We start from the raw sequence: 60,948 nt of genomic DNA, 5'->3' as shown, positions 1-60,948 counted from the left end.
TGCCTCACACTCAGGACGAGCATGAAATGGAGCAACAGGGAACACAAGGACAATTCCAAGCACAGCCTTAGCTTGATAAGGAATATCTGCTCGAGTCAGGAACACTTCCAGCAGTATATAGATTTTCCTGTGTGTTATTTCAGTCTCAAAGCCAAAATGATGGCTTGAAAGGTTCAAGTCTCCCAATTACATTTGCAAAATGCAACAGAAAGGGATCTATGCCATTTCCTGCTCACATGGAAACACTATCACAGGAAATAAAAGAGCTTACACACTTCAAAGAGCCCAAACAAACAGCTCTCAGACATCTGCCAGTGGCTAATTTCTTACTTCCAGCTGTTTGGGATTTATTTTAAAAAGCACTTTGTTAAAAAAATAATACAAAGTTCTGCTGATCCCCCACCCCCCAGTGTCATTACTGAGAATGGGCTTCAACTCCACCTGCTGGGTGTCTCTGCATTCCTGAAAAAAATCTCCCTAAACACCAAAATGCAAATTTTTTTTCAGCTGAAAACGTTTGGAGCTATTAGTGCCATCAGATAAAACTGGGGATAAAACTGCATCAAAGTGCTGAGGGAAAACTTCAGAGAAACAAAATGAAAGCACAAGGCATCACCAAGGCAGGCTGGAGGAGAAGACAGCACTGGACCACAAAAAGCAGCTGGGTGCATTAAATAACAGACCCCAATACTCACCTCAGCAACCAGAAAGGAATCTGGGAAAGGAGATGTTTTGCTGCCTGTGTCCTGCTCTAATGAGGCCAACCCAGCCTTGGTTTCGATGGCATTTCCTACTGCAACCAGAGCAAAGCTTCCCAGCCCTTGCCTGGAGCAGTCTGGAGAGCAGCTCACATGTGAGAGGTCCTTGTTTTTTGGGAAGCAGGGAGGAAGCAGCATTCCCACAGTCCTGGCTCCCATTTCCAGCTGGTTGTTTCCAAGCATTTTATCACCCAACTCTCTCACCTGGCTTAGAATCCTTTCCAGAGGGAGGTTGGCAAATACAATCTGCCAAAAACACTGAAATAGGGCGAGCAGTCCTGATGGGCATCAAGGTGGAGATGGCAGAAAACTTGCTGTCAGGACTTCTGATGTATCAGCTACAGTGTAAGTGTTTAACCCTCCACAATCCTTCACATCTGCAGGGAAATCAATAATTTGCTTTTTCTTCCAGCATATTTTCAAGAGGCATCTGGATACCCCCCCTAACTCCATCCATTCTCTTTCCATCCCAAGTTCATCCTGACCAATCTCCCCATCCCTCTTTAGCCACTCCAGTTTCCCATTCCCCAAAAGCCATCCTCTCTCTCACTGCTTGCAGGCAAGGTTTTGTCCATGCCCTGACCTTGCAACCAACCTCTTTACCCTTGGGGTGTAACACCCTGCTCAACCCACTGTTTTGTTCAGAGGTAGGCATGTTGTTCAGAACCAGCAGGAGACAAATTAGCCCCATGGGAAGTAGATATGTAGGTGTGACAAGATTTATGGCACCAAAACAGTGACCAGAACCCAGACCCACAGGATCACAGGGGATTTCTGGAAGGCAGCAAAGGATTCACAAACACCTCAGAACTGGGTTTCCAGGAGTGAGGGAGGTGAGATACTGAGGAGCAGATGGCAAAGCATCAGGAAGGAAGCTTAAAAATTATGAGGTAGCACAACTGCTTGGGACGTGGTCCAAAGAAGTGTCCTGACATGCCCCATGTTACAGAAACCTCTATTGGAATCAAAGCCCAAAATCTCCTCTCACTCCCTGGGAAAGAGTCCCAGAAAAAAAACGAAGCACACATTTTTAAGAAGGCAGCAGCAGCAGAGGATTGAATGATGAATGTTTGCTGCCATGGCCCTGAGCAGTGTCAGAACCTCAGTTCTGCTGCTGAGAGTCCTGGCAAACCTCAGGAAGGAATCATCCCATCCAGACATGCCCAGGGCAGGAGGCCACGTTCTGCTGTTTGTCAGCTTTACAATGCCAGATCAGAAAGTAGGGCAGCAAGCACGATAGCTCAGAAATTAAGTAAACTATTTTCCAGTCCCTTCTTTTGAGTTGGTTTAGATGGACATTATGGAGGTATGAGCAGAGCTGATTTTTTAGGATGAAAAAAACGAGACTGCCTGACTCCAAGGCTGTAGTGGATTCACTCAGATTCAAGCAGTCAAGCAGTAGAGCTCAGGAAAGAAGAGGATGATAACACCTAAATTCTTGGGGACCTCAGGCAGAGCCATGTTACCAGCTCTGAGTGCTGTAACTGCATCAAAAACCAACCCAATGTGCAGCAAAGCAGCAATCACAACATCAGATTTAGCAGAGGCACACACAGCTTTAAGCTATTCTTCCTGAGTGTCCTACATAAGAAACCCAAACAAATTAAGGAATGAGTAATGAGGAGGTAGGAGGTGGCAAGGCTTGTTTTGGTTCAGGAAAGGATTCCCATCCCTTGCTTGGAATCTAAATTAGATTCAGTTTAGATTAGAGTGAGGCAAGGCCAAATTCCCTTGATGAATGAGGTGCTGCAGCAGATCTCTTGTATTTTGCAGCCATTTTCAAGAGATTTATTTTTCACCCCCTGCTTCTGCTTTTGTTTCTGATCTTGTCGGCCCCATGCCATGCCCTCCCCTGCTCCTCTGGGTTAGGATATCCCTTATTATCTGCCTTGGGAAGAATTAATTTGTTGTTTGGAAGAGGGAGAATGTGTTCTTGGCCTGATAAATGGATTATCTCCACGAGCATGCTTTCTAATGCAACAACACCCCACGTTCTCACAAAACCAAAGGAATTAATCACAACCAGTGATGTGACAGCCAAACATCAAGGCTCCCTCTCCTGCCCAACGTGCTACTATTACAGCCAGGTTCTTTTGCTATGGGAAAAATCCAGGAAAACTGGATTTCATGCTTACCAGGACTGCAAAAGGATCTCAGTCCACCAAATGGGCTTTGAATGGTCACAGTGTTCAGGTGTCCCAGGCAGATACACAGTTGGAAGCAAGATGTTTTACACAAGTTTTGACTTGTGATTTTGGTTTGCTTCCACAGTTTTGACAAACACACCACATGATGGGCACTTTCAGAACCTCCCTTCAGATGCTGCCAGACCTCTCTGTGTTGCTTTGCAGGGACAGAGCAATACTTTACAAAGCAAAACTGCCAGCTAAGGAGTTTTTAATAGGCTAGAAATCTAAAAAGAGAAACAATACCAGGAAGCCCAGGACAGAGAACACCAAAGGGATGGGACAGCCAGCTGCAGGGGAAGCAGAGGCTGTGTAAACCCTGCACCTTGAGGTGTTCAGACATTATCTGCTTGGCTTGCTGCAGTCTAATCTGTGATTTTTCCTCTCCTGATCCTCCCCATGCCACCAATTACCATTTGAGATATCAGTGATATCAGCTGAGATATTCAGTCCCTGCTACCTGCCTCTCAGGGGAAATCAAGAGTGTCTAGCAACTTAAAATAAATATTCCTCTCTGGACTGAAACTCCTTAGCCTCTGACTCATCTCCATGAGGAAGACAAGGATGTGTAAATCATCTGTTGATCCAGCAGAGTGCACCTGATAGACCTTGCTGTGCCACCTGCCTCAGCAGAAAAGGGATTCAGTCAGTTTATACCTCTCCAGTCCTTATTTCCAACTTCTTCTTCCTGGCTAGGAGGGTTGGCATGAATCAAAAGGCCATCCCTGACATGTCCTGCAGGAGGCTGGAGTGCATCTGTGTGACTGAAAAGCTCCACATACAACTAAGCCAAGGGGAAGTGGGTAGATTTACCTTGCAACTGCTTGAAACACCTGGCTGCCTTCTCCCATACACCAAACACTGCAGCAGTGTTGCCCCAACCTATGCCACAGTCTTCAGAATTTTTAATTGGCCCACAGGAAGCCCAAATACTGGGTAGGACAAATTATTTTCATCTGGAAAACTAGATGTTATACTAGGTTAAAGCTTTTTTCTTGCAAGGAATACAATCCTACTGCAAGTTACCATGAAAGTGTGTGGGGCAGGTGATGGCAACCAGTGGGTTTTGTCAGAAGAAATGGGGGCTCCGCAGCAGCACCTCCAAACCCCCTTGAGCAGTAGTTTATCCTGTTTCTACACTCAGTCCCACAGAGCCCATGGAGAAAGGCAAAACCTTACAGGGCAGTTCAGAGCCAAATCCATCAAGTCAAACCCCTGCTTAGAGGGAAAACCTGCAGGCTCCTAATTTAATCATAATTTTAATTCCACAGTCACTCTGGGAGCTGAGATGATTTTGGGGCATTACTAAGGAACTTCTCTGGGGATAAAATATCTTTCTGATGAGTTTCCAGTTTCTTGTTGTGGAGCACAATTAAACTGCTTTACTTCACTGGTCCAGCTCCCTTTGCAAGTAGTCTATTTTTTGCCTCAGAGAGCCCAATTTCACAACGGGCAGCTGCAAAAATACTAAGCTATCATTTTTAGTGCTTACCTTTTGCTTAAAGATGCTACCTTTGGCAGAATCAGTCCATTAATCATCCTGGTTAGAAGAAAAACCCAGAACTACTTTTCAGAGTATAAGACAATTCCTACAGGAAAGGTAATTTATTAACTCTGGTTTTCTTTGTGATGCTGTTTTCCCTTTCTGAATTTTGGTGACCTTTGCAAAACTCCTTCACTATTCTGTTTTAATCTTTCTTTCCTACTAGCAGAGGATATAATTCTCCCTTTCTGATGTTTCTTTTTACATGCATTCACTTTGCAATAAAACGATCCTCATTCTGTAGTATCACTTCAGCAGCTAAAAAAGACTTCAGAATGATACTGCAGGGCAGGAATATTTGAGTGCAATGCTGATTTTATGCAATAACCTGATACAAATAAACATTTATCCAAGTAGCTGCTCTCTTGAATGGATGCTCAGAAACTGCTGAAATTATTAAGCTTAAAATACATTGTTAAAGATTATTTTTTTTCCAAAGGATGCTGCAGCCTGAACTCCTACATGCTGTGAACACAAAGCCTCATTTTGCCAAGTAATATAAGTTTTCAGGGCACTGGAATAGCTGGAAAGACAGTATGGTTATGTGCATGTGCAATATTGAAGGATCCAAGTTCACTTCCAAGGCAGCAAATACAAACTTCTCTATTTTAATTCACCATGATTACAGTTTCCATAGGAGAGTTGGAAGCTTCCTTGTAATCTTGGCTACTTTATTTGTGTACATTATGCTGCTTGGCCAAATTGCACTACAATTTAAAACAATTACATGAGAAGACAAGAGTTTACTATTGCTAAAAAGCACGTGGCTGGTGGCCAATGAAACCCCAAACCAGCAATTCAGCCACACACATCCCCAGATTTAGATTCACACTGGCACCAAGAAGGATGAAAACCTCTTAGGTAAGGTCTAAGCACTATAAATCTCATCACACAGCAGCTCACACTGAGGAAACCAGAGCACAGGCTAAATTTTAGGGCATCTTACAGAATCCAGATCCCAGGATGCTGCACGTTCCTTAACTAAGAGTTCTCTGATGGGTTTCCCAGCCCATCCACCTGCATGAAGAGCAAGGCAGGACCAAAGTAGAGAAGATTTTTGATCCAGTCCTTACTTTTACATTCCTATCAAGCACCCAGCTGCTTAATTAGCTGAGAGGACAAGGTAACCAGGTACCCAGGCAGCCAGGGTCTTCATCATTTGCATTGAGGCAAGACTCTGCTGTTTGCAAAGCACCATGCAAATGCCAGTCAGTCCCATGCTGCAGCAGGGTTTATGAACACAAACCCAGTCCTGATGTGGTTGTGCTGCTTTCAGCTCTGCATCTGGGACATTTGCCAGCAGCCTGGCAGGCTCTGCCCTGCCTGCTCCTGCTTGCAGGGTGTATTTATGCTGTGACATCCCCATCCATCCCCCTTCCCACCATCCTGGAATCAGAGAGAGAATACATCAGAATTAGGATGTATTAAATACACCCAAATATTAATAATAATAATAAATACATACATACAAAATATGAATACCTCAGCATTAAAGATCAGGTGCATCACTGCCTGTGCACTGCCTGTGCCTACCCCCCTGTGCTGCAGACACCCAGGGCACCCAGCAGCCAGGAAGCAGCAAAAAAGCTCATTTGAGAGGATGTCCCAGTCATTCCCTTCTTCCTCCATCTTTTCATGGGGTTACCAGGACCAGACATTGTGCTTCACAGCCCTTTGCCTTAATAAACTCAGAGCATCTCCTGTCCCTGTGTTCATTTGGATTCCTTTCTTCCACATCCAGAGAAGGATAAGGAGCACGTGGCATTTGTCCCAGGAGAGGAACAACCTCCTGCTTCCAGGGAACCACTTGGGTCAGATCACTACCAAAAGGACTTGTCAAAAGCACAGGTTTGTAGGGAAAAAAAAAAGCACAGGCTTTTCAGCTGGCTATTTCAGCTCATTTGCTTGCTTATAATAGCACTGTGCTTACAGGCATGAAACTCAGGAGAGATCTCAGCCACAGCCATCAAACCCTGCATACTGCAGATGGATCTGGTGGCACTGGGAGCCTTTCATTCATAGCTGGCTTTTTCACACATTATCTCATCCCAGATGCATTTGAAAGGTTTGATTCTTGCAGCAAAAATTGATGGGATTTGCAAGAGCCTCTTTTGGTAAAAAGCAGCATTAACAGCAAATATTTATCCAGGGCAAAGCAGTGACTGACTGAAGCTCAGCTCCTGGCCAAATATGTTAAAAGGAAGCCAAGAGCTGCATGCTCACATCTGTGATTAGTTCAAACATGTCTCCACACAAAAGCCAAACCCAAATAGTACAAGCTTGGGAAATGCTTGTTTAATATGGAAGTCATTTCACCTGGACTCATCTAGATGCATTTGTTCCTAAGGACAGGACTGATCTCCACTAAATACCACTTATTGAAGCTGAAGTGTTCTTCCAGGCTGCTCCTTTATCCAGGCAGAGAACAGGATGCCTTGACAGGGTAATTATTATCTCATATATGCCTAACACAAACGAGATGAGTTGCTGTCTGGAGGAGCTTCTTTCTTCCTTTTGGCTATAAACTCAACCCGAGTGACTACTGTAGCCTCAGAGCTAACCTGATGAGCTGTATCCCATCCTAATTTTGTACTAGGAGATCTCACTGTGGTTTGCAGGGACATATACAGAGCAAGCAAGCAGAAAACTCAGGTCTCATCCTTTCACTGGGACCAAGTTGATGCAATATTCACCCAGGACCCCAGCTTTACTGGTTGATCTTGTACAAGCCACTGCCTCTCCATGACTCAGTTTCTCCATCTGTAAAGAGACAATGATGCTGCTGACCTCCTTTGCCCATTATTATTAGATATGTTGATGAAAAAAACCCAACCAACTCTAACACACAGGTGTTACTACTCACCAACTGGGGGCATTTTTCACATGCTTTTAAGTATGCTACTAAAAAGGCTCAGTCCTGAGACCTTCCTCAAGCTGAGCACAATAAAATAGATCCCACAGACACAATTTACAAAAGGAGAAGACCTATAGAGTAAAATCCAAACTTGGTTAATATTTTCTATTTAGGGTAACATTTTGGTACAGTTAAGTACAAGAACTTCACTAAAAAAAAAATACATTTACAACACACTGAGGTACATCTTGCATCTATCACAGCTTTGCATGCTTTGGGGTTAAAAGAGTTTTTCAAAACATTGACCACACTATCCTGAGCCATTTCTAAAGCCAAGCAGACTGTGAACATTAGTGAATTCATTGCTAACCAAGCCCCACTCCTGGAACTTTCTCTATTTCTTACTGAAGTGACTTTATTCTAATTTGCATCGAACGAGCGGTTGGACTGGTTCTCAGCAGCAGTCAAACAATATCCAGTGTAAATCAAAGTTAAGGGCATTTTCCCAAGAGCTAAGTAGGTAAAAGGTAAGGTTGGATTTTCCTACAGCATTTACTACCCTAAGACTGCCAGCAGAAGGTGAAACTCTGCCCATGGACAGGCTCAGGGGGTACAGGGAGGTGATGGCAATGGTGCAGGTGGAGCAGCTGGTGCAGAACCAGCAGTGCTTTACATTTGGTGCAAACACCAATAGCCCTCTGAATCTCTTGTGCTCATCATGCACAGGCCCTGTGTCCTCCTGCTGGCACTCTCTTTATTTTTTCTGCATTTTGGCTTTCACACTGCACATCTCCCTCTCTTGCAGCATCCCAGGCTGCCTGAGTGGCTCTGAAATGAGACCCTGAGTTACAGCCCCAAAGGATGGGGTGGGACAGAGGCAGAGGTGCTGGCAGTGAGGGCATGGAGCCTCAGCCAAGCCCCTTCACGTGGCTTTGACAAATATGAAACAAGTTTTTCTTGACCCTAACTATTTCTGTAGAAGGCTGAGTGCAAGGTCTCAGTATGGGGAAGGTTTCACACTCCTCTGGGCTGTGTACAAACCATGTGATTTTCAAGTTCCACAGGTAAAATGCTGTTTGCAACTTCATATCACAGCTCAAACATCCCAGTTGTGTAACATCTTGAACTATTTCAAGACCATTTTCTATTACCCTAGAAACCTTCTCTGAATTTTACTCCAGGACACAAGCGTGACCACTATTGCTAGAGGACAGAGTTGCAGAAGGAATACACATGAAAGATGAAATGCATGCAGATTCTCTGAAGCATCTCCAAAGGTATGAGGAATTGAACAGAGAATGCTCTCCTTTCTTCCCCACCTTTTAAAGCAGCCAAGAGTATCCTACTTCAATGGTATTGCATATAAATGGAAAAAAAAAAAGGAAAGAAAATGGGGACACAGCATTCTCCATTACATGCTCCAACAGATGTCTGCCACCTTGTCTGCTCTATACAATCCACCCACTTTCCTGGGAATGAGAAAGTGCAAAGGCAAAATGAAAAAATGATTCAAAACCATTTTTCCAACATAGTTCACTCTTTTCTTCCACTAAGCCACTGAAGCCCCCAGCCCTCAACATCCTTTGCAGCTATTGGCCATTCCAACTTGGCTTCCTGCCTGCAAATCCATTGGCATTGCTACAGATGGGGCCACCAAACCCAGAGGTCAAGCTGTACCCAGAGCTGTCAGCTCTTGTAAACCATGAGCCATCACTTTGTCAGTCTCAGCCCTCAGCTTTGCAAGCTGTGAGTAAAGATCCTGCCTGGCTCTGCTGGCAGCTGTTGCAAGCTGTGAGCCAGCATCTTGGCATTCCCAGCTGAAATGCTCACCACTTCTCTGCTCACAAATTGTCATTTTCAGTTAGCAGAACTCTTGGGTGACATGGCAGCAATGCCAGGATGTGGCAGGGGGAAAAAAAAGGGAAAAAAAGGAAAAAAAAAAGAAGAAAAAAATCTGCTTGAACGACCCACGTTCAGCCAACTGACTCATTTTTAGTCATCTGGCTGTGGTTCCTCTGCCACCTTCCAATGGGAATTCTCTTTCTGCTCAACATCTACTCCTGCTGTATCAATTGCCAATTACCTGTGCAGCCACATTAATTGAATGACCTGCTTTTCATCCTTGTAAACCCCCAAAAGCCACAGGACCAACAGTTTCTAAGCAAAGGAGCATCTTTGCCAAATAACTCCGACTCTGTTCCCAAATTAGGAAAAAATTCCTGCCCATTCAAAGTGCTTTTTGACAACTACCATGCCCACAGCCTCTGCATGGCAAACTTCAATCATAGGCTGCTGCTTCCAGACAGCATCACTCCCCATTTGCTGTTCCCAAGTGCCCAGCTTTAGCTAGACACAACCCCACACTCACATCCCTCTTTTAACTCTCTCTTTTCCATCCTTGCCTCTGCTACTTGCAGGCTGGGATGAAAAGGGAAGGGCAAGGAAATCACACAGCTCATGTACATGCCTAGCTCCTGCAGCTTTATTCCACCTTTGAATGATGATTTCAGCAGCACAAAACTGCTGCTTTAAGTTGAGGTTTTGTTTTACCCTTAGCCTCGAAGGGAATAAAAAAAAAAATTAAAAAAATTCTAAAAAAACCCAAACCTAAAAAACCAGAACCTTTCTCTATTTCTGGAGACAGGCACGTACTAGGACACCAAGGCAGACACACACTCTGTCCTCTGAAATGGTATTTTTGCTGGTGTGAAAGCAGTGAATGAAACAGGATGAGGTTCAACATGGCCAAGTGCCGGGTCCTGCACTTTGGCCACAACAACCCCATGGGGAGCTCCAGGCTGGGCACAGAGTGGCAGAAAGGGACCTGGGAGTCTGGATTGCCAGGAAGCTGAACAGGAGCCAGCAGTGTGCCCAGGTGGCCAAGAAGGCCAATGGCATCCTGGGCTGGCTCAGGAACAGCGTGGCCAGCAGGTCCAGGGAAGGGATTCTGCCCCTGTGCTCAGCCCTGATGAGGCCACAGCTTGAGTCCTGTGTCCAGTTCTGGGCCCCTCAGCTCAGGAAGGAGATTGAGGTGCTGGAGCAGGTCCAGAGAAGAGCAAAGAGGCTGTGAAGGGATCCAGCACAGATCCTATGAGGAGAGGCTGAGGGAGCTGGGGGTGTTGAGGCTGGAGAAGAGGAGGCTCAGGGGAGACCTCATCACTCTCTCCAACTCCCTGAAAGGAGGTTGGAGCCAGGGGGGGGTTGGGCTCTTTTCCCAGGCAACTCTCAGCAAGACAAGAGGGCAGGGTCTCAAGTTGTGCCAGGGGAGGTTTAGGTTGGAGATGAGAAAGAATTTCTTTCTGGAGAGGGTGATCAGGCATTGGAATGGGCTGCCCAGGGAAGTAGTGGATTCTCCGTGTCTGGAGATCTTTCCAAAGAGCCTGGATGTGGCACTGAGTGCCATGGGCTGGGAACCACGGGGGGAGTGGATCAAGGGTTGGACTTGATGATCTCTGAGGTCCCTTCCAACCCAGCCAATTCTGTGATTCTATGATTCTATGAACACAGAGTGCAGGAAGCACAGAGGATGCTGCGCTCCCTCTGCTGGCTCTGCCTGCGGAAGGCAGGGACCTGCGCCACGCCTTGGCAAAGCAAGTTTCAAGTACGGATTTACCACCCACTCCTCCCTCTTCAGCTCCTCATAAAGCTGCCTGATTTGCTAACACGGGCCCCACACTTCATACAGGAGAGGAGGCAGAGAAATCCCACAGCAAAGTTCAGCAGGCAAATCACTTTGCTTTACTCCAAACGCCCTCCCAAACATTTACACCTCTGCTTCACAACCTGCAAGATTTTGAGGCTCTGAGCAGGGGTATCAGCACTGATGTGGTCTCCAGGTGTTAAATAAGAACAGAGAACTCTCCTGGCTGCCTTTCCTACAAGACTTGTATAACAGGAACTCAGAACACGAGCAGAGGATGAGTTAATCCTGGTGGAGAAGTGACAATAATTCAGAAGGGACAGATTGTTTCTCTAGACTGATACTTAGAAATCAGAACAAGATTAATTTTATCTTCCAAACAGGGCTCTAGCTAGGAGTGTTGAGACACCCTACAAACACACGTGACAATTACAACATCCTGGCACAGACTCAAGGATATTCCTCTCCATGTCTTACCAAACCAAGGCACAAGGACTTCACTGGTAGGGATCAGTGGTTTCCAAGCACTTTTCCAGCCCTGCAGCCCAGCTTCTCATCTGGGCTCTGTTTCTGGTACCTTTTCAGCAAAGCCAAATGACAAAACACAAGATCAGTGGCAAGGGACTGTGGATAACACAGATAATTCCTCCCAGCAGTGGGATGTTATGCTGTTCAACCACAGTATGTTCATGGGGAAGGTGGCATTTGCCTTTTTCCCAGTGTTTCTCGTCTTTGTATGGCTCTCATCTATCTTTCAGTGGATGAAATTAATCAAATTTCTGCCACAGAACTTTTTAACCATTGATCTTGCACTTTGAACCTGGTAGCTCAATACAAATCATTTGTCAGCTGCAAACCTGGGTCAATACTTTCTAAGTACTCTTAAATTGTGATACTGTCTATGGGATTTCCCAGTTTAATTCATTTGCTATGAAACACACCCTTCAGATGACAGATGCATCAGTGTAAATACTGCACATAGACCAAGGTGCAGGGGGTACTTTGTTGCCAAATGCTTTTCAAATTTGCTTTTCTAACATTTGTCCCCAGGCAAAAGCAGTCACGAGATTTCTAGAAGGCAAATGCAAAAACTGCCCAAGTGACCCAGATCACATTCTAAATCACAAACCCTTAGTCAAAAGTACAGGGGAGTTGTTCTTACAAACCTGGGAGCAGCAGGACATAGTGGTCCATCCAGTCACTACTCCTTGTGACTGGATTAGAAATCCCAGTTGCAATCCCTAAATTCCCAAGGCACAGCACTGCTAGCCCTGTTGCCACATTTTGTAGCCCACTGTCTTCACCAAGAGATCTGATGCACAGCACAACCACATTCCTGGAAGGCACTTCCCCATTTCCATGTTTTCCTCCACATAACCCCTTACTTCCAGCCTCAGCAATCCAGTCTGATGTCAAAAATATTCACTGTACCTCTTGATCCTTTTGCTGATACCTTTCTAGCAACAGAGGGGACAATCTCAGCAGTGGGTAGGACACAGAATATTCAGATTGCCTGAACAGCCAACCCATTGTTGCTTTCCACATGGCACATATTATGAAATCTCCATTACTTACACACATATGAGAAGGTTTTATATTCAAGCCCCAAGACACAATCCAGTTCTCAATGCAACAAATTGCAGGAACAGAATGGGAAACCTTCCCAGCTAGAATGGTTTGCAAGATACAGGAGTGTAAGGTTAAAGAATGCCATGTAAAAAGATAAACACACCTAAACTGAGACATGGGAACAGCTTCACCTTTTAATAAGAGTGATGCTTTAGGAGGTATGATACTTGGAATCACTGGGAACCCATCTGTAACTTGACCATGAGTTTATCCATGCTCCTGCTGAAGTAATAAAGGATGTTTCTTTGTTGGCTTCTCTACTGGCAGCTTAGATATAAGGCTTGAAACAGCCAACATCAGTTATCTCCCTTCACACATTCCATCTCTCACCACAGTTTGAGTCATCTGTTAGTGCCTGTGGTACCTCACCAGATCTCAAATGATGGAATTCAAAGCTAATGAATTATTTAATGGCAAGGACCAACTGCTGAACTTCTATGTTTTTCAGTGAGATCAGTTTTGTCAGCTATATTAAAGACAGTCTTCCCTCAAATAACCTTATAGAAATTCTTTCATCATATTTTGCTTTTTTTTCTCAATTATATTTCAAAGGTGAAGAAATTGACTTGACTTCTATATGATGAGACCCAGATCAGTTATCAAAAGTCTCATAAATCTCCTTATCACTCCTGTACGGAAGTTGCTCAGGTAAGTGCACAGGGGAATGCTTTTCCCAACTAAGCATGAAGGTCAGAACCCCAACAAATGCAAGAATTAAAAGTGAAGTCCAAGCTAAGAGGCACAAAAGAGCACCACTCCACTAAATCTCTGTTAGCACCTAAACAGGGCAGGGATCTGACTCCTAGGGACCCTAGGCAGGCAAAGAGAATATCATGCAAGCAAGAAAGACAAAATGGGCACAGGCTTCCTTTACCCCACCATTTGTTGCCACGAGAGCTGGAAATCATAAGGGGAGTCCAGTGCTGGAAGGTCTCCGAAGGAAACTCTTTGCTTCTAGCAAGATGAATAATACACTTGTTCCTTACTTGTGAGCAAACACTACAAAGGAATAATTAGAAACTATCTGACCTGAAACCCACATGCTCATTACTGTGGTATTTTTCCACCTACTACAGGTGAAACAGAAGATGGGCTGGACCTGGCAGGGGAGGGGTGGAGTGGCAGTGCAAGATGCTGATTTATAAAGCAGTAGCAACCAGTGCTCCTGCTCCACAGGCTTTGGCCAACAAACTCCTGCCTGAAGGATGCCAAAGTGCAAGCAGGATTCCAGCTAACGTCTGCTTGCAAACCTCAGGGAGCTTTTGCACACCAGAACTGCTCTGAGCCACTTCATTCCCCACCTGGGCTTTTGCTTTTCATCAGAGGCTTTGGCTTGGCTGTTTCACTCCATCAAGAAAGGAATAAACTCCCCAAGATGGTAAAGGTGAGTACAGTGTGGATGGAATTGCTGCTGCTGTGTTTGTGCTGCTTCTTGAGTACCAGCACTAAGTTTTAATATACATTTGGATATTATAAGTAAAAAACAGAATTAATAATAGGCACTGTTGGGCATACTGACTAAAGTTTTCTCTCTATAATGCTTAAAAGCAAAGAGATCAGGTTGGATAGGGAAGAATTTTACAACTGGCTGGTTTAAGATTCAAGAGTTTCATGAACATTATCCCTCTTGCAAAAGTCTAAATCTGAAATGTTATGAAAATTAGCAGCTTAAACATATATCACACATAGAAGTGATCAATGGATTACACTAATTGCAATTATTTTCTTTATTATTCTCCTCACCTGCTAAGTTCTCACAATAGCTAGCTGTTAGATTCCTCTCCTGGTCTCTCCACTTGATGGGATTTTGAGAAGCTGAGCAGATTTTTGGGTGGGATAGTTAAAAGAGAGGAGGAGGAAGGAGACAAACCACATTAGGACTCCTTGGCGAGGTATTAAAAATGGAACTTACTGTAACAGAGAGTTTCTCTGGTTGAATCCCCCTGTAATTAAGGTATCTACTCTCAACCCATCTGAAATTCTACCTCTGCAGGAGGCCAAACACTGAGAAATGCCCTGCAGAGGGTGTACACACAGCATCAGATAAGATCCAGTGTGAGTTTCATGAAGCTCTGATGGGTATTCTGTAAGACACCCTCTGAAATGGGGTCACCCAATACTTCTCCCAAGTCATGGCACGTAGTTTACAAGATAATTAGGATCTGCAATGTTATGATTAGAGAAGCTGGTAAATTAGCAATCCAGGAAGTTTGCCCTTCAGACGAGAGTGTTAACTTCAAGTTAGGAAAGAGCACATCCCCCAGTTACCAGTGCAAGCAAAACATTGCCAGAGGTTTAGCAGCTTCCTTAGGTTAACTGTGTCCTGTACCTGATGCAAGGCTGGGAAAACCAAGGGAAAAGTTAGTTAATTCTGTTCAGCTCTGAGCACTACAGGAAAATTCTTGCTTCTCCTTGGCTACCAGTAGGGTGTTTGCCTCCATCTTCTTCCCTGTGCTCGTGTAAATGCACAAAAACACTATGAAAATGCTGATTTTATTTTAAAAAAGTAAATCTTGAAGCCATGCTCCAGGGAGATGATTCCATGACTCAAGTTCCCAATGGATATTTTTCCCCTCCCCTTTCCATTTAAAGATCTTTTTCTTTTATGCTGTCTCTTCTTGGAGCTGATAAACAACCTGATGGGTTTTGCAAGCAATGCTGAGATCCTGGGCAGAATTCCTACAGTTTGTGTTAGACCATAAACTACTAAAAGTGTTGAATATCTCTAAAGGAATCACTGTGAAGACCTAACCATGATTTCTGTAATACACATCAGAGAGATCTCAGGACAAGGCTCCAAGTTGCCAGGAGAAAGAGACAGTAGCAATCTATGGCTTGTAAAAAAAAAAAAAAAAAAGGAAAAGTTGATTATTAGATTTTTTACTTGCTTGTGGTATTTTTTACTGCTTCCTTCAAGTCTCAGAAGATGTCCACCACAGCCCTAAAACCTTGTTTCTTTTACAGAAGAAGTCTGATGTTTACTCGATTGAAATCCGTGGGACCAAAGATCTGGAAAAAACAGAGATTGGAGGGGAAGAGGAGAAATACAAAGACTTAAAAGGCAACAAGAAAAAAAAGAAGACAGAAGACCTTAAGAGAGAAGTGGACCTGGTGAGTGTTGCTAAGCTCCCTTTCCATGGGCCAGGCCATGACATCTGCTGGAGGGGAGTGAGATGCTGATGCTGTCTGTGAACAGGACCTGCTGCACAGCAAAGCCCAGCACAGGGAAAGGATTTGCTTCCTCCCCCTTTTGAAGTGTGCCAGAAAAAGAAGTGGTGCAAGATTAATAGCTATCAAGAAAGAAAGATTCTGGCTTAATTAAGCCAGCAGTGGTACAGAGCACTTTTCCCCCCCCTCAGAGAAATTATTCCATCTATTCCCCAGCTGGAGTAAGTGCAATCATTATTTCCAGGAAACAGAGGCAAAGGTAGAAGCACAACATTTTGCTCCAGAGGTTTCTAGTAGATGTAAAAGCATGCCACAGCTTTAAGCACAAGTTATTTTTCCCCAGACTGACTGCACTGTGCTTCAAGGGCAGTGCACTAAGCTCAAGAAACCTTGTGTTCTACTCCCAGCTTGCTAATGACCTGTTGGTTGATCTTGGAAAAGTTGCTTCCTCCTCTATACGTTTCAGTTTCCCAATCTGAAAAATGAAGGTAATTATGCTGACCTCTTTTCTGAATTGCTATGAGAGCAGCTTCAAGGAGAGGCTATTTATGGGCTGGATGGTATTTCAAAGGCAAGGAACCCCCCAAAATGCACCCTCAGTTTATCCATCATGTTTCCAAGCTCTACCCAGAACTAGTTGAATAATTCCCAACGTATCTTTTCTTTGCCACCAGGGGCTGTAACATTACTCTCATGTTTCTAAAGAGAAACCACAGACAAGTTAATTGACTTATCCAATGAATCATCCTGTGAAAACAACTGTGAGATCTCTCAAATTCTTGGCTGCTAAATCTCAGTTGGGCAGAAGATTTAATTAGGTCAGTGACACCACAGAGGTGTTACTGCAGGGAAAGGGAAAGAGCTTTAAGATCTCCCTCTCCCACACCCTTTTAAAATGTGGTTTGAACCTGCTTCTTCTTTCTATAGCAAATAATTCCACATACCCTGCCCTGTCAGTCAGGTGCAAAGATTCCTGTCACACATATTCTGACACCACACCTTTTCCTTCTACCAACCTTCTGCCTGTGGTGCTGAATCTTGAGTCCTGTAGCATGTCAAGCATGTCACCTGTTTATCTAAAAGCAGCACAGACGTGTGGCAAGCAGCATTAAGATGAAAACACCATTCTGTTCTTGTGACAGATTTGCTGGGGGAGGGAGCTATTTACAAAAGTCCTCCCAAAATGAAAAGAAAATCTCTTTGCTTGCCTATTGATGGCAGGGGGATGCCATGCTAGCAACCAGACCCATGCTCCCAGATCCAGGCAGTCTCCGGATCCTGAAATAAAGATGCCATCAGTCTGCCATTCTGCTCACTATCATTTTCTCTTTTCTTTTGGAATCCAGGATGACCACAAACTCAGTGCTTCAGAACTGGAGGCGAAGTATGGTACAAGCGTGAGCAATGTAAGTCCATAGAGCATCAGTAAGAACCTGCCTGAATCAGCTGCCTTGCTTTGCCCTTGGCTCACCCAGAGTTTCCTAGAAGCAGTAGGAAAATATTCAAATGTACCTGTGGATGCACTAAGTCCCAAAAAAGCCTAAAGCAGCAAGTCAACGTGCAGCACTGACCTGGACTGAAACTGGAGTTTCTTTCAAGTCAGAAGAAGTCTGATGTGCTGTTTCAAAATCAAAATCCCTGCACAAAACGTGACCTCAAAGCTTGCACTGGGACCTCAGCTTTTCTAAAGTTTTTATCTGGTGTTTTGATTTCACTACAATCCATTTTTCACTCTCAGTGTCTGCAACCATTTATAGCAAGAGAGCCCACTGGAGATTTATTTTGTCTGGAAGGAAACTTTAGATTTGAGAAACCATACACCTGAATCCCTTTGACTCCTAACAAAGCATTGCAGATATTCTTGCCAGAGTATAGATAAGAAGTTCAAGAAACCCAGGAACTACAAACATCTTGGTGGAAAAGCAGAAACAGCAGGAAAAGAACAGCTTTCCAAATGCTTAGTAGAGCTACATGTGACAGATAACCCACAAAATGAAAACTCCTAATGGATACAGCCCTAAGTTCAATGCTCCAGTAAAGAAATATCTTTCTTCATTCAAAGTAACCAACAGTGGCCACTCTGAAATCAGAGTTTGGGAATGAAAGATGCAGGTTACTGCAGCTGATCTGTGACACAAACATTTAAGGAAAAACCAGCAGGCTATTTTGGTTCTGAGTTGAGATAGAGATCTGGTTTTCTGTGACTTTATTTGAAATGTGCCCTTTACTTTTCAGGGTCTCTCCAGTGCAAGAGCAGCAGAGATTTTGGCTCGTGATGGACCCAACTCCCTCACTCCTCCCAAAGCCACTCCTGAAATTGTTAAGTTCCTCAAACAGATGGTGGGAGGATTTTCCATCCTCTTATGGATAGGAGCTGTCTTCTCCTGGATTTCATTTGGCATTCAGTTTGCCCAGAGAGTTGAGTCAGCCTTTGACAATGTAAGTAGTTGAATAACCACCAAGTGAGTATGTGACCCTTTGACAATCTAAGTCATTTAAATACTACTTCACAGTTACTCAGTAACTCTAAGGCAGGCAGCCTTTTATTCTTTCAGGGCTCTCCCTCTACTACCAAACACTTGAGATAAATAGTCAAATACCTGACATACCACTTCTGCCTAAGAGTACCTATCCAAAGGTTTTATAACCAATACCCACAGTCATAATACTTCAGTACTCAGAAGAGCAATACTAAAGTCCACAAAGAACTCTCAAGTCTTTGACTCTCATGAATTACCCTCTGCTGGGAGTATCATTTGTTCAGGTTTGTCACAGGTACAGTTTGGAGAAGGCCTTTAAAGAGGGGGAAGGTTTTCTACTAGAAGCCCTTTTTGTACTCAAAAAGCTTTACTTCATCATTAGCAGCAGAAAAACTTGAAAGTTATTTTCTTAAACTGTCTCTTTCCTTGACCAATGCCTCATTTTAAGGGACTCCTGAAGCTACACAGAACTGTGATTTATTCTAGCTGGGAAATTGCTGAACACTAATCAAATTAACTGGATTATGTCTTTTCTTGATCAGCTCTACCTCGGGGTAGTCCTAGCACTGGTTGTCATCCTCACTGGTATCTTTGCTTACTATCAAGAAGCTAAAAGCACAAACATCATGGCCAGCTTCAGCAAAATGATTCCACAGGTGAGAACAACCAAGGCATTTCATCTGAGATAAATTCATTCTAATAATGCACCTTAAAATGACAAAAGCCTAGTACCTCCAATCTGAGGTAGGAGGCTTAGAGGATGGCATAATGCTGATTTTTGTCATTTTGCTGTGTCTTTCAGCAAGCTCTTGTCATCAGAGATGGAGGAAAGAAGGAACTGCCAGCAGACCAGCTGGTGGTTGGAGATATCGTGGAAATAAAGGGTGGAGATAAGATCCCAGCAGACATTCGTCTGATCTTTGCTCAGGGTTGTAAGGTAAACAGGACTTGGAAGGGCATGGAGAAAGAGGAAAAACATGGTTTAGAGACTTTTATTACCTAGAATTCCTGTGCGCTCGATATGTGTTATTAGAGCTTTAATTAGTCATAATCTAATTAAATAATAGAGTGCAAAAATCACAGAGTGATGCTCAGCTCATCTAGGACTAACACCTCCACTCGCTGAACATCAAAAGAAGCCATTAGCTCCATCACATGTTCTCACAATGCTCTTTGCCAGGACAGAGGCAGAAATATCCATACAGTCCTAAAAGTTCCACGTACCTGAAGGCATGAGTTCAAAACATGTTTTCTTCCAGCCTCCTGCTGAAAATCCCATGGAAAGACACAAGATTGACTGAATCCCCACAGCCTCTCAGTGACAAAGCTCCCAGAGAAAAAGCCCTGCACCAATTATTAAATGTGCTTCCACCTTGCCTGCTGGGCAAGACATAACTTCATGTTCCTAACTTTAATGTGCCCATGTCTCCATTTCATTAAAGGTGGACAATTCTTCACTCACAGGGGAATCAGAACCACAGCCTCGTTCCTGTGACTTCACCCACGACAACCCACTGGAGACCAAGAACATTGCATTCTACTCCACCACCTGTGTGGAAGGTGTGTAACACAGAACACTGCACAGGCTGCTCCTCACACATTTTAAGCCATCTTGCCTCAAGGAAATTCAGAAAAGTTTGATGGCTCACGAGAAATTATTGCTCCAAGCACACCTAACCACAGCCCTAAGCACTGGGCAGCTCATGATCAGTATCAACCCATCAGACATTTGTTTTTACACCTGGTTGTAGGCAAAACAATCAAGTATTTGCAGTTTTCTTGACTACCTTTAGGTATTTTCATCACTACCTTTAGAGTTTTTTCATCACTTCCTTTAGAGTTTTTTCATAACTACCTTTAGGTTTTTGTCATCTCTACTTTTAGGTTGTTTTCATCACTACCTTTAGGTTTTTTTCACCACTACCTTTAGGTCTTTTCATCACTACCTTTAGAGTTTTTTCATCACTACCTTTAAGGTTTTTTCATCACTACCTTTAGGTTTTTGTCCTCACTACCTTTAGGTTTTTTGCATCTCTACTTTTAGTTTGTTTTCATCTCTACCTTTAGGTTTTTTCATCACTACTCTTAGGTCTTTCCATCACTATCTTTAGGTTTTTTTCATCACTACCTTTAGGTTTTTTTCATCTCTACCTTTAGGTTTTTTCCTCTCTAGGTATTTTCCATCAGTACCTTTAGGTTGTTTTCATCCCTACCTTTAGGTTTTTTCATCACTACCTTTAGGTTTTTTTCATCCCTACCTTTAGGTCTTTTAATCATTACCTTTAGGAATGTTGAGCTGCAGATGGCTCTAGGTATCTGTGGATGCTGCTGTGTAAGGGCTCTGCACACATAAAAGTTTTGTTCCCATGTGGACACACATGTGTCACACCTGCCAGATGAGCTGCTATGAGATTCACAGTGCCCAGGCCATCCCCACATTCCCACTGCAATCAATCCAAAAAAGCCTCTGCTGAAAGCAGCTTCTGTCTGTCTGTCTGTCTGTCTCTCCACAACTGCTCTAAGTTTAATTCTGAAACAGTCTTCAAGATTTTCCATTTTAATTCAGAAAAACACACACAAAGAAGTAGTTCTAATGACTTTCATATTAATATATTCTCAAATGAAGAGTGGATAAAGATTTTTAGCATTTTCTAGGTCTCCACCAGCATACCTAGAAGACCAAGACAAGAGGGCAGGGTCTCAAGTTGTGCCAGGGGAGGTTTAGGTTGGAGATGAGAAAGAATTTCTTTCTGGAGAGGGTGATCAGGCATTGGAATGGGCTGCCCAGGGAAGTAGTGGATTCTCCGTGTCTGGAGAGATTTCCAAAGAGCCTGGATGTGGCACTGAGTGCCATGGGCTGGGAACCACGGGGGGAGTGGATCAAGGGTTGGACTTGATGATCTCTGAGGTCCCTTCCAACCCAGCCAGTTCTATGATTCTATGATTTCTAAGGGGACGAATGTCCCTCTGGGGTGAAACCTCAGCTGGGCTAAGGCTGAGAAGGGTGTTAAGTCAGGGTGTACTGGGTACAGAGCAGAGGAGCAGTCCCTCCAGGAGCTGAGAGCCTTTTTTTCACTCTGTTGCAGGCACTGCTACTGGCATTGTCATCAACACAGGGGACCGCACGGTCATCGGGCGCATCGCCTCCCTCACCTCAGGGGTGGGCAATGAGAAAACCCCCATTGCCATTGAGATTGAACACTTTGTCTACCTGGTGGCAGGCGTGGCCATCTCCATTGGTGTCCTCTTCTTCATCATCTCTGTCTCCATGCGTTATGCCATCCTGGACTCCATCATCTTTCTCATTGGCATCATTGTGGCAAACGTGCCAGAGGGGCTGCTAGCCACGGTGACGGTAAGGCTAGGGCTGAAAGCACTGCTTGCCACTCCTCAGGCATGGCCCCAACATTCATCACTCCTAAGTTCACCAGGGAAGAGCAGATTCCCTATTAAGTGACTTGCCTGAAATAGGGATTTTGGGGTTTTTTTCCATGAAACTGGGAGGACGGACATTTCCTATGGGAATTCTGGCAGAACTGAGACATTAATCTTAAGAGTTGCAGCACAACAATCCAGGCTGAAATAAGGTTCTTCAAGTCCTGTTCTCCCTCAGCTGCTAACCAGCAGAATGATGTGACTCATTTCCACACAACCTGCTCCTATTTGGAAATGAGGATAGCCTAAAAGTCACCAGAAAATACCATTTATTAATACATTCATAAAACCCCTGGCTGAGAAGCAGCACACCTGCTGAGCACTGCTAGCCCTAAAGCACACCACCAGTGAATAACCAGCAGTACTGCAGTAACAAAGGGAATAATTTCAGGATTCATTAAGCTGGTGATTAAAAGATCCCCCCTTTCCATCTAAAACAGCCCCCATATTGATATGACATCCTTATTTCTACCAGCAGGCAGGCAGTTTCCTCTCAGCAGCAAGTGTACTTTGATTAGTAAGAGCCAAACCTCAGCCCTTAATTATACTATCAAGAAAGAAAAAAAAAAATGCACTGCAGTCAATCAAAAGATAACTTTTAAAAAATGTTCTCTTCCCTTCCTCTCCCCAAAAAAGTAAAATAAAAACCAAAACAAAAACCCCACAAAAAAATTAGCAGAAATATGTAAGCTCATTGCATCAATTTGTAACCTTTCTGCCAGGTGAGTCTCTCCTTGACAGCCAAGAGGATGGCAAAGAAGAATTGTTTGGTGAAGAACCTGGAAGCTGTAGAAACACTGGGTTCTACCTCCATCATCTGTTCAGACAAGACAGGGACCCTCACACAGAACAGGATGACTGTTGCTCACCTCTGGTTTGACAATCAGATCTACTCTGCTGACACCAGTGAAGATCAAACAAGTAAATATGGCAATGGGGTTGTGGGAAGGGACATCTATTGGGATCAGGCTCCTGGTGCTTCATACCTGCTGGCTGTCAGACTGATTTCAACAGGAATATCTTTTGACAGCTAGAGCAGGAATGTCTCCCTTTCATATAGAAATGGAATGTGCAACAGGGAAGTCCCTTCTTAGCCATGGAGAGATGGGAGGGAAAGAAAAAAAAACAAAAAGGAAGAAAATTAACAATTGAACTCTGCTCACAGAATGCAAATTTGGAGATGGTTCTAATCCTGATCCCTTTGCCAACAGTGAACTTAGATGGGAAATAAACAGAGAAATATAGTCTGAGCAGTCTTGCCAGGACTGCTAACTGATGGATGTCCTTGTTTGGGTCTCACTGTTTCTGTAATCTCTCAAATAAGATATTTATTATATATATATCCAGTCCTGTTGCTTAGAATTTAAGCTTCTACTCCCATCATGTAAGATGCTAAGAGATGCAATATTTCTTTTGCTTCCCCTCAGCCCAGCCTTTTGATCAAAGTTCTCCATCATGGGCAGCATTATCAAAAATTGTAACTCTCTGCAACCGGGCAGAATTCAGACCAGGACAGGAGAACCTCCCAATAATGAAGGTACTGCACACATCACCTTATTTATTGGCCTTTAGAAGGATAATATATATAAATTGTTCTTGAATTTGCTTTACCAACCTCCTTCAGTTTACCATGGAAATCTCCTAAGTCAGTTCATTGTTGTAAGAAGTTTAAGATGGGGGGGAAAAACCCCTTAAAGCTAAGAGCAACTGTTCCTATAAGGGAGTGTAGAGTTTCTACACCAACAATTACAACACTATAAAATTGATAGAGCAAGATAGACAAGGCAAACATGCCTTAATTAATGTCTTTACAGATGACTGCTGAAGGTAATAAATTCTAGTGACTAAACAACCAGAACAAATCCACAATTTCAACTGTTTACTCCATCATTCCTCAAAATCACTCCAGTCTCTGCATCAGTTGCACACACAGTTGTAGGGTTGCTGCTACCCTACAGCTGCATAACAAAGCATCCACATAACCCTGAAAGCCATCACAAATCTCTCACAGAGTCAAGCACTGATTTCCTCTCTTTGCTGCACCTTCATTCTAGCAGCAAGTGCAAAGCAGATGTCCCAAATGTTTACTACAATCATTTCCCAGGACATATTATATGTTTTACACCTAGGCAGCAATGAAACTCCACATTATATCTCATATATATATATATATATCTCCATATTATTCCATATTATGATTATCTCCATAGATCTCCATATATAATCTCCATATTATACTATAAAAACACAGAAGCTTTCCTGATGGAAGTACAGAACTATGGGTGCTATAAACTGTTTCTTCTTTTGTGCCCCTAGAGAGTTGTGGTTGGTGATGCCTCTGAAACAGCTCTGCTGAAATTTGCAGAAGTCATTTTGGGTGATGTCATGATTATTAGAGCCCAGAACAAGAAGGTGGCTGAAATTCCTTTCAACTCTACCAACAAATACCAGGTGTGTTCTGTTTGTAGAAACCATTTCTATCATTGACTGTCAAGCACCTATTTTCTGACCTTGAAGTCTCAGTGGGGTCATTCAGTGACAGAGGAAACCTCACCTAGAATAAATGCAGTTCTTTCCCATCTGGATGCATGAGATCCTCAGGGAAAAGAAGAAACATGATTTCCAAAATCATATTTTTTGCCAAAAAGTGATCAAAACCAGAAACAACTGAGGATCACATAAGCTCTTTCAAACCCCTTTGTATTTGTGGCACACAGCTTTCCATTCATGAGACTGAAGACCCCAATGACAAACGTTTTCTGCTGGTGATGAAAGGTGCCCCAGAGAGGATTTTAGAGAGATGTAGCACCATCATGATCAATGGCAAAGAAGAACCACTGGACAGTGAAAAGGCAGAAGCTTTCCAAACAGCATACATGGAACTGGGGGGCATGGGAGAGAGAGTGCTGGGTGAGTCCAACTGGAGGGATCTAGCAGAGAAGGGTGGGGTAAAATGGGGATTTAAAACTTGGTACAATCCAGTGTGTCTGGACATCACTCCTCTTGCATTGGTGGGAAAAAAGGGAAGTGTCCAGTCCCTTAAGCTATAAAAGTAAAATCATTCTGATGTGCTGCAAGCTCTCTGAAGTAGGGATGCTGCTCTGTTGATCTGCCACACTGCACAGCCAAAAAAAACCCCACAACTAATTCCCAAAGGAAAACATTCTTTTCTTCTTGCAGCATCACTGGCTTTGACATGTCAGTCACTGACTGTATGAACTTGGGTGTGATGGTGACAATAGCAGGTCAAAAAAATTCACTGGACTTCTACAGACAAGAGCAAAGCCTGGCACTCCCTAGCCAGCTCCCCTCTTTCTCCTGCTGTTTCCTATATGTTCCATCAACTTCAGTTTCTTTTCAGGTTTCTGCCATTTGTACCTGCCTGAAAACGAGTTTCCAGACACCTACTCATTTGACACAGATTCCATGAACTTCCCAACCTCCAACCTCTGCTTTGTTGGGCTTCTGTCTATGATTGACCCACCCCGTTCCACTGTGCCTGATGCCGTCTCCAAATGCCGCAGTGCTGGGATCAAGGTAGGGATGTTACAACCAAAAATACAGTGTTCCTGTGATGATATAACTCCTAAGATTTTCCACCAGAATGTCATTAAGTATCTTCCTAACGAACAACTACCAGGAATCCAAATGTTTGTTATAACCGTTTTATAATTGTAGCTTAAAGTACTCGAAGGCCCTGAGAGGCAAAACAATTTCGTTTACATGGCAGACTATAGGGAAGTGCACAGAACCCCAAAACTGGGAAGCCAAATTTGGAAAATATCAGATACTGTCCCACCAGGTCCATTTCTAGAACATAGAAACCAGGTCAGCTAGATCTGCTTGCTTGTATAGAGCATAAAGCAGCAGAAGCAATTCTTGAGCAGGGATTAGGATACAGGGCTACACCTGCTGTGCACTGTTATACACAGGAATCACTAATTTCAAAACTATTGAAGCTGAACCTGAAGCAGTGATTCCTCTAATTTCACTCCTAAGAGACCCACAAGGCAACTTTCAGCTCTAGGCCAAGAGATAAATCAGCTAAAGGAAGGAAAGCCAGTGTTTGGAATTACTGATCTCAGATGGGATGAATCCCGAGTCCCAAACTGAGTGACTTTTTCTGTAGTCTGCAGACAGATCTTGCAGCTAGTAACTTTTCTTCAAGAAAAACCTCTGTCTTATCTGTCAGGATGCCTCAGTCATAAAGATCCCTTTTAAGAAGCAGTGTTCTCCTGAACTAACCTTTGAATATACCCAACATAAATTCTTATATAAAGGCTTCTTTATTCTGCCTTATTCTAATCTTGCTGCCTGTGACAAGTTCCTCCTTTACAGCCCTGATAAAACAGCAGGGCAAGAACAAGAGGGAGAGACCAGATGTCAATACAGAGCTAATTAAGCAATCATCATCACCTGTCATTACTGTGTACATAGCACAGCTTTCCAACCTCCAGTTCCGAGCTGTTTCCTGCTCTGCAACAATAGATACATTTCACCTTATCTCACTCCAGCCACCACAGCCAGGGACGTTTGTCACTCACAGGGGGTGCCTGTCCCTTTTTCAGGTTATCATGGTCACTGGCGACCATCCAATCACTGCCAAGGCCATTGCCAAGAGTGTGGGCATCATCTCAGCCACCAGCGAGACAGTGGAGGATATCGCCAAGCGCCTCAACATTCCTGTCGAGCAAGTCAACAGGAGGTGAGAGCAAACAGAGCCTGGCAGCTGCCTGGGGGTTCATTTGCTGAAAAGCTGCCTCTTTTCCCTCCACAAAGCTTTTATGGCCTGGTTCTCCATCACAGCTGCTTTTTTTTTTTTGCTTTTCTGTTTCTTGATACATCCCCAGCCATCGCGTCCATCCAATGTGCCACCTCTACTCAGATGTCTCCAGGTCAGGGCTCTCTCTTATCTTGGCAGGTCCTTGGAAAAGACCCCAGCAGATTATTCTCTGCAGATTGTGTTGAGTTCTTCTGCCACGGCTCACTTGACACACATATGAAAAGCAAAACTCAGAATCACAGGACCTAAGCACCTCTTTCAGTCATTAAATGTGAAAAAAAAAACATTAAAAAATATCATCACAAGAGAAAGATAAAAGCCTTTCAGAGAAAAAACAACATCCTCCTCCACCATTCCACTCTCCCACTCAGAGCCCTCTTTAAAATGCATTTTCTGCTGTTATATCTGCTCAGGAGGAAGCCTCAATTACTCCCTTCTGTAGCTAGGTAACTGTAATTCACTCTGGATTTCTACAGTAGCTTTCATTCAGCACCTGCTGATTAATAACTAATGCTGCTGAAATTAACTCAATTTGCTGCTTTCCTTACTATCAAGCCACATGCCTCCTATGAGTGCATTATTTTTATCTAAGCCTTTTGATTTGAGAATTTACCCAGATTTCCCATGGCTCTTACAGAGATGCTACAGCAGCAGTGGTTAATGGGATGGAGCTGAAGGACATGAGCTTGCAGCAGCTGGATGAAATCTTGTGTAACCACTCTGAGATTGTCTTTGCTAGGACATCACCCCAACAGAAACTGATCATAGTTGAAGGCTGCCAAAGGCAGGTGAGTAAGAGGTGTAAAAAGGTTAAACACAGATATGGCCACGGGGCATTTGAGAGGCAGTTGATTTCCACAGATATCATCCCCCAGGTCAGAGGGTGGGAGCTGATTTCCAGTGCTCTCAGAGGGCTGTTTATACTCTTTTTCACCGTGTAAGAACATTATGGAACAGATTGCCACAAACACTGTCTGGATAAAATCCAAGCTGCTCAAATTCCTCTTACAGACTTTGGACTGGTATTGGCAGAATGAGCTCTTGCTACGTTTGATGGGCTGGGAGCTGTACTGTCCTCTGCATGTAATGCTGAGGAGCTGCTGCAAAAAGCCTCCTGGGCAGAGACTGGACACTGTTTGGAAGGAGTCTTCCTTCAGGAATCCTATAAACCCAGATAAAAGCATCTTGTTACCACATCCTCCCATTTTATCTCTTCTGGCCATTTACACCTGTGCTCTTCCCCCCCACAGGGATGTTTAGAAGTAAAATGAGGTATGAACCCTGCAAAATGTCATAAGGTGATTTATGTAGGACCAAACCTTCTCTATATTCCTTTCAAAGAGTGTAAAACAACCCAGAGAAAGCAGGATTTAAAGATGATTTGTCCCATCTGTAGGCAATACTACAGAAAGGATCATATGGTGCAGCCAGCACAAGAGGCAGAAGGGAAAGAAATGGACAAAGCTCTGTAGAAGGCTCTGAAAAAGATGCAACTTGTCATGAAAAAATTCTCCCTTTGTGGATGACATCTTCCAAGTAGATGCAGGGAATTGTGAAAGCCCCACTAGTTCTGTGCCTGGACTTTGCAGGGAAGGAGATGTGGCACAAGATATTTTCTTTTTCAGAGGTTATGCCAGAGCTAAGCTTCCCAGTCAGCATTACCAGGTCTTTGAGTTTAAGTCTGAACTGCTTTCAGGTGAAGGGTAAAAAAACCCCACCAAAAAACCATCAACAACAAAATACCCAAATCAATTTCATCTTTTTAACAATTTTCTTATTGCATGGCCTTTGGCAGAGAGAGGGTAAGTGTGTTCTGACCTGCTGAGACACCCCCACTCCTGGTAGATCTGGCTCTTTAAAGGATGAAGATGAACACCCTCCCCCTGTGAACTAAGCCAGCCAGTCTCCATGCTATGTTTAGTACTTAGAGCTTATAAGCCCTTCTGCACAAAGCATTATTTATAGGTAGTGACACTGCTAAATCCCCATAGGGACAGGACATTCAGGATTGGAATTAATCACTTTGTCAGGCTTTTTCCTCCTCAGAACTCTTTGCATTGCTCTCGAGTTCTCCTGAACTTTTGCATCAACTAGAACAGCACCTTTAGCTGGCTTCATTTGAAGATAGCAAAGATGCTGACTGTAATAATCAGTTTGCCATCTTTGGGGGATTATTAGTGCAATTCTAGCATAGACTGGCAGTGAGCAGAAGTTGCTGGAATAAGATGAGAATGGTCTCTAACTGAACAGTTACATAACTCACAATTAAGATGAAAACTTCAGCATTTCACACAGAAAAGAAGACACATGTGTCAAGTGAATCTCCCACAGATGCCACAGATCAGCCTGCTCAGACAGGGATAGATCATATCCAGATGGACATCCAGTCTTTTTAGCCCACAGACAGAAATTATTGGATTAATTGCACATAAGTGCATCTCATTTAGATGTCTACTTAAGGAAACAGTAAATTATAATCCTGAATTTCCCATTTTTCTCCACTATAAAAGGAGTCTGGGTGACAAATTCAGACATCTATCACACCAGTGCCTGAGGTTCCTGGATGAACCCTATCTGGCATCTTTCTGATGTCTTATGTGGGTATGAAGAAGATTCAGAACTTTACACCAGCACCTCTTTTCTGGAAGGTTAAAGACAGGGAGCATGTTGAAAGCAGAAGGGGAAGGCAGCTCCACCTCTTCATCTCCACATCTTGATCCTTTTCTGTGTTCCAGGGAGCAGTGGTTGCTGTGACTGGAGATGGAGTCAATGACTCCCCTGCTCTTAAAAAAGCAGATATTGGAATTGCCATGGGGATTGCTGGTTCAGATGCAGCCAAAAATGCAGCTGATATGGTACTGCTGGATGATAACTTTGCTTCTATTGTCACAGGAGTAGAGGAAGGTAAAAAAAATGTTACTATCCAACAGCTGCACAACACTGGAGGGTCCTCCTGATCCTTCCCCCTCCTGGGCCCACTCTTCCTTCTCTCTTTCTGGATTTGGAAATGTGGTTTTAGCATTTGGAAAATCTGGGAATTAATTACATTTACAGACACATGTCAAATGGACAGTAATGAAATCATCCCCCTCTCTCACACATATCTGTAAGTAGAGCATCAGGCTGCCACAGCTGCTTGTTCAGCCTCCAGAATAAAGCATCCTGTTCCCATCCTGTTCCTGTGCAGTTCTCACAAAACAGCCTCCCCAAAATACAAATTATCTCTACATTTCTGCTCCAGTACTTGCTTGTACATCACCATGTGGCAGTAACACACATTCCACCCTCCTTTCACCATAAAGTGCTTGTGCTTTCCATTAAAACTTGCATTGTGCAATGGGGCCTTTTCCTCAATCTTCCTCATTCAAGGAGGTTTTTTTTTAATTGTCACTTGAGTTTTCAGAAGGCTCAAAGTGAAGGGAAGTTGGTAGTTTAAAAAAAAACCAACAAACCCCAAGTTTCTGACAAAAGTAGATGTTGTAAATGCCTTCATTTACTTAAAAATTGAACTCTTTTTTAAATACTGTGTACAATTAGCTTTTCCAGAAGTCTTTCCTTTACCTCCAGGCCGCCTGATCTTTGACAACCTAAAGAAAACAATTGCCTACACCCTGACTAAGAACATTGCTGAGCTTTGTCCCTTTCTCATCTACATTATTGCCAGCATTCCCATGCCCATTGGCACTATCACCATCCTGTTCATTGACCTGGGCACAGACATTGTAAGTTGGTGTCTTTTAAGCTATTTTCTGCTGTAATCTGGTGACAAGAGGGGGGGACTGGGTGCAAAGGGATGTGCAGAACATTGGCAGATTTAGTTGCCTTACCCTGGAGCTGAATAACAAGCTAGTGAAAGAGTAGAGGGTTTGATTAAAAGCAGAGAAAGTAGAAAAAACCAAAACAAACCAAAAGTGCAGAGAGGGAGTGGAAAGAAAAGCCTTCTGATCCATGCTGACAGGCAAGAACTCAGCAGTGTGCAGTGTTTCCATCAAGAGATCAGAAATTGTTGCAGTTACTACAGGGGATGAATACCAGAATTTATCTGAACCCAGTCCCAGGGGAAGGAGAAGATGTTTTCAGCATCCTCTAGCACTTTGTCTTGTCGTATGCTCATCAGCCCCAGGAAACAGTTTCAGAATTGCCTCAAATCTTTTATAGATATTAAAAGAATGCTACACAGATCCCTCTCTTATTTCTGTGCATTCTGAGCAGGCAATGTCAAGAGAACCACCTGCAAACTGAGACTTTTCTTAGCAGCAGGTGAGGAGCAGACAAATTCCTGCCACCAAGACTCTGCTGGTTTCTTTCTCTTGCAGATCCCCTCTGTTGCATTAGCCTATGAGAAAGCTGAAAGTGATATCATGAACAGAAGACCTCGGAACAAAAAGAAGGACAGGCTGGTGAACGAGCAGCTTGCTGTATACTCCTATCTGCAGATTGGTAGGTTGGCCTGAAACACTGCCCAGCAAACTAAGAGGCAGGTTGGTTCATTTTTTTAGAAAGCAGGAAGGAAACTCAGCTCTTTGCCTCCCCAGACAAACTTTCTGACCCTTCCCTCTTGCTCAGTATTCAGCAATACAAGTTCCAGCTACACAAATCAAAAACCTCAGAGCACTGAGAGCTCTAAATCTACTTTTAGACTCCTGGCAAGTTTGACACCACAGGATAGAGACCAACCCTAACACCCAACATCCCCTAAATTTTGCTTCTTCCTCATTTCTCCCTCTTTGGTTGTGCAGGTATCATCCAGTCAGTGGGAGCCTTTGTAACCTATTTTACTGTGTATGCTGAGCAAGGCTTTCTCCCTTCCACACTGCTTGGTGTCAGAGTCGACTGGGAGAACAATGACATTAATGACTTTGAGGATTCATATGGACAGGAATGGGTAAAGAAGCACCTAAATATCTCTGCACTCTCTCTCACCCAACAGCTCCTTAAAAATCCTATACCCTTCTCCCCAAAATAAAGCCCTAGGGAAAGAGAGAACAATTCAATTGCAAAAAAAATCAGTTTTCTTCTAATGGTCCCTCAGAATAGATTCTTTAGAGCTTCCTGCCACCTTGCTCTCTCATTCAGACTCTGTTTTTTCATTCATTCTTCTATAATTTGCCACCTTCTGATTCAAAGCCTCTGGAGATGCATCTTCTTCTCTGGACTCACTATTTAGACCCATCACAATCCCTCAGCCCTGATCCTGAACACCACTTCTGTAAAACACTTTGCAGACAGTCCCTCTCCCTTTCACTTTTCACTCCCCCTCACTCATTCTGCAGAAATCACAAGGCAGAAGCCATTAATAAATCAATATAAATACCTCCTTACACCAAGCTCGTGCTTCAGCCTCGTGACTCATCCACAGTAACCACCAAAACTGCCCCAAAATCTGATCACTATCTAAATCTGGAGTAACTCTGCATTTACACCTCACTAACTGAAACCCTGCCATCCAGGTCTGCAGTCTCTTGCATAAGATATGACTCTCTCATGTAACACTAACTCAATTTTTCCTTCCCTTTGCAGACTAAATACCAGAGGACATACCTCCAGTGGACTGGCTACACTGCCTTTTTTGTCAGCATCACAATTCAGCAAGTTGCTGATTTGATCATCAGGAAAACACGAAGAAATTCCATTTTCCAGCAAGGTCTTTTCAGGTAAGTTTTGCAGCTTCTTTACCTGACACATCAGAGGCTACTTTAGCTTCCTACTAATTTTAGAAGGAGGTTAAGCTCAGTGATTTAGCCTTCACACATTCAGCCTTTGAACAAGAAAGGGAGTTTCTTCACCAGATTATTTTCTTAAGTTATCAAGAGATAGCACATTTGGACTTCTCTGAGATAACTGCAGCCTCTGAGGAAATACCAGCAGGTCCAACTCCCAGTCTGCGCTGGCTGCCCTCTGCAAAACACCCTGCACCCTTCAATTCCACAGGATATTTTTATTTATTGGGACAGAGGCTAGGTACAAAAGCTGCCATTTAGTCAGGGTGGTTCTGATAGGAGAGCAAATTGTTCTCCTTCCCTTTATCTGCAGGTATGGAGCCTACACCTATGTAAGATTTCCTTCTCACATTGACATCTGGGCCACAGTGAGCACATTCAGAGTGCAGAGCCATGATTAATGCCTGCTGCACGTCTGCCCAAAGCTTGCTTTTTCCTCTGGGTAGGTCAGGACCTATTGGTCAGGACCTTCCTGCTGGCAGGAAGGACAGAGGCAAAGTCACAGAGTGCTCCATACCTCCCACTTGGCTCACACAGATGTTTTTGCAGTGCCCATCATCTGATGCAGCCCATCCACCCTGTGAAAACCCCAGCACCAGCTTTGTATGCCATGGTCACCCTTCCTCTTTGCTTTTCTTTTAGGAACAAAGTCATCTGGGTGGGTATTTTTTCCCAGATAGGAATTGCCCTGATTCTTACCTATGGTCTTGGACATGTCACAGCCCTGAACTTCACACCACTGAGGTGAGTTTGGACACTGGAGTGCTTCCCCCATTCCCCTCCAGATGTAAGCAAACACTGATTTCCTATTCTGCCAGGAACAGACAAATGGGAGCAGGGTGCCCACACAGCACAACTCAAGGATAAATATTTAGGACATTATATGTTCCATTATGTATGTTCCATTAGAAGGAACAGGGTGGACAGATCCAGAAACTTGTGTAGAACAAACAGTTTACATTTTTTTTCCAGGATCCTCAATATTCTGCTGAGATTAAAGAGCATTTTATTTAATTTTATGCAAGAAACTTTGATTTTAAATGCATCACTGTCAAAAATGTCCAATTTTTCTGTCATCCTAAGAAACTGTGGTACCACTAAGCAACATTTCCTTTTCCAGTGTATCTGGAATCAATTAATTCAGTAACTACTTAAAACTGGGAGGCTTACATGCACAATATCTTACTTCTAATCATTTGAGTGCTTAAATCAAGGAGGAAAAAACCAACCAACCAAACCCACAAAACCCTAAAAGGACAGATTCTCTTTTAGTGACATCAAATAGCATCAGAAACTCAGCTTGGTGGTTAAGATGCTTTGAATGAGAACCTTTCCTCCCACTCCCAGGTTTCAGTACTGGTTTGTGGCTGTCCCATTTGCCATCTTGATATGGGTCTACGATGAAGTCCGCAAGCTCTTTATCAGGAGATACCCAGGAAGTAAGTAGATTTTATTCTAATTAATATTTTAATATAAGGTGACCTTTCTTACACCTCCATTAATTGACACGTGGACTGTTTTGCCCACCCAGAACAGACCATTTGTTCCCAGTGGTTATTTTTCCCCTTCCAAAGAAAAACTAACTGCTTTTATTTCTATTTTTTTTTTTACCTCCTTCCCTTCTCCTGCTGCAGGCTGGTGGGACAAGAACATGTATTATTGAAAGTGTCCTTATCATTGGTGGTCTTCCTCCTTGTGGAGAGCTTCCTCCCCACCTGGCACAGCCTCTGCTGCTTTATTGTCCTGTCTGTGCAATATCCTGCATGTGTTCACCCCATGGTGGGGTGAAGAAATTTCATGAGTTTCATGAAGAAGTAAGGACTTTAGAGGTTGATGAATTACCTCCCACTGTACTGTAAAGCTGACACTTGTCTAGAAATTGAAATGCTACCTATTTTTGTAACAAGCACAATTTTCCCTCATTCAAAGATGAACTTGGAGAGCACTCTGAGAGGAAAACACATGCAAAGGGAAAAAAAAAAAGAAAAGAAAAAAAACCCCAACGAAACAAACCAGAAAATCCAGATAATCTAAGGCATTAATTTGCACTAAAGGTGGTGTTTGCTGATTTTCTTTTTTTGGTGGAACTGAATTCCAAGTGAGAGCATATAGAGATCTGTGTTACCTTATCAAGGGTAAAAATGCTGTATAGGAATGATTTGATAATAAAACTTTTTTCCAGAAACCAGCTCTCCATCTTATTTTCTTACAAAGACTCAAAGTGTAAAAAGAGAGGAACTAACCTCTGCCAGGTCAAAGAGGAAAGAAACATATACCTGCTTTTTCTGGTCCCCATTAGCAGGCTAACATCCTTCAGTTTCAATAAATGCATCTTGAAAACCAAGGCACAAACACTCTGAGATACCAAATTCAATGCTCACTTTCCAAAAGCCACAATCTCTGTGGCAAAATAAAGCTTAGGATGCATTAGATAAGTACAGTTAAAGTTCTATTTGAAGGCAGGTCTTTAATTTAGCCATTTTAGCAAGAACCAGGAGGCATTGTTTTGACAAAGGCTTTACCACTCTTAAACCAAGCAATAAATAACCTGCTATTTCACATTGAAATACAAGCCTAGACAAGCTTTAGAGAAGAAACAGAGGCAGATGCAAACAGAGGCTGCAGCAAACACCAAGAGGGATTATACCAAGGAGAGAGAAACCAAGAGGGAGGACAAAAAGAAGAGTTTTTTCCAGCCCAAAGCTTGCTCTTCCCAGATGTTCACACCCTAGAAGCCAGAAACTCCTTTGCACTCTGTGAGCCTCCCCTTCCCAAAGCTCCTCACTACCTGGCTGAGTGTCACCTCCCCTGGATATCAGTGTTTTTCACACCCTGCCATGAAGAAGAGGAATTACAGAGGAAGAAGGAAGAGTGACAAAAAATCAGCATGTCAACAATGGGTGAGCCCAAATTCCAGCTGCTTATCACTTGGCAGTGCAGCTCTGTGAGACATCAACAAATACATGAGGTGCCAAGCTGGCTCATTTCAACACTTTGTCATCTCTCTGATTTTTTTTTTGTCTTCTGCTTAAGAGAGAGGAAAAAAAGGAGGAGATGCTATAAGGAAAAACCACTCTCCACCAGCTACAGATCTGCAGGACTTAGCCAGAGTGACCCCTTCAAATACAGAAAGGAAGAGGAAAGAAAAAGGGAGGAAGGGAGTTTTTACACAGTGTGGGGGCAGTTTTGGCACTATGTCTGGTTTACTGAAAAAAAAATAATATATTTCCTTGAAAAAACTTGTGGCAAAGATAACTGGACAGCTTTTTTCCACATAGAAAATATAAAACTATAACATCACTAGGAAATACAGTGCAAAATCATCTAAAAAATAGAGAGTTTTCTCCCACTGGTTGGAGGCAGCAACAAATTTTTACAAAAATAAGTTTCTCTGGTTGTGCCCTAACTCCTGATAGCTATCACCTCTTAAACACATCACTCAGGAGAGTACTGTCCCTACAGGCTGTCACCCAGCCTGGTGCTGGGTTTGGTCTCTCTTTGTATAGCTCCTTTTCTCTCTTTTGGAGCACAACATTCTTCTTTTGCAGTGCCACAAAGCATTTTGTCTGCCAAAGGCATCCTCCCCAGCAGCAGAGAGAAGTTTAACACATGGGGGTCCTTGACTTGAAGAAGAGCCAAACAAATCAGGAGGAAACAAACTGGTTGGAAAACCACCAACAGCAAAGGGGAAAAATAAAGAAGTTTTGAGAGCAAAACTTAAAAGGTGGATGTGGAACACTCAGTTGAGCATCAACATATTCTCCTGAGAGAGCAGCAAAAGAATTGTCATGGTAATACCTGGGAAATGAGCTTACATGTGTCTCCATGTCCCCCCTGTGCAAAAGGTAGTGGGAAAAAATTGTAGCATCCCATTTTCTGCGTGTATAATTATTTTAGGGGGAAAAAAAGCAACTTAGAAGAGCTCTAAGAGAAAAAAGAAATTATTTTTTTTTAAAGTGCAGCTGGTGATCTGGAGCAGAAACCTTTAAACCAGTAAATGATTCTGAAATAGAGTGCTCTAGTACCTGTAGGGAGGTGATTCTTCCCCTGTACTCAGTGCTGGTTAGGCCACACCTCGAGTACTGTGTCCAGTTCTGGGCCCCTCAGTTTAAGAAGGATGTAGAGGTCCTGGAGCAGGTCCAAAGGAGGGCAACCAGGCTGGTGAAGGGACTCGAGCACAGGCCCTATGAGGAGAGGCTGAGAGAGCTGGGGCTGTTCAGCCTGAAGAAGAGGAGGCTCAGGGGAGACCTCATTGCTGTCTACAACTACCTGAAAGGAGGCTGTAGCGAGGTGGGAACTGGACTCTTTTCACAGACGACCTTCAACAAGACAAGAGGACACAGTCTTAAGTTGTGCCAGGGGAGGTTTAGGTTAGATATTAGAAAGAATTTCTTCACGGAGAGGGTGATCAGGCTATGGAATGGACTGCCCGGTGAGGTGGGAGATTCTCCGTCCCTGGAGACATTTAAAAAAAGACTGGATGTGGCACTCAGTGCCATGGTCTAGCAACTGCTCCGGTGGGTCAAGGGTTGGACTAGATGATCTCTGAGGTCCCTTCCAACCCGGCTAATTCTATGATTCTATGATTCTAAGTTTTACTTTGTCAACAAATACTTTATGTGTCAAATGCTGCTTTAGCTAAAAGGCCTCTTCAAAGCCTAGGGGTAGTGCCACTCCATCACACCAACGTTTTCTTTGAGAGGACAAGATGCATTTTGCAGTTTGTTTGACTGTATCAATGCCTGTGCAGAACACCCAAACCAGAGGTTTGCAAAGCAACTGAGAAGACAAGTTAAGAAATAAGAAGAACAACAACATTTCCAAAGAGGGGCAAAGCCCATGGATGCCTAAAGACAGATTCACCATTTCTAAACCTAAGAAACTTCCCAGTATTACAAAAGCTCTCAAAACCATTAAGGCAAAATGGACAACCAGGCATGGAAAGAATGAATCCTACATTTGCTCCCTGGCATGCATGTTTGTTTGAACTCATTAAGTCCAGGAATTACTGCCCAGGACAAGACAGGTCATTGCATAAGAGGAGATGCAGGAAGCAGCTCCCAGTGCAGCACAACCATCCCCTCCTGCCATCCCAGTAAGGCATGAGGTGATGGTATCTGCTGCAAACAAACATGGAACCATCCTCAAACACAGGCCTCATTTAACCCAATAAACTCAGGGAACATTTTTGTCCCATCACAGCACACTGAGACAACTCACAAGAAGTGCCAAGAGCGTGGTACCATCCAGATCCCAGCTGAAGCAACCCAAATACACAAAAAGGCATCTTCAATCTCATGGTGGGTTTTTAGGTAGCAGTGTCACACAGGGGGGTGTGAAAATGTGTAGGAACCTTAGAGAAAATGTGTAGGAACCTTAGAGAAAACGTGTAGGAACCTTAGCCACAGGCCATTGAAAAATAACTCAAAGGTAGGCAAAGGAGAGAAGTAGATTTTTAACTCGAGGTTAAGGTATCCTCAGGCAGGCTGCTTCTTTTCTGCCTGCAACTAACTTGCAAGCATGCCAAGAGTTAATTTACTAGCTCATAAACTAAGAAGCCTTTCTTTATCACAGCACTCTGGTTTCTTGCTCCAGCCTCAGCCAGACTAGACAGGTCAGATGTCCCCACTGATTAGGCTGAACTTCACAGCTTTCCTTTACCTCCTTTTGCTTCTTTTACCAGCAGCTTCTTTGCCCAGTTTTCTCTAGTTTAAACTAGCTCTCCTCCTCTCCCCCTCCCACCTCCAAAAAACCCAAGCACCTTTGCCCTGTCACCTGCTCTGTTACCAGATAATTCCTGCATTCTGGTCAAGAGGCAAGCAAGATGAAAAGGGAGAGTTGGCTTAGGGCAAAGTGCTGCTCTGCAGCTAAAAAGGGGAGAATTTAAAGATGGAAAAAATTCCTGTGCAATGCAGTATGTACAAAGCCACCTAGGCAGGAAAACTCTACTGATTTCTGTCCCAGGGTCAGTCAGTCTCTTGGCCTTGTTACTATATTGCTCAAAAGTTCATTCATAACAAGACTTCATAGTAGAGCCAGCTGGATTTCATGCTATACTCCCCAACACACAGGTTTTGAATAAATCAGAATTATGAGCAATTTCTCTTGGGGTTAGCCAAGCTTCACAACAGTAGCAAATAATAGCATCTATCTTCTACTGTAACTGCATAAAAGGCAAAGTTCTTATGTGGAGTAGGTCTGAATTATCCCTTCTGCTCAAAAACAAAAACTGGTTTTGGCAGTAGCAAATAGACACATCTAAGTGTAGTATCCAAACTTCTCAGTGATGGCAACGTGTAGAGCACATTTCCTTCCCTGGAAATCATTTTCATTGACCTCATGTAGGGTACTCATTCCCTCTCCAAATTATTAACAGCTAGGGATTTTCAATATGATGATTTTAACCACATAATAAGATGTAAGTGATGAAGAACTGCTTGAGAGAGCTTCTGAGATGTCAGTGTAGACTGGAAGGGTACAAGTGAGGTGTAGTGAGACAGGACCAGGTGCCCTGAGTTATTGATGAGTGGGTGTGGGTTCACCTGTGTCTGGCCTCCCTCCTGAGCATGTGCAGGAGCAGGGGGCCAATAAGAGAGCAGCTGACACCCACGGAGAGAGCTCTCACTCTTCAGTGAGGATGGAGAAGCCCACAGCTCGAGGAGCCCCAGGAGCAGGCAAGAAGGGGTAGATCCCGAGGCCTCAGGAACAGCCCTAGGACATCGTCCAGGAATGGGCTAAACCCCGAGGCCTCAGGATCAGCCCTAGGAGCAAGAAGGGCTCCTCCCACTACAGTGAGGATTTGTTTCCATGAGAGGTGGTGCCTTCACTGTCATTAATTCACATGGTTCACATTTGGAAACAAAACTGTACCCAAATTATACAGTGAAAATTGTTCTTATTACCTCCTCTGGTGACAACCTCCACGGGTGCAAGGGTGCAGGTAACCTCTTGAGAAGATTCCATGACCTTGCTGGCCCATGTTTATCTCCACTGAAAGAGGAAGGAAAACACAGAAATTAACATTCTCCTGCAAACATTTGCAGACAAGTGATGTTCTCACTACAGTGTCAACACTTAGTGAAAACAGAAATGATCTCAATGATGCTAGGAAGACACACCCAGCCCATTTATTCTTGTAATTCAAGAGCTTAATGCTGGTGCACCACCACACAATAAATTCTGGGCTGGCTGCTCCTGAGGGTAACAAGTTCTCTGTAGATCTCTGTACCCTAGCAAAGTAAAATCACATAAAGAGGTATGCAAAGCACAAGGAAGGAGACAACACTGCAATCACAGACTGTGAGGATGGGGCCACTCTTGGGCCTTGAGATGTGCTCAGACATTTCTTTAACTTGACACAATCCAGGGCATCCTGATTTACAGACCCCAAAGATTTGTTCCAGCCCATCCTCAGACAAAACTCTCACCTGTTGTTAAGCTGAGCACATTAATGTCTTCTGATCCTAGAGATTTTCACAGAGGGAAAACAACTTCTCCTAAGTCATGCCTTATTACACCTGCTCTAACTATGTCAGTTCATGAACTTTTTCCAAAACATTATTTTGCAATGACTGAAAAACTAGTCCAGACCCACCAGTGGGAAAGACCCCCTGGGAGAAGGTATTTTCTGGCAGCCTTGCACACCCTATAATCACTCAACCCATCTCATTCCAGGTAACAGCACTGGAAAGCACAACCTACTTTGCATTCATAATGACACTCAGTTCCTTGTAACTATAACTGAGTTTCCTTCAGCTCCACATTGCACAAGTGAAGTTTATTTTTCTGCTGAAAGAACAGCTAAAATTTGAAGGTGCTAATTGTGTGGCCACAAATGAAACCTAAATAAAGCAGAATGATGCTAGATTGAAAGTTTCTCTGGGCCAACCATAACCCCCCCAGCAACATGCCCTACCATTTGTTACCTTTGAGATGCTATCTTCAAAGCTCATTTGGCATCATTTAAATGCTTGCATTACTAAGCATGCTACTTAGGAAACAAAGCTCAGCTGGAATCAACTTTAGCTGGTTTAGTGCTGCTAAACCCTAACAACTATGAAATCTCTCCCCTGCAGGTCAGCAAACTCCTGTGCTGTCATGGTACATGAGTTCAACATATCCAACCCTATTTTTAAACAGCAGGAAAAACTGATTTTATAGCAGTTGATACACATAGATCATGGCCTTGAAGCTTCACAACAATTGCTCAGCCACAGTCCCTCCAAATTTCACCTCAATAAATAATCTCCAGCAGACCCTTTTGTGCCTTGTAGTGGAACCCTACAGCTACACTGATCCCCATTTGGCTCCATCTCATTCCAGTGTCAACAGAAAAAGCAAAAGGTACTTTTTATCAGCCACCTACTGTCAACAAGCAAGAAATGTCCAGGCCTGAAACTATCTTGAAAATAAAAATATTGGAAGTGTTTGCATTTTTTATTTTTCCAACCTATGAACACTTCAGTCACTCAGCACCCCTGTTCTGTCCCACTGCTCCAGCCCTACATAGTCTCCATACTTCTCCAGCCATCACTCTTGTAAAACAGAAAACTTTTTTTGGCTGTGCAGCTTAGAAACTACAGGAAAAACCACATTGTTCTGTACAAGCCTCTTAAGCAGAAAATCCTGTGCAGTTCATTTGCCAGATCTGAAGCCTGGGCAGACTTCTTGGCTACCCAGGACCAGCTGGTACTTACACACATTGCTGCCTACACTGATGCAATAATTTTGGTTGCTGGCTTTCTTTAAACCATCAGTTTGCTTTACATGCTCAGAAGTTAATCCAATATTCTTTCAGAAGTAGCACTAATGCTTCGAAGTGTCGATGATCAATGTGTCCTGCAATTCACATTAATTCTCGCAGCTAGCTGCGTTCTTCATCGACGCACGAGCCGAGTGATCCACCGCTAAGAAGCAAATTCGCAGATGACACCAAGCTGGGAGGAAGTGTGGACCAACTCGAAGGCAGGAGGGCTCTGCAGAGGGACCTGGACAGACTAGAGAGCTGGGCCGATTCCAATGGGATGAGGTTCAACAAGGCCAAGTGCCGGGTCCTGCACTTTGGCCACAACAACCCCATGGGGAGCTCCAGGCTGGGCACAGAGTGGCTGGAGAGCAGCCAGGCAGAAAGGGACCTGGGAGTCTGCATCGACAAGAAACTGAACATGAGCCAGCAGTGTGCCCAGGTGGCCAAGAAGGCCAATGGCATCCTGGCCTGTATCAGAAACAGCGTCACCAGCAGGTCCAGGGAGGTGATTCTGCCCCTGTACTCAGCGCTGGTGAGGCCACAGCTTGAGTCCTGTGTCCAGTTCTGGGCCCCTCAGTTTAAGAAGGATGTAGAGGTCCTGGAACAGGTCCAAAGGAGGGCAACCAGGCTGGTGAAGGGACTCGAGCACAGGCCCTGTGAGGAGAGGCTGAGGGAGCTGGGGCTGTTCAGCCTGGAGAAGAGGAGGCTCAGGGGAGACCTCATTGCTGCCTACAACTCCCTGAAAGGAGGCTGTAGCGAGGTGGGAACTGGACTCTTTTCACAGATGACCTTCAACAAGACAAGAGGACACAGTCTTAAGTTGTGCCAGGGGAGGTTTAGGTTAGATATTAGAAAGAATTTCTTCACGGAGAGGGTGATCAGGCTATGGAATGGACTGCCCGGTGAGGTGGTAGATTCTCCGTCCCTGGAGACATTTAAAAAAAGACTGGATGTGGCACTCAGTGCCATGGTCTAGCAACTGCTCCGGTGGGTCAAGGGTTGGACTAGATGATCTCTGAGGTCCCTTCCAACCCGGCTAATTCTATGATTCTATGCTTCCCTCTGGCACCTCTGCTCTCGTGAAGCATCACTGTATTTCTTTTGTGATTTCAAGAGAATGCCTGAAAACAGTCAAGATCTGTCACAGATCTGCATTAGGTGGCAAAAAATAATAAAAAAAGATAAATTGCACAAATTGCACAGCAGAGTTTTGAAAATCTTCCATAAGTACAATAACTACTTGTCTCTCTTGAATAAAGCACTTACAGGATCAGGCTGCTACACCAGAGACTGAACAGGAAGAACAGTGACTGAAAGGAAAATACAGTTCCAAACAAGAATTAATTTTTTAGATAAAAATATTCTCTCTTTCCACACAGGATCTCTCACTTAGCTCCTCTTTCCCCTAGATACATTGGTGCTCTGTTCAATCTGCATTATGGAAGGCAGGCTGGGCTCAATAGGTGACACACTAAGAGGTGTCCCTCAGCTGGGTGTGACATAGAAAACATAATTATTTTGTGTGATACAAAAAGGAAATGATAAAAAAATGCTGGCACAAGTCTGACCCTGAGTAAAATCACTGATTTTCCTGAGTAAGGAGAATTCACTGGTATCAGCAGGGAAGGGGGAGAGTCTGCATGCAGAGATTGTGCCCTCTCTTCTCTGCTGACACCAGCAGATCCTGTCACCTCCATGGATTGCTGCTGCCCCAGGCTCTGACACCTCCCTGGTCCCTCCCTGTCACAGCCTGAGTCAGCAGAGGTGAATTTCCAGCAGCACAGAAGAATCAATCACAGCTCCAGGTGACAGACATGAGGGCTTTGGTGCAGCAAAGGGGGGGAAGGAAATGAAGCAAAATGGCTCAGGTGAGCCTGTGACAATTGTCTGCCTCCTGGACCACGACCAGAGGCTTAGGAGAGAATGTGGAACATCAGCTTCATCACATCAAGCTGACACTAGCAGGTCACAGATTTGAAGTGCCAGAAAGAATAATTCAGAAACTATAATAAGAAGCCCTTAATAAACCAGGTCTCTTATCCATGAAGATCTTCTTTTTCCCCTTGCAGGGTTTTGTTTCCCCTCCCAAAATAAAGTTACCCCCAAAGAGACTTGTGGGTAAAGTATATTTCAGGTGTAATTTCCTATGGGATTTTAAAGTTGAGCTGTTTCTTCCTGATACCTAAATAAATAATAGGTATTTATTATAGGTATCAGCCTGTCTGAAATAACAGCCAGGTTATTAAATAGCCAGGTTTGAGCTACTTTGGAGAAAAGTTCATTACAACCTGAACAGACCAAACATTCCCAAGATAAATCACAAAATGATCAGGGGTTGGAAGGGACCTCTGAGGATCACCTTGTCCAAGTCTCCTGCTAGAACAGGATCCCCTAAAGCTGCTTTGAGAGGGATACATCCAGGCAGTTCTCCAGGGATGGAGACTCCACAAACCCCCTGGGCAATCTATTCCAGGGCTGTGTTACCCTCAGGGTGAGGTAGTATTTTCCCATATTTAATTTAAATCTCTTGTGTGCCTATTTATGTCCATTACCTCCTTGTCCTGTAACCAGAGACCAAGGAGAAGTGTCTGGACCCATCCTCCTGGACCCATCCTCCTGGACCCATCCTCCTGTCACCCACCCTTTAGATATTTATTAACATTCAATTTCTCAGTTCCCAGCTGAGAGCTGGGGTGCAGAACTGCTCCCCACCACCCAACGGAGTATGAAGAGTGACTTGGAGAGGAAAGGAGCTGCTTGGCTGCACAGCCTCCTGATGGGATGGGAGCTGGATCCAGCTTGCTTGTTCTGAGATTAAACTCTGCCCCAAGGTGAGTTTCTCCTTGAGTCCAGGATCTCCACAACCCAGTCTTGAATTTCCCTCCCAGTTCGGAAGGTGAATGTGGTGGGAAGGGAAAAAAAAAGAAAACCCACAAAAGAATAAGACCTCTGAGGAGTAATTCAGGGCATGAATACTTCTTTTCTGAGCTTTGCTTAGTTTTGGAACTGCAGTTTACTAAGAGAGGGAGGGGAAGCCAAGGTAAGCAAAGGATTTATAACACTACAAAGTCTTCCTTGTTCTTAGTTACTGCTGACCTAGAAAGCACAGGTAAATAAACAGCAGAAAAACTCCTTAGGGTGGCAAATCATTGATGGGGGGGTATTTCCTGATGGCCTTACTATGTATCAAATAACATTTACATCTTAAATTTAAAATTGTTTCTCCAGGAGAAGGTTCAAGCACTGCTGACCTGGTGTGCAACCCTTCTTTTGCTAGAAGAGAAAAAAAATCTCTGGCTACTCCCACAAGTCAAAAAAAACAACAGCAAACAAACAAACCCAAAAAACCACCCCATGGATCCTGACCTCATGTACATCAAATTCATCAGAATGTTGTTGAAGTGGCATAAATCCAACTGCAGAGCAGTAAGAGAGAGGGGGCTATGTCTTTTTATAGTTCTAATTTCTGAGCCCTGCAGCAACGTTGCAATGTGAATCCAAACCACTTTTTCCATTATTTCTGAGCATATTCATTGTCTGGGCATTTTCCAAAGAGCTACTAACCCAGGATCTACACCCAGGACTGTGCTAACTCAACCTTCCTCCCTTCTCCCCCTGCACTACAGCTCAGCCTGTGGCTTCTAAAGAGCTTGCTCCTTCAGCCAAGTTACTTCTAAAAACTCTTTTTTACAGAAAAAAAAAACCAACAAAAAAACAGGGACTGACCCCAATCCCCAGCATTATGAGAGGCCTTTGACCTATACCTGCTGACCACAAGCCAGATCTCAGCTGGTCCCTGCCCTTGCCCTGTTTACACAGCCACCCTGTCTGACCTAAGCACAATGGCTCTTGGTCCACTTCAGTCAGAAGTGGACATCACCATTTTAATGCCACATTTGTCACTTTTATCTGTGTTTGGCTTGGCAAACGTGCTCCAAGAAATAGGCTTATTAGTGGCTTTTCTCCTGATAAGAAAACCACAGGCGTACACTTGGTATGGGTTTGGAACTAGGAAAATATAGAGAGTTGTTTGCTTTGTTAGTCTAATGTGTAGGTGTGATGGGCTGCAGCAGATTATTCACAGAGAACAGTGAGTATTTTCTGCTGCTTGGGGCTTTGCTTTGTCAGAACTTACCCTGGATGACAAAAGGGTGAGGGGAAGCTTGGGATTCGATGCCTGTTGCTTGAGGTAGACAGAAATGGATTTTCAAGGTCCCTCCTTTTTGGGGTCTAATACTGCCAGTCATTAAAAAGTAACAAGGAAAACCACATTTCCTTTCCTTTTTCCAAGTTTCCTCCAGTTCTCCCAATGACTGGACTGGATACCTGACTTAATACAAGGTTTTGTCCTGCTTTCCTTATAAGAAAAGTCTCTTGTCTACCTTCTTCTCTCTTCTCCTTCCCTTCACCCTATTTTCATTTTCTCAGATTTCTTGCCAGACTGAATTCTGTAAGTTCAGGAAAGAAAAGGGACTTCCCTTGAAATAACTTGTTTCTGATGCTGTTTCACTGTACAATGAACAGACATCTTACTGGAAAATGGAATATTGCTTGGAAAGCACCTTATTCTTACCCATTTTGGATAAGAATATCCATTATTCATTTTTATCAAAAATCCATTCTGGAGATCATCTTGTTTAATTTGGAATATTTTCAAGCAACAAGAGACCTCTGTAGAAATAAACATTGCAACTTGATAATTCTTTGTGAATCTCTGCAGGATCAATGTACCACACTGGGTGTTGTATAGGTAAATGTTATCTTCTCACTGATTAGTTTTTACAGGCTTCTCTTTTTTTATATGCAGTTTTAATAGGTTTGTCATTGTGCTGCACATTTACAATACTTTGCTCAGTAAATCAAGACTGATGATTCAGCAAGTAGGTGAGAGATGTGACAGGGTCCATCCCATAGATATACAACCTAATTGATGAGGTATAAAGTTATTTATATAAGACAGTCCGGAAGAAGATGAGATAAAATTACTAGGAACTTGTTTGAGTACTTTGATAATTCCAGAAATAAAACTACTGAGTTAAAGATGAACCAACCTGAGGTTGCAGCTCGTCCTTCAGCCCATGTCTGTGATTCACCACCCAGTGGCTGCCAGGATTTCATTCTGCTACGTGACACTTTTGAATCTTCCTACTTCCCCAGTTTAGCTGCTGAGAGAAGAGGAAAACCAGCTGATAAGATTAAATGTAATTCATGTCCTTCTGTGGAACACACAGTATCATCTGCAACTCCAGGACTTGATGTATGATGGGAAGATAGAAGCCCAACTTTGCCCAAACTTCTTTTGCTGGGGGATCAACTGGCTCCTCATCCAGGGCACTTTCTATGGTGATGGAGAACAGCCACTGTGGTTGTGTTCATCAAGGGCAGCTTCCTTGGCATGACTATTGAAGGGCTGAGTGTGAAAACCTGCAAAGAATCCACCAAGCAGAGCTGGGCTTTTGGCACAATTCATGGTGTTGACATAGTAATGAAATCTTTATGGGGTAATTTCTGCAGATGGGCATTTTCATCAGAACCTTTCATTGGAGCTTTTCATCTAACAGCATTTACAAGTATTGTATTTAGCTGTGTACATTTAGGAGGCAAGGATTAACCAGATAATGTGCTCATTTCCAAACTCAAGAGCCACACGGAACCATAAACTAAAGAGGTTCCTTTTCTGGGAATTCAACCATACCTTTCTTCTCCCAGACACAGCACTGCTTGAAGTTCTCCAGAGAAGCTGAACTTTACACTGAACATTGGGCCTTCTCATTTTCTGTGAAGAGAGACTTAAGTCAAAGCAACCAAAAAAACCCAACAGCCTTGTGACCCTTCTCCAAATTCCAAATCTGTGACCCTGTGCTCCATCCCTCTTCCCAGCAGTCTCAGGGAAATGGCATTTTTTGAATGTGAGGGGACTTCACAGCTACTCCAGACAGCTCTGAACTTCCAGAAGATTCTACAGACCTCTAGAAAAAGAGCTAGCAACGGCAAATACTTGAGAAGGAGAGCAAAAATAGTGGTTGCAACACTCCTCTTTTTATTTGTTCTTTCCTTCCCATGGAACTATTAACAGAGCGTGAAAAGAAATGCTGTGTGAAACTCTGGGCTTTTCATTGATACTCTTTGGTCTTGTGGGAAAAAGGCCCCAAACCATTTTGAAACTCATAAATGTTTACTTATAAGTGAAGTGTGCTTGTTAAGAAAACCACAGAGGGAAGAAAGAGAGGTTCTAGCAAAATTCCAAACACTTATCTTTGTTTGGATCTAAACCCAAACCAAATTGTTTTCACTGAAGAATTGTTACAACTTTTACTGTTACAAATTTTATTTACTGCTGACTTCCACACTGCCTTTTACAAATATAACCTGGAACCACAAGTGACAGAGATAACTTTACCACCAGTCTGGGTACCACATTTCCCTGGGGATATTAAAGAGAACGCAATCCCTGACGATGCTTACTCCACACTCCCATGTAGTTGTGTTACAAACATCTTTGCTCACCTAAAAATCAAAGAAATGAGGAGAAAAATGACAGATTTTTTTTTTCACTACCATATTCTACAACAGGCAAGTACATAGTGACCTACCTGTCACATACACATATCTGTAGTGACCTACAGGTGTTCTGTCTATAGGTACACTTTGCTTCCTAAAATCCTGTTTTCTTAAAGTCCCCTCAGAGTGTCAGGAATAGCTGAGTTCTCCCAGAGGGAAGAGCCAAACAAACCTTTCATTTTGGGGGCAAGCTCAGAAAACATGGAGCAACATAAATGAGCAGATGGGGAAAAAGACCTCGCACTTGCTCTGGACCCACCAGAGACTCCAGTAAGTGGAAACAAAACTGAGAGCTTCTGTCTTGGCTCCTGAAATCTCACCCTCTTGATACCCACGATTGGTTATGCAAGGCAGGAGGAGTAAACACAGATTTATGTCAAGGAAGCAGGAAGGAGTGAGTTCACAAACCTCTTCCCATATCAGCAATTCAGTAAATATCACAACGAGAAGAGAATACACTTTGCTCTTGGAAACAGTTGCCTGAAGCCTCCCTGGAGGGGTTGTCAAGGAACTGTGCTGGCTCACAGGTCAAGTTTTGCATTGCTGCACTTCACCTGGAGGTGAGGAATACTCTGCAGAAAGAGACAGAGCAGGTGCTCTGATGTAGCAGAAGCAAAGCCCACTCGACAGCCAGGCTCTCCTTGGCATCATACAGACAGGCCAAAAGAATAAGAGTGGTGGGAAGCACATTTGCAGTTTAAAGAGGAGGTTCCCAAAGCCTGGACATCAGCAGCTACACTGATCCCTGCAGTCACCACTACAGGGAGTGGTTTAAGTGCACTCTCTGCTCAAAAAAAGCACATTTCTAGAGACTTTCAAGGTCTTTGCCTTACTGAGATCAGTGTGAGTGTATTGAAAACATGCAGAGGCAATGTAGAGATGGCAGGCAAGGGTTAGAAGTATGGCTCTAAACTATATTTGAAAAATCCTCCCAAATATTCTTTGAGTCTGAGAACATAAAGACTGCACCAAATGCATTGGGAATTAGGGGTTCTTACACCACCTGTGGCCTTGCACGTTTTCCCCTTTAATATCTTTACAATAAAATTATTAAACAATGCCAAACACACCAGCTTCCTTCTTAAGTCTACAAATTATTGATAATCCAAAGCAAATGTTAAAATCTTTCAATCAGGTTAAGCAAACAGAATATGGATTATTCATTACATATTTGACCAAGAACATCTCTAACTAAATATATATCTACTCTTGAGATGTCAAGTACTGCAGCTCTGTCCACAGACACACACACACACTCTCCCAATAAACCAACTTCAGCCATTGCCAAGGATAAGCTAGGTTCCTCAAGAAAACAAGCTGCTGGCTATTTTACTTTGCAGAAAATAAAATATTTGTGCTCCTGCATCTTCAATCCATTGAGCAAGGTGGCTCCTCTGGATTTCCAGCAGCAGAGCTTCATTCCTCTTTGTGGCCCATGAATCCAGCAGCTGAGAAGAGGGCTGAGCTCCCCAGGCTTGTTTGATGTTTGCTGTCTGGTGCAGAAATGCAAAATGAAGGCAGAATGCAAAGTTAGTCCCCAGCATTGAGGAGCTGCTATGGAACTGCTGTGCCACCACTAAGGTCTCACCCAAAGGGTAAGAAGCCAGGGCAGGACCCTCAGCCAGCACCATGCTCTGGTTCACTAATTCTGGACTCTGAGGCAAACTGCACCCTGACACTGTATTCAGGCCTTTGCAGAGCTCACAGTATCTGAATTTCAACATAATGCAAATGATCCACCCCGAATTCCACCAAACCCACACCATTAACAAGTTCCAACTCCAAGCCTTGCAGTCTAAAAATTCAGCAACAACCTGGGGAGAACATTCAGTTCAGAAGACATTCTGCTCCTTTTGACTCTTTGTTCTTTTATTACTATAAAACAGTACACACGGAGGGAACCAGCCCCCTCATTCCCTTGATGGTAAATTGCTCCCTAAGATCACAGATCTTGGCTGGGTGACAACATTTTCCCCTGGAACCTTTGGTGAGAAACAAATTAATAACAAAATAATTCCTAAGAAACAAAAATTCTCTGTGTAAGAAGCTGATTAGAGAAAGGAGGAAAGAAGTCTACACATGCAGATGTGTTGAGCACTTTGGTCTTCTGCTCATTGACCTTCTGGTAACCCTTTTGTAAAGACCTGCAGCTCAACAGCAGAGACCCCAAGGATGAGGGACAACTTCTGTCCTCCCTTGATGTGATCTTGTGTCCTGTCCACTACAGGGAAACAGAAACTGCAATAGAGACCATGATTTGTTACCTGGATTACCAGGCTCTGAAGATTGCTGTAGATTCAGCAGAGCTTGCTTGATGTCACACAGAGTCTTGGCAATGGGGGACGCTGCTAGCAGGTCCTCTACCTCCAACTCAGACAGATAAGCTGGCTGGTGATCTAAACCTGGAGAAAACAGGGTGGCACTTTTAAGCCTAAAGGAAGAAGGGGCTCTTCGTGGCTGGATAACTCCAACATAGACGTTGCTGCAGGGAAATAGTGTGTTCACACCCAGAGGCTGTGAAGATCATAGACCTGATGATACAGAATGTTCCTGACCTCTCCACATTAGCACTGAATTAGTATGATGACACCAAAGCTCTTCTGTGGAGACAAAAGCTCCTCAACTTCCCTCTTACAGAGAAAGAAAGGAGGCAGAAGTGGCTTTGCTGAGCTGTAGAACTTTCAGTGTTCCACCTCAGCAAAATAAATAAGTAAATTGTGAAGGTAAGAAACAGCATAAATGGGAAAAAGTAATTATCCATCTGCTGTGACTGCAAACATCCATACCCTCTCTTAACCTAGACCTGACTCTGTCAGCCTTCTGCTGTGACATCTGGAAAGCAGCCATGGTACCCACAATTGGTACCCTTACCTTGTCCTTCATGTCCAGTAAAGTTGGATAAAGCATCTTTCCCATGGAAGAGCCCACATTGCTGAGGCAGCTCGTGATCCTGTGGGACAAAAAGAACCCCAGAGTTGAAGAAATGGGCAAATGAAAACAAAAATATCAGAAAGGTGATTGGTGACCCAGAAATAGAGGTCTGTAATAACTCACTTGCCCTTCCACTGCTTCTGATTTACTTCCAGTGGTCAGGCTGTCCAGTGAGGGTACAGCTGCCAACACATCCTCTTTTGGGATCTTCTGCTCCATCTCTTGTTTCCCAGCTCTGGTCTTATACAGAGCATTCCCAATCAGCATTTCCAGAGCTTTCATTAACTCTGTTGCCTCCTGCCATGGAGCACCTAATGAAACCAGCAAGCCATTTAAGTGGACCTTCTACAGAAACCCATGGAATTATCTCCAGAACCAAACCAAGAGCAGGAACCTTTCTTTGGAAATGCCATGAGAGGGCTCCAAGGTGCCTCATGCTGTAACATTCCCAAATAACTCTATGCTTACCCCTTCCTAAGCTGGGAGACCTATCTCCTCCCTGAACTCACATGAAAAAAAGGCTGTCAGCTTTCAGAGACCTACAGCAATACTGGAAGACACCAGCTGGTGGTACCTCTTCTGACATGTAAGAACTGTGACATTTTTTTAAGGGGTCCACTGAAGCTGCCCTTACACTCAGCTCCTCTCTTGCTCTGCACTCTGGGTCTCTCACCTGCTTGGAAGTTGCTGCCACAGTTTTCATCATATTCTTCCAAGTCCACTGCTGCCCAGCTGCTGTCTGCATCTTTCTGCCCACAATTGCTTTTCAGGCCTTCAGAATCCAGTCCTTGCAGCATGTCCTGGTTAGAGAGAGCAGCACCATTATACAGTGCAAGCCTGACAACCCACCCCTGATCCACAACCCACCCATCCCACATTCTCTCATATCAGAGTAGAGATGAGGATAACTATTTAATGCCAAAATAAGGTACTGAAGGGGTAGCATCTATCCCTCAGCACACTGTTCCTTCAGAACCATTTATCTTACAAAGATCACTGCCCTAAGACTTTTTCCTGAAGTGTTTCTTAGAATCATAGAATCATAGAATTGGCTGGGTTGGAAGGGACCTCAGAGATCATCAAGTCCAACCCTTGATCCACTCCCCCCGTGGTTCCCAGCCCATGGCACTCAGTGCCACATCCAGGCTCTTTGGAAAGATCTCCAGACACGGAGAATCCACTACTTCCCTGGGCAGCCCATTCCAATGCCTGATCACCCTCTCCAGAAAGAAATTCTTTCTCATCTCCAACCTAAACCTCCCCTGGCACAACTTGAGACCCTGCCCTCTTGTCTTGCTGAGAGTTGCCTGGGAAAAGAGCCCAACCCCCCCCTGGCTCCAACCTCCTTTCTTCACACTGACCAGGAGACTTTGAATTTGCTGGCTGATTCCCTTATAAAACACCAACACATCCCTCCTGTGCTTGGCCAGCTGAGATGCCAGGTGCACATTCTGATCTTCCAGCTTATCATACAGGGTGCGAACACTGAAATCCTCCAGAACCCCCAGTGCAAAATGCTCATCTGAAACACAAAGCCAGTCTCACCTTTACCCACGAGTCCATTCTCAGGTTTTCCTAAAGGGAAACTGCCTGTCTGTGGGAGGTGACAGCATTCTGTGTACTCTAAAGGATGAAGGGGATGAGGCAAGAGATGGAAGAGATTTTTTTCCTTAGTAAGGGGGGAGCATTACAGAGCATTCACATCAGCTCCTAACTTCACTCTCAGGGTGTTTATTCCTCTGTAAGCTGTTCTCACATCACTAGATGGTGCCATCTGCTGGGCTCTAGACCTTGTGAACATCCTGAAGTTTCCAAGATGAGATCACAAACAAGAGCCATGAGTTAATTGCCTTCAGAGAACAGAATGACTAACAGGAGAACCCCAGAAAATAGTTTTAAAGATCTTTGGTTTGTTTTCTTCAGTAGCCATTTGAATGCAGCATTGTTCTAAAAAATTTTCAGGGCTGGGCACTTGCTCTTCAAATTCCTCAGGAGGAAAACACAAAACCCTTTCTAATGACAGGAGGTTCCACTCCCCAGCTGAAGAGATCAAATGGATCTAGAATTGAAAGGTGCCTGTGAGACCTCATGTGTGTGCACAGGTTTCTGGGTCAGTACATTTGAAAATATCACACCTGAGAGTTAAGAAACCAATGGGAAAACACCTGGAGATGGCACAGCACTTCACCTGAATTATGTGCAGCTCCTTTCTCTCCAATGCCAGCATCTTCCCCAGAACCACGAGGACCAGCAATCTGATAGAACTGAAGACTAGAGGGAATGACAAAAAAAAAAAGGGTGAAGAGCACCTCATGTTTCTCAGTAACACCAGGCACTGCTGGATCACAAGCCTAGGTCAAACAGAAGGATAAGTTTCTTGTCCAGATTGAAGTCAAAACATGCAGGGGAAGCCTAAGCCAGGTAATTCAGGCAACATTACTCCATTCATTACACTGGAAGAGAGAGAAAAAACTGCTGGAGAACTCCTAGGAAGCTCCCTAGGATGCAGCTAGAAACTCAGCACAGTGTAAAGCTGGCAAGAAATCCATCATCAGGGAGAGAACGAGTCAGTAACTGCACCAGGACATGTTTTTGTGCTGTCAGGGTCTGAGCTCCTGATATCCCCCATGAAAAAGTGGTTTACCTGTCCTTCAGGAGGATGTACTCTGGGGGGATGTGTGGCTCACCCAGGCTCCTCCATCGTGGCTTCCAGCTCTTCAGGGGGCTAATGGTGGGGAGAGCAGGCTGGAGTATGATAGCCAAGGTGGTCAGCACCACAATTAGGAAGCCCAGGACAAAGAGAACCACTGGGGAAGCCAAGAGGGATGGCAAGAAGTGAGAAACACGGGAAGCAGTGTGTATCAAGAGCACCTTCTTCCTTTCACACTTTACTGACCACTTGCTCCCCCCATGATTTCATATTCCTTACAAAGGCTCCTGCTTCTCCCCTTGATGATCTAGTGCCTGCAGGCACTAGAAAAAAACAACGTTTTCAGCACTTTTAGCTGAAGGTGAGGCAACCAAGGATCATGTCTGCAAGCCACACTTTCATTTCTGGTGCTTTAGTGTTGCTGATGGGCAGTGCTCTGCACAGCACTCAGACACAGAGGTATGGCTCGGAGGAAAGACTCTAAATGTTGTGTTTAGCCTTCAATTAACTTCTAAATGATGCACTTAATTTCAGTTTAGTTCATCACACTGGCACTTTCTGCTTTCATGCCAAGGAAAACAAAGCCCTCAATTACTGTAAGTTCTTCAAGCAGGGTGTGGGGAGAAACACAATTGCTTCTTCCCTGCTTCAGCTCCTACACAGGCAGCTTCTTGGCTAGAGAACAGAGAGTTTTGGGAAAGGGAGCTCCACAAGACAAAGGGATTAAAACTGACCAAGCCAGTGGTTTCATGGAATTACAAAAACAAAACAAAACAAAACACCAAACCAGTGCTTGTTTAAACACACCCAAAGAGGCACAAGAAAGGTCGTGGCTAAGCATCAAGGTGGGTATCACAGTGTTTTTGCTGTACCTGTGATAGCAGCCCAGTTTGGAGCTAAGTTCAATTTCTGCTGCTTCAAAACCCCATGTCTGGCCAGCTGGAACAGAGAGGAGGGCTGGAAGGACACATTTCTGGGGTCACAGACCACGTTGGCTTCATTCACAGTCACGATCAAGAAGTATTCCTGAATGGTCCTATCCCTGAAAACGTATGTCCCAGACTCCAGGAAAACATGGGCAAACCTAAAAGGGAGAAGTAAGGAAGGCACCAGTTGAGCCAAGCTTCCTTTAGCCTCCAGCTGTGATGATGGTTAAATACATGGACTTGGCACACACAAAACTTTGGTGTTTTCACCTACTGCTCACTGCCAAAGACCTACTGATGCTCTGGAAGATCCAATCTCAAGCCCATAACACATGCAACTCTTAATCACTCCAAATATTACCAGGAGATGTTGAGATGAGTCTCCTGGACGAGGTGCTCCAGCCTTCGGAAGGGTCCAAAATCCCAGCTTGGGTTGGTGTTATATAGATGCTGCTTCTGATAAACAGGGTAATGACTGGCTGCACGATCTGGGAACAGTTCAGCAGAGTGTCAGCAGCTCTGGATCACTTCAGTAAGGAGAGCTGACACTCATCTGGCAAAGAACTATGTGACTGCTTCGAGGTGTGCATTACCACCCAACAAAGACTTACACTCTCTAACAGAGGAAAAAAAAATTCTCTGTTCTACAGAAATCCAGTCAAAAAGTAGAAAGCATCACACTAGTCATTGGCAAAGCCTCCACTGAAGTTCTGGAATCCTCTGAAGGCAAGAGAGACAGGAGGTGAAGGAATGTGCTCATACAGGCAGTGCTAGCAGATGGAGTTAATGCTCTAAACGGGTCTGGACACATCTGCCTGCAAACACCCCACAGAGCCAAGCAGCACTCACTGTGAGAATTGATGCTGAGGTGGAAAAGAATTGTGTCTCCTGCTTCCAAACATACTATTGGGTTAGGAACAACAGGTAAGGCATCTTTGGTATCTTTGGAGGAAGTCCTCTGGACTCGGTGACTTCTCTGCAGCAACTGATCTGATGAGAAATCTCCTGGCAACACAAGAAACCAAAACGAATTCTGGAAAATGAGCAGCATGTGAAAACACCTAACCCTTGGCAATGAGGAACAGTTTATTTTGCATTTGTGGGCAAATACAGCTCACAAGGTCAAATTCTGCTCTCAGTCACACCACCACAAATGAGGAACAACTGCAATCAGGAGCCAGCACACTCTTGCCAAGAGATCTGCCTCCAAATGAGGTTTCCTTCTAGTTCCTCATAAGGTCAAAGTCATCCTACAATCTTTATTTGACCCATTCCCAGGGAACTAACTGTGCAGCTGGTACAAGTCTCCATTTTTCACTCCCAGACAGAATGAGTTCTCTCTCTACTTTGATAATAATTTGGAGCATCTCACAATAAATTCATCTGGCTGGAACTTAGGCTTTCTCTCAGGAGCTCTCAAGTCTTACCCATGAGAAATGCATCCAGAACATCTGTGCTAGAGACAATCAAACCTAGCACTCCACTGGGACCAAACAGAACCAAATGCACCCTCTTGCTTTCCTGTACATGTTTATCTGGGCCCAGAACATTCGCCAGGTCCTGTTAAAAAGCAGAGGGGAACACTGATCACTGATCCAGTCAGCCCAGGACTCAGCCTCTGGTCTGTGAGCACCTTCAGCTTTGCACAACTGCCCTTGTGAGGTTTTTTCCCCACCATCCAGGCACTGTCTGAGCAGTACTCTGGGTCGGGAGGGATGCTGAGCTCACAGCTTCACATCCTTCTGTAACCTCAGTCCCATCACCTGCCAGTGATCTCTAAGGGCTCTCTTCAGACCTGCAAGCTAAGGAAGCAGTCCCCGCTCAATATTTACCCTCACTTCTTCTTCATTTATCCTCAGAAACAGCCTTCTAGTGATATCAAATCCCAGGGAGATCCGTGGGGCTCTCAACAAACACAGCTGGTCACAGAGCTCCTCAGCAGAGACATACTGCTTGCAGTGACATCTGTAGAGCAGGCAAAAGGTCTTGGTTACTTATAATTCCTGAGAAAACAGTTTACAACACACTGACAGTCGGGCTAGTATCTTCCTAGTAACCAGCATCTTCCAATCTGCACAGTGAGTGGACCTACTCTATATCCATGGAAAATAGGACAGAGTAACTCATAGCCCTGCTTGTCCAGTGCTGTGTCTGCTGTTCAATGAGTGTAAAAGGCCAAAAAAGTGATACCCTGCTCTCCAACTGGCAGCTTGGTGTCTAATACAGATCTACTTCAGCCCTGTAACACACTTCAGCTCTGTAACAGAATCCTAATAGTCCCTTCCTAAAGTTCTGCTTTAAGAAAATGGTTGAAAGCACCAGAGTATAATTTTAACATGCTGGATTTCTGTGCAATCCATGTCAGGAGGAGACTTTGCAATACAGATATTCATTTAATCAGTAAAAAAAAAAAAAAAAAAGTTGTATCATGTGACAAGAAGTAGCATTTTAGTCAGTGTTATTGGGCACTGATCTCCTCAGTTCTGGTCTCCATGTGACAGAGTGACACTGAGGCACATCTTGTCCCAGAAAATGGGAGCTCTGGTGACCTTTACTTTGTTAATCAGTGTCCATTCTGAAACACAGGCTATCCCTGGGTCATGTTGGGAACACAAGCCCACCCTCCAGGTAGAGCAGTGAGGCCAGAGAAGGAGGACTGAAAGACACCATCACCCCAGAAAGGAACCCCAGCAGCAGAGAGTTCCTCAAAACCCACTTCCCACAGCCCTCTCCTGGGATGTCCTCATGGGATCAGTCACACAGCCAGTCAGAATTAATTGTCAAGTGGTGCTGAGGACACTTACATGCCCAGCTCTCCATGAACCTCCCCACCTTCAGGCCCACAGGCAGGGGAGCAGTCAGAGAGCTCTGGGGAGACGCAGCGGCGCGTGGCGACCAAACGGACCTCACCGGGGGCACAGAGCTCATCCACCTGCAACAACAGGGGAAGAACAGGTTCAAGGGAAGCCTGGCCAGCTGGAAGAGGTTCTCGTCACCCACTCTGCTCTCAGGAGACCCCACCTGGAGTGCTGCGTCCAGTTCTGGAGCCCCTGTTACAAGAAAGACGTGAATGTGCTGGAGAGTGTCCAGAGAAGGGGCCATGAGGATGCTCAGAGGGCTGGAGCACCCTGAGAGAGTTGGGGTTATTCTATCTGGAGAGGAGAAGGCTCCAAGGAGACCTTATTGTGTCCTTCCAGTATCTAAAGAGGCTACAGGAAAGCTGGGCACTGACAAGGGTCCCAAACAAAACAGCTCAAGGACTTGTGTCTGCAGCAGCCCCAGGCTGCACACATCCTGAGATGGGACCTACAGTACTGCATTGGGTTTCCCTCTCCTGTGTGCCACCCAACAACTTTGTTTTGAAGCCAAATGTTACCTGAGGTCTGCAGTCCTGATCACTGTTGCTGTCAGGGTCTGTCCTGCCTCTCTCATCATAGTAAACATAACCTGCCTGGCAGATACAGGAGGCATCTGACTGCTGGAAAGCCCGATTCAGCCCATGGCAGGTACAGCTGGTGGCACCTTAGAGAAGAAGTTAGATTTAGAGTGGTCACCAGGGCACAGTTTGCAAAAAGAGGGCTCACAAAGAAAGGAGCAGTGTCTGTGTTTAATGCTAAATCACACTGCTCCTTCCACTGACAGCCCTGGAGCTTGGTGCCCCAGTGGCACCAAGGGAAAGGCAGCTGGAGTCAGCCTGGCTTCTGCTCCACCAACACAAGCATCCATCCTCAAGTGTCCGTTTAGCAAGAGATGCAGAAAGGCCCAGCTGGTCATTTACAACAGCATTTTAACAAGCCATTTGTACTGAGCAGGGTAAGGACACAGACAGCCAAGGCTGCCAAGCTCCTCTCTTGTGCCTCAACGCTCACAAATCCACCCGGATTTGCAATGCTGGTCCAGTGCTGCACAGAACACACTTGCTCTGTGCTTAGCTGCCTACCTTCCAGCACCTTTTGTGGACCAAGATGGATATGTTTATACTGCCCAGTTTTGGCTTACAAGCACCCCTACACCTAATGTAAGGTTCACAGTTCAGGACAAAAAAAATTGCAGGTGAAACTCCATGCCTTTCAGCAATGAAAGGATTTCAGAATGGCTTTCAGTAATTTCAGAATTCTCTGCAATGACAGAGCAAGAATTAGTGGAGCTGCTCATCTTCTTTTAAAGAAGGTGAGCTCAGTTTCCTTTGACTCAGTGCAAAAGACAGCTTTGTTGAATTCTCCTTCTGGGTAGAAGAGAGGAGAGAGCAGCAGGGAACTGATAGCACACACATCACCACGAGGAACCCAGGGCTCGTGGTCCATCATGAATCCAACTTCTGGGTGATTTCCTTTCTAGCCTTTTTCTTAACAAAGAGGAAAGTTTCATCCCCCATCAGCAACTCACCAGGCTGGGAGGAAGAAGAGCTGCCACAGGGGAAGCAGGCAGCCTGAGCAGGGAGGTGGTTGAAGGTGCCAGCAGGACAGGCATGGCAATCCTCTAGGTGCTTTGCCAAGCTGTTGCTTCCATATGTCCCCGGGGGACAGGGCAGAGGGGCAGATGCCAGGGGAGGGCAGTAATAGCCACTGGGACAAGGCTTCTTGTGGTAACTCTCACTGCCTGGAGGGAACAGGGGGATAGCTCAGACACAGACACTGCTGATGGACCCGAGCTTGTAGACAGGCAGAGATCACATTTCTTCCTGTTATACAAGTATGCACACACAAATACACATAATCACGTGTGTCTACATATTAAGGTAATAAATATTTGACATTTTCCAATTTAAATATAAATCTTGATTCCTTTGTCCCAGCTGTTTCACTGGACAAATCCAGTGGTAGTGGTCAGGCATGGTCCCCACCACCCTATACAGTAGAACTGCTACACATCAGTGAACTTAACACAGGATCCCAGCCAACAGAGGGTTTCAAATGCTTATAAAGCTATTCCTCCTCTGCCCTAGCCCAGCAGGGTACAAGCATCAGGAGCTGTCACACAGCAATCTCTGAACCTCCAGATTCTACTCCTGGTAGTACCTTAACTTGGAGCCTCTGAGCTAAGCCACAAAACCAGAGAAAAGAGAGCACGAGAGGTCATCCCCCAAGGACACCAACATCCAACCCACTGCTGACCCATTTCTCTAAACTCTCCTCATAACCCCCTGCCACAGCAAAGCTCCACAAACTCAGGTGACAGCCCACACCAGGGACTTATAACTGGGAGGACTGGGAGCTTTTCAAACCTTCTGGTCACAAGTAAAGCTGCTATTTCTTGTCCCACTGCTCCCGTGGCATTTCCATTTACCTCGTGGGCAGCTGAAGCCCTCTGGGCAGGGCTGGCAGGGAGCTGTGATGAGAGAGGCACTACGATAGGTGCCTGCATCACAAATCCTGCAGAATTTCTCAAAGGAATCCCTCAGACCAGGCAAGCTGAGGGCCATGTATCCTCCTTCACAAGACAGGGGATGGGCGCTGCCCGAGGGACAGTAGTAGGGAAAGACACACCTGGAAGGCAAAAGAAGGCAGGAAGAGGGAAGAAAACCTCTGCAGATGTTTTGATTTCTGGATTCAATGGCCAGCACAAAGAGTAAAATTAAAAGTGGTTCTCATCTGGTTCCAGGCTGGAAGGGACTTAAGCACAGATCCTATGAGGAGAGGCTGAGGGAGCTAGGGGCATTCAGGCTGGAGAAGAGGAGGCTCAGGGGAGACCTCATCACTCTCTCCAACTCCCTGAAAGGAGGCTGGAGCCAGGGGGGGGTTGGGCTCTTTTCCCAGGCAACTCTCAGCAAGACAAGAGGGCAGGGTCTCAAGTTGTGCCAGGGGAGGTTTAGGTTGGAGATGAGAAAGAATTTCTTTCTGGAGAGGGTGATCAGGCATTGGAATGGGCTGCCCAGGGAAGTAGTGGATTCTCCGTGTCTGGAGCTATTTCCAAAGAGCCTGGATGTGGCACTGAGTGCCATGGGCTGGGAACCACGGGGGGAGTGGATCAAGGGTTGGACTTGATGATCTCTGAGGTCCCTTCCAACCCAGCCCATTCTATGATTCTATAAATCACCCCAATAGAAGTCACCAGATCCATAACTGTAGTTGCAAAGATACCACACAAAGACTGAGGCTGAAGCAGGAACTCAGGTTTTATCACAGGCATATTTCACAGTGTTCAGAGCTTTTAAAAACTTCAACCCAGCCTGTTAGGTACTCACAGCTGCTCAGGGCTGTTGTATGTTGATGATCCTTCAGGACAGTAATAGCCAGCAGGGCACATGGAAGGCAGGGCTGTGTGAGCCCCACAGTATAAGCCAGGCCTGCAAGGCTTTGGATCTACTGAACCTGGTGGAAAAAGTGGAAACAGAGCTTGATTATGTGACATCAGAACAGAAGAGTATGTGTTGGGGAGACAGTAAGCAAGGGGGATTTATTAAGTGTAACCGGACATTAAAAAAAAAAAAGCACTTTTCCTATTGCTCACAAAGGGGCACAGCTGGGAACCAGTCAGGTATTCAGCATGAAATGCCAACACCTGAATGTCTATCCTTGGATCATGAAAAGATATTTGCCCCCTTTCTAGGACTAGACCACTTCCTTGGGGAATCTTGGCTAGAGGAGAACAGGAAGGGAGGGGGGAGAAACAGGAGGTGGCAATTCAAAAGCCAGGAAAAGGTTTCAGGGCAATAAATCCATCTCTAAAGCCACTCCATCAGTGACCATGTCCTAGGAGGGCTGCTGCAAGAATGGGACTACAGTCACTGCTAAATTCTGTGCCTGCTGTGTCACTGTTCAGTCACCTAGACTAAGAAATGGTTGGAAATAAAGAAAATAAGGGAGCATGGTCTTATCACCTGCTGGACATTCATAGCCAGGTTTACAAGGTAGTCCTTGGGTGTTAGGAAGCCCTGACTCTGCTGGATCTGGGCAATAGTATCCAGGTGAGCAGGGATGACACTCTTCCAATGATTT

The 60,948-nt window shown here is 44.3% G+C and overlaps 1 protein-coding gene and 1 pseudogene across 1 annotated transcript; one reads left to right on the top strand and one right to left on the bottom strand.

Annotated features, from left to right (window-relative positions):
• The first annotated feature begins 1,039 nt into the window (after positions 1 to 1,039).
• On the top strand, positions 1,040 to 33,914 carry ATP12A (ATPase H+/K+ transporting non-gastric alpha2 subunit). The gene is made up of 23 exons (XM_008492482.2): positions 1,040 to 1,103; positions 15,528 to 15,721; positions 17,125 to 17,184; positions 18,014 to 18,217; positions 18,801 to 18,914; positions 19,061 to 19,195; positions 19,701 to 19,818; positions 21,345 to 21,613; positions 22,416 to 22,614; positions 23,121 to 23,230; positions 24,010 to 24,144; positions 24,411 to 24,603; positions 25,055 to 25,230; positions 26,262 to 26,398; positions 27,114 to 27,264; positions 29,212 to 29,380; positions 30,044 to 30,198; positions 30,793 to 30,916; positions 31,216 to 31,361; positions 31,997 to 32,130; positions 32,839 to 32,940; positions 33,544 to 33,635; positions 33,831 to 33,914. The coding sequence occupies exons 1-23, from the start codon at positions 1,040 to 1,042 to the stop codon at positions 33,857 to 33,859; spliced, it is 3,210 nt and encodes a 1,069-aa protein (XP_008490704.2). The 3' UTR covers positions 33,860 to 33,914.
• A 7,065-nt stretch (positions 33,915 to 40,979) lies between these two features.
• On the bottom strand, positions 40,980 to 41,111 carry LOC115599628 (annotated as a pseudogene).
• Positions 41,112 to 60,948: the final 19,837 nt, after the last annotated feature.

The sequence above is a fragment of the Calypte anna genome, chromosome 24 (genome assembly GCF_003957555.1).
Source record: "Calypte anna isolate BGI_N300 chromosome 24, bCalAnn1_v1.p, whole genome shotgun sequence".
NCBI lineage: Eukaryota > Metazoa > Chordata > Aves > Apodiformes > Trochilidae > Calypte > Calypte anna.
The sequence above is the reverse complement of the archived record's forward strand: the minus strand, read 5'-3'. Positions and strand labels throughout refer to the sequence as shown.

Bases quoted from the DNA above. Each gene is read 5' to 3' on its own strand.
- ATP12A (XM_008492482.2), top strand. From the start codon at position 1,040: ATGGGCATCAAGGTGGAGATGGCAGAAAACTTGCTGTCAGGACTTCTG. The intron at 31,362-31,996 runs GTAAAGAAGCAC...TTCCCTTTGCAG, and splicing joins ATTCATATGGACAGGAATGG to ACTAAATACCAGAGGACATA. The intron at 32,131-32,838 runs GTAAGTTTTGCA...CTTTTCTTTTAG, and splicing joins TTCCAGCAAGGTCTTTTCAG to GAACAAAGTCATCTGGGTGG.